Consider the following 50,759-nt stretch of genomic DNA (forward strand, 5'->3'; position numbering starts at 1 on the left):
GTCTTGGAATTCCATATACAATTCTTGAATTCCTCATAATGTTCTTTGTAGGCTAATGCACTTATTCTTTCAGAAAACTTATTCGTGATGTGCCACATGCAATACCTATGAAGCGTATTCGGAAGAGCAATAGCAATTGCTTTTGTCATTGCAAGATCCTGATCAGTTATGATCATTTTAGGAGGGCCTGCAGGCATTGCTTTCAACCATTCCTTGAAAAGCCACTCAAAAGTCTCAGCTGTTTCATCACATAAGAATGCACACCCAAAAAGAGTAGTCTGTCTATGGTGATTAACCCCTAAAATAGGTGTGAAAATCATAGAATAACGGTTTGTGTTATACGTAGTGTCAAACACCACAACATCCCCAAAATACTGGTACGACTTTCTAGCGGTTGCATCCGCCCAAAAACAATGTGTCATCCTATCCTCATCATCTTTCTCAATTGTAAAAATAAAACCGTCGTTCTTTGCTTTTTCAGATTGAAAATACTCGTACAGCATATTGGCATCATGTCCGTCTACCATCATCCTCTTATCCCTGCTATAATTATAAAGATCTTGTTGTGAGCATCCAACATTTTCAAGACCTCCCGATTCCAACTCAAATATAGTCATTTGTTGACAAGTCGACACATTTGCTGCTGACAATTGTTCTACTAAAGCTTTTTTGGCAGCTGACACCTTACGATGGGATCAAAGCAAATGTGCCCTCCTCGGAGATGTAAGTGCGTGATCATGACCCTCGAAAAATTGGGAAACAACGTACTTTTCGCCCTTCCTCACAATAGCCAATCTTGCACGACAATTCTCTCTAGTCATCCCTCGACGCCGTTTGTTTGGTTGAGTACTTTTTTTGACCGGCAACCCTTGTTTGAAACAACAAAACTCATTCCTAACGATTACATTTATATTTCCATCGACTGTACTCTTTCTACTAGAATGTGATCGGGTACCAAATCCACCTTCTTTAGCATAACGGTTGTAGAATTCCTTAACTTTCTGTAAACTATCAAACTCTTGATTAATTTTGGGTATGAGGTCATTCTTAACTTGGGGAGTGTGAAGTAGTTGTGAAGAATTCGCAGATGATTCACACCGCATACTACAATCCGAAAGAAAAAACATTATGGACACTGTTAGCATACTACAATCCTAATTTTTTAACCAGAGGAGGGAGGGAAAGAGATAGACCTTGGTTGTTGGACGGTCGGTGGTGGCATTACACTTTCTTCTTGTCGATCGGTCTCCATATCTGGTCGAGAAAAAAAATAGACATGAACAAATTTTCAAATCAGTTCGAAAATTCTGATTTTCTCATACAAACCAGTGAACAGATTCAACGACCCTATTGTTACCACTTAAACGTTTATTTCTAACTATTCAAGGTGCACTGACCGTATACGTCTAAGTGCCCTCACAAACCCTATTTTCTCATACAAATCAGTCACTCTCATCATCACTCTAACTTGAAATTAAAAAAAAAAAACGAAAACCCTAATTTTTTAGTCAGAGAGAGAGAGAAATCGACCTTGGTGCGTCGTCGTCGTCGTCGTCGTCGTCATGTTGTACCCACGTTCGATTTGTTCTTCGTTCTTCGGAAAAATAACATAAATTAGAAAAAATAGCATAAATCAGAAAAAAATAACATAAACCAGAAAAAAAAAGATTTTCAAACAAAATAAGATTTTCAAAACAAAAATCAAATTTGCAAGGGGAAAGGGTTGTTCTTGTCGGGAGAAAAAAAATCAGATTTTCGAAAGGAAAAAAAACCATAAAAATTGGGAGTTGAGGTAGAGAGCGAGAGTGAGATATACCTGGAGGTGAAGTTTTGAAAGGATTTGAAGAAGAACAAATGAGGGCGAGATAAGGGCCGTCATTCGTCGGATCTGAAGAAGAACAAGGGCAGTCGTTCGTCGTCTGTCTTCACGTCTTCTCTCTCTCTTCTCTCTCTTCGATCGCCTGTTCAAATGAGCCGTGAGCCGTGAAAGAAACATTTGGGGGGTTCTAACCCGTGTGTGGAACCTGGGAAGGTATTACCCGACCCACGCCTCATTTAAACCCGTGAATTCCCTTTTAAAATCTAAACCATTGGATGAGATCCAACGGCTGAAGACAAACGTCCGCATTTTTAAAAAGTGAGGACGTCCTCATTAGAAGGTTAGTGTGTGTGTGTGTGTGTGTGTGTGTGTGTGTGTGTATATATATCGGGGCAGTTCCAGAGACCCTTAAAAAAACCTTTAAAAAAATCCTCCAAATCTTAATCTCATAGTTTCCGAACAAATTTTGATGATCCGAACTGCTCAATATGTTCAGAACGTGATTTTAAGGGTGCTCGCGAGAAATTGACAAAAAAAATAACCGGAAAGAACTTGATTTGAGTAGTTTTTTATTGAACCGTTCAATAAAGTTCAATAAAAAACTGTTCAGATGAAGCCTTTTCCGGTCATTTTTTTGCTGATTTCTCACGGGTACCCTTAAAATCATATTCTGATTATATTGAGTGGCTCGGATCATCAAAATTCGATCGAAAACTTGGGGGGTTTTTTTAGAGGTTTTTTAAAGGGTCCCCGGATCCGTATGTGTGTGTGTGTGTGTGTGTGTGTGTGTGTATATATATATATATATATATATATATATATATATATATTTTGTTAGAATTCAAATTATTTCAAATTTGGTAAGAAAATACTTGGAAGGTATAACTAGGGGTGAGCAAAAAAATCGTGTAACCACGAATCCAATCCAAACCAATTCAAGCCGAAAGGTTTGATTTGGATTTTTAGTAGTATGGTTCGGTCATGATTTAAAAAAATTAGAAACCACGTTATATGGTTTGGTTTGTGGATTCACGTTCACAGTTATGGTTCCAAACCGATCCGAACCATATAATACATACATATATATATATATATATATATATATTATAGTTCTATATGTATATGTTATTTAACTATTATTCACCCAATAAATATGAGAGCCTTAGTCAACTACTTTCCAAATTTGTTGATCCTTTTAAATCCACCACAATATTTAGTTTTCCTTCTCTGCCAAGATAATTTAGACTAAGCTTCTATATATCACAACCCTTTCCTAATTTCCTATAGTTATTAATTTATGGGCAAATTTTCGTAGTCATCCCTCTAGTTTTACAATTGTCTCATTTTTGTCCCTCTAGTTTCAATTGTCTCAATTTCGTCCCTATAGTTTGTTTTACGTTCCAAATTGGTGAAATCGTTAACACCGTTAACGAAACGAACGGAAAAAATATGATTAAAAAATCAAGTGCTCCAATTTTTATTCCAGTTGAACCGGTGCGAAGATCTTATTTTTTTGATCATTTTATCCTAAATGGTTGTAATGAATTTTTGGCTCTAAGGCCTTTCAACGAGCACCCGAAGACTCCTTATTTAGTTTCAGAGCTCTTTTAGGGTGCTCATTGAAAGGCCTTAGAGCCAAAAATTCATTATGACTATTTAAGATAAAATGATCAGAAAAATAAGATCTTCGCACCGGTTCAACCGGATTGAAAATTGGAGCACTTAATTTTTTAATCATATTTTTTTCGTTAGTTTCATTAACGGTGTTAACGATTTGACCAATTTGGAACATAAAACAAATTACAAGGACGAAATTGAGACAATTGAAACTAAAGGAACGAAATTAAGACAACCGTAAAACTAGAGGGACGACTACGAAAATTTGCCCTTAATTTATTATAAACAAAAAACACATGGGATTACTAGATCAGTCAACTTCTATTGTCTAATTCCTAAATTTCTATACATGAAAATCAATTATATTCATATTCCTATAATTTCTTCATTTCCAAGACTAATTACCCTAACTTTTGATACAGTTCCTATTCTATATATATAAAGATAATGTGGTAAATCTTAAGGGCATTCATATCTTGCCCTTTACACTAAGCTTCTATATATCACAACCCATTCCTAATTTCCTATAGTTATTAATTTATTATAAACAAAAAACACATGGGATTACTAGATCAGTCAACTTCTATTGTCTAATTCCTAAATTTCTATACATGAAAATCAATTACATTCATATTTCTATAATTTCTTCATTATCAAGACTAATTACCCTAACTTTTGATACAGATCATATTTCTATATATAAAGATAACATGGTAAATCTTAAGGGCATGCGTATTGCCCTGCCAACAATAAGTCCTCTAATCTTCTTCAAACCGTGGTTTAAAATCGAAATCGAACCATATTTTAATAGTTTGGATTGGTTTGGTTCAATACCTTTGTGGGTTGGTTTGATTTTCTAAATTCATAATCCGTAGGTATTAGTTTGGTTTTTAATTTACTGTAAAAATCGAACCAATTCAGATCATGCTCACACCTGATATTACTATTTCATCATTAAACAAAATCCCACTTAAAGCATGCTTGCCCTTTTTCCCCATAGCCTGTACTTGGCAAAGTCCAATCAGAAGACCACCGTACCTTTTCTCTTCCAAAATAAAAGTGTTAGAATACATAACACTCACGATCCATGAAACAATCTATGAAAAATAATGAAAAATCCAAATTCAACATTACCACTCCTCCTCCCAAATACGTCCCCCAATCCGGTTCACGCGCACATGCACGTGCACTCATTGTTGAACCACGCTTGCACACACAGATTATACACGCACAGATTGTGCACAGATTTTTCTATGGGATCAATCACGGATTTCACAAAAATGATTCGAGCTGTTCATTAAATAACTTTTCATTATCTTGAAATTTGAATGAAAAGTTAAATGATTAGATCAACAAAACAAAAGTGCTACACACATAACAGTTGTATAAAACACAACACACAATCAATCTCTAGCCATCCTTGCTGTAATAAATGGCCAAGATTCGTTCAAACTCTTCCCCATAAAAGTTAAACTTTTCTTTGGAAGAGTTTTTTTAAAATCTAAACCATCCAAATACATTTGGACGGTCAGAATTACATACACAACCAACACAACGATTGTGCAAGTAGTATTTTTGATCAAAATATCTATAAGTACCCTCAAAAGAATATTTTATATTTAATGAATGGCTCGAATTATTTGTATAGAATCCGTAATAGGCCCAAAAATCTCTGCACAATCTGTGCTAGTATATTCTGTATGTGTAGCAGGGTTTCCACACAGATACACACGTAATAGCACCAAATATCTGTGCCCCTCCTTACGTGTCAGCAGTACGTTCGTCTGTGTCGCTATAAATAACCGGCTTCTCCCTCTTCCTATTTCCGTATGGCTGAGCTCAACTAGGGTCTCTCTCTCTCTCTCTCTCTCTCTCTCTAGGAATAGGTGGTGATGTTGCGGTGTTCTCTAATTCGCTTGGTGCAGGTCGGGACTACTTCGCCGTCTGCTACTGACTTTAACTACTTTTTTGTCTTGTGTTAATTCGGGTTTTAGTGTCCGCACCTCAAAAAAAAAAAAAAAAAAAATCGATTTTTGGTTATTGGGTGGGGGAAAAAGGTGGCGAATTGGATCCCGCCTTGCATCAACTGAATCGGAGACCGCCGCGAAAATGCTGCCGTTGGAGGTGCTGACGTGTCGTATCTCGAACCGGTTCATCCGAATTCAAAGCGGATTCACCCATTTCTAGGTTTGGATCTGATTTTTCCGTTTTCTATTTTTTTTTAATTTTATATCTTGCTGTAAAATTGAGTAAATATTTGTATTGCCAAGGTAGGGTGGTAAAAGAAATCAAAGGAGAATCATATTTATGCAATTGAAAGAGGTGAGAAATTGTTAGAAAAGATGGGAAATGAGGGGGGAGAATGGGTTGAATTGATCGATTTTGTTTTCCATTGAAATCTCAGCAAAAAAGGTGGGTTTTTGATGAGATCTAGTGAGAAACCACTACTGCCATTTCTTTTCCCTGGCTCTCTCACAATCTAAAGGCCTTTTTTGGTTATTTGCCCTTCAATTATGTTTAGGGGATATTGTGGTTTATTATTTGACTTGAAGTTACATGATCCGTGGATCTGGGTTTTCTCTTGATTCCGTGGCTAATTGACTAGAAACGGGATTTTCCGCATTCGCATGCTCAGGTGTATATTCTTTTTTGAAAGATGAATTGTGGTGCAAGTAGTACTAAATTTGGTAATTATAGGATAGAAAAAGTCAGTGCAGGGATTCAGAATAAGTTCCTAGAACAATTTGGGTCCTTGGTGTCCTTCATATTGTTTTGAGATTGTTAGTTGCTCTAGGTATGTGAGATTCACAAGGAAGCCAGTTGCTGCAACTAGACTGTAGTTTTCTATTCCATTTTTCTCTTTTTGTTAGAGGTTGATATTTACATAAAAAAGCTTTAGTCGAAATTTGTGCTAATGTGCTAATCTGCACTTATTTTATTTCATCTATGTTTCCATTCCTTAGGCCATCTTTTTTCCCTCATATTGTTTGGAGTTGTGCTTTTCTGTTCTTTTTTCCACTGAAGCGTAAAAGGAAGTCGTTCTTGCATTTTCGTGGTTAAGCTGATTCAGTTTGATTGCTGCATCAATGTAGGAGAGCTTTTGGCATGAGGCTTGACTTGGGCTTTTCTCATGTCCAAGGGCTTGCTATCTGTTATTATTTCCATGAGCAGCATTAAATTTACTATTACTATATGAAAAGGCGCTAGCCTTGAACACACGAAGTATACACAGAACCGAAAAGAAACCAGCTATCTATGTGGCAGGGAAATATCTCCCTCAACAAAGTGACCACCTATATATCAGCAGGGTATAGATCTCCCAAACACCCAGAAAAGAATCTAAAGAAAGGAAAAAACTCTTCTAACCCCCCAAAAAACTAGGAAAGCCAAAAAAGTTCCAATATGGAGACAAACTTCATCCGGGCTTCCCCCGGCGTTTATGGTCCTTCAGATAATGCATCTTGAAGCAGATCGTGGGGAGAGACGGAGAGCTGTCCTCTATCGATTCCTCTCGGAATAGCCCTGGGTGTGTGAGCCGGAACTTTTATGTGGTGAGGTTCCCTCATGAGATGCAAGTCTATCTCTTGGGCTATGAAGAAGTTTTCGATTTGATAGCTGATTGATCTCTTGTTATCTACCAACAAGGGGTGGCAGCTTTACTTGGCTTAATGGTGGGTTGGCATATCCCATGACCATTATCTTGTCTCTTCAGCGTGTGGGGAGCATTTCCCTTATGTGAGTCCGTCTTGTCTAACTATGGCCGACTTCTTGTCTAACTATGGCCGACTTCAGATCATTTTGCAGGCGTGATACGTTAGTTTTTGCATTTTTCTTTTCTTTTGCGGGTATGCTAATAGTTGTTGATTGGAGGGAAGAGAGAAATGCGCATAAAACAAGAAAATCACTTTTGTGGAAAGTGGACATTTGGGAATTATTGGTGGAATATACTGAATTTGAAGGACAAATCATCCTTATAATCAAATAATAGCGATGCTGAAAATACAATTAGCAGGCTATACTTGGTTAAATATTTCAACACTTCACTTTTGTGTATAAATTAGTCTGTTTGGAACTCTTCAATGGTTATTTCAAGCCCATTGAATTGTAGGAGTGAACATTGCCATTACTTATTTTGTGATTTTTTTATCAATAAATGTTTTTTATTAATAAAGTATATATCTAAGTGACAAGGTAGATCTAGAGAGAACTCAATGGAAAAATATGATTCATGTAGCCGCCCCTAATTGATTGTGACACAAGACTCGATTTGGTTTGGTTTGAAGTCTATATCTATTCATGTATAAAAAATAAAACGAAATATTAGCAACAGATTTTGAGCAGCAGATATAAAAAGATTGTCGTAGCAGTAACAGATTTAATCTCTATACCCATTGCATCAGTTTCAAGCAGTCACATGACTCACATCCTCAAGCAACTTACTGCCTCTGTTGCTATTCCGATTTTCTAAAGATTATCTTTCAAATAAGTGCAACTCTACTAAAATGACAAAGGTACCAGTCTTTGAGGCAAATAAGGTTTCTTTATAAGGTTGCCGACGGGGATGCAATAGCGTACATGCCTGGGGATGTGGTAGAAATCAGTGTCGCCAAAATTGTGGGGGATACATACAGAAACAAGCCAACAGGAATTCCCCATCATCTCACCAAAAATGGAACAGCCACCCTGAACGATCCCGTAGATATGTCATAACAATCCACCCAACCAAAAGAGAATTATTATCCAGAATCATCCAAAGGAAAAGGAAAGGGTGTACAGAATAAACCTTCTACGAATTATGAAGATATATATTATCACTGTGGGATGAAAGGTCATTGGTACAAGAAGGTAAAGGGGTATTGAAGTGAATTTTACAGATCAACGGAATCTTTTGATGATACCTATCTTGATGTCTAGGACTATATCATTGAACCGGATGAAACATTTAATACAAATAATGGTTCAGCTATTAAGCTACTAAGACAGTATCATTTGGGTGGCTAGTCCAATTGTGGTTAGACAACCATTAATGAGTTCATAACACCTTCCCCTTGGATGATCATACACTAAGAATATGCCTCATTAAAACCTTGCCAAGAAATACCCAATAGGAAAAACCTTTGACGAAGAAAAAAGAGTGCGCTATTCTTGTGTCTCTCGCAATAGTGACTTGTGTCTTCAGATTGCCTCATTACAATTTTGCTTAATAGAAGCTCGTGGGATAAATCCTTGGACGAAGGAAAAAGAGTAATATCTACATATCAACATTATGGCACTTGCTCCCCCTCAAGGGCCTCAGCATTGCATGACAAGTCCTTGAGTCGATGCATTAACTAATGCGGTTATTTCCATCATCAGTTTGGAGATCAAATGTTTTGTCTGGTTTAATGATATAGTCCTCGGCTTCAAGATAGGTATCATCAGAAGGTCGGTCTTCTAATATATTTATTTACTTATCAAAAAAAAATAAAATTCAGAAGGTCAGTCGGCCTGATCTCTAAAATTCACTTCAATGCCCCTTCCCCTATTAACAGATCTTTGATAGAGGTCAATCAAATGTTTAGGCATAGGACATGTGCGCGACCATTGATCTTTCATCCCACAGTGATAACATATATCTTCATAGAGGTCAATCAAATGTTTAGGCATAGGACATGTACGCGACCATTGATCTTTCATCCCACAGTGATAACATATATCTTCATAATTATTAGAAGGTTTATTCTGTACCCCCTTCCCTTTTCCTTGGATCTGGGTCATTATTCCCTCTTTGGTGGGCGCTATGGCATATCTGTGGGATGGTTTAGGGTGGTTGTTCCATTTTTGGTGAGATGATGGGCATTCCTGTTGGCTGTTTTCTGTATATATACCCCCCACAGTTTTGGCGATATTGATTTCTCCCACGTCCCCGTGCATGTCCTCGTTTGGATCCCTGTCGGCAACCTAAAAGCGAAATTTGTGATTTTTTAAGTAACATGTCATTGTTTCACTCAGTTCAGAAAACTTGGTAAAATGCCACTCTCTGTATTGTTGTCGAAGAAGCAAATTAGAGGCGTGAAAAGTGGAAAACGTTTTGTTCTAAAAGATCATAATCGGTAATTGTCTGTCAACACAATTGAAACAATTTTAAAAAGAGCAGAATAATATTGTTGGACAGTTTTAAATCCTGAAGTCTTTTGCATGAAAGGTGCTTTTGGAAGAATCAAAGTTTTTTGATGTTCAAATCTTCTTTTAAATCGGTCCACGAAAGTTTTTGGTCTCTCTTGTAAGATGCTTGGATTATTAATCTTCGTGGATGTGGTGACGGATGAAAATCATCGCTTAGCTTGTGTCTTCAAAAGATGTGGTATTGTTATCCTCAATAGTATGCCCAAGATTCATACCATCAAGATTGATTTCAAAAAAATGTTTTGGCGTTTTTCGTAAACATTCTATGTCATGCATCCATGGTAGATAATACCGCCCTAGATATCTAGGGCGGTAGATGTGTAGGAAGTAATTTGTTGTCCTTCGGAAAAAAATTGGATCATGTTCATGCTTGCTAGTTTTCCACCCATTCCGAGTTTTGATGCTATTAAATTTCTTTATTATTTTGAATTTTATTTGCCTATTATATTCTTGTGAGATTAATGCATTTTGCTTGATTCTTGATTTTAATAATATGGACTTGCTTGATTCTTGATTTTAGTTTGTTTTCCTTTAGGACTAGCAAAATGTAAGTTGGGGGTATGATAAGTGCCGAAATGTACACATCTAGGCCGCCTAACTTATATATGTTATGTCCTTTATACTTATTTTATTTATTTAGTGTCTTTTGTTATATATTGGTGATTGTAGGTCGCAAGAGTGTGTATCAAACTTGGCCTAAAATTGGATGTTTTGGAAGAATTGGGTGCACTAATTACTTGATTAACACTTCCTAATCATTTTTTACATTCTTTGCTGACTACTTCCTTACCTTTTACTTCTTTATTTTCTCCACCTATCTCTAATGTCTCCACATGTTCTCTTGTCCCAATCTTTATTTCTTTATCACAGCTATGCATATGCATATTGCTCCTTTGTTTAAATTGGAGCTTGGCAGAATGCTTTTAAGCTATTCACCAAACCATGGACCCTCAAGAGCCAATGCATGTAACATTATTTTCACATTTGTTTCTGCATAAGGAGGGAGTAGTCAGAAAGAAAAGGGGGAGGGTAACTGCGGCAGCAGGCCAGAGAAGAGAAGGGGAAGGAGCTGTGCTCCACGCAGGAGCATAAGCTCTGCCTCTGTTTCTCTGTAACAATGCTCTCTTGTTATATTCTTGTCCTGGTCGAGTAACTTAATTATTTCATTTTATTTTTGGTTACTTTCATTTTGTTGAAATGATTTTCGCAAGTATTCAAACACTACTTTATACTATAATTTTCACAGAGAGTATAATTAGAGGGCTGAGATAGCTTATGCTCCGAGAAGACAGATTGTCCCTATGGCTGGTTAGTGTTAGTTTAGCATAGACAATCCCTGCTAATCAGAGATAGGCTATGCTGGTTAATGATTATATTTATCCTCTTGACGAAACTAGTGGGGCTGGTAGCTGCCATGGAGGATCATGGTTGAATGAATTGATTAAGACCTTAAAATAATAAGTCAGGATGGAATTGAAGTTCCTGGACCTTCTCTATCTTGTCCTCCACTTTATTTTATGTTATTTCAATTTATGCGTTTTGTATTTAGAAATCCATAAACATTATTTTTGTTCGAACTAAAGCAAGAGTTGATTTTGAGAATTGACACACTTATTACCCTGTTGATCGACTCGGACTTCATCACTATACTATGCAAATCTTTAGTGATAGTCTGATTAATGTAAATAAGTAGTCTAGTTTGACGGTGGTTTGTTAGTTTGCTGTTTTGAACATTATCTTTTTAGTGTAGATTGTTCGATTTGCTGGGGGATTGAGATTTGTAGTGAAATTGAGCCTTGGATATGCCACTCTTAGATATAGTTAAAGGGCTCCGTGCATGCATCACTATGAATTTCTCATCATTCATGCATTTAGTCAATTATCACTAAAGTTGTATTTATTAATTAAAAAATCTAAAAAGAAAAAAGAAAAAAAAGAAATTGAACAGCATTTTCAAAAAATGAAAAGAAAAAAAAGACAAAATAAAGAGTTCAAACATTGGTAAAAAGAAAAACAAGAAAAGCAGCATACAAAACATTCTGTCTTTTCTCTATTAGTTCTATGTTTTGTCTCTGTCCTGGTTTCTAACACTTGCAGGCATCTCTGATTTCCTGTAGTGTGCACGGACCTCATCCCCTTGTTTCACTTTGCTTTTGTAACTCCGACCCTGAGGTGATATCCTTCCTCCCTCTTTTACTTGTTATGCCTTTTCTTTTTTGTGTGCCAATGGCATTGCCATGTTTAAGTTGTGGGGACAGATTTCACCCTTCGGTTGAAAACAATAAAGAAAAAAATGAAAAACGAAACATTGTTGGGTTTATTCTCCATTTGAATTTTGAATTGAGAATCGCAATTGAGCGTAAGTGTAAATTTTAGTGTTTTAGATATTTTGTTGGCATCTTAGTTCATTGTACTAGCCTATTCTATTTTTTTTACGGCATCCTTTACTCGGCACTTTGCACTTCCTGACTAGTTGCATGATCGTGGTTTTGATTGATGAGTGTGGATAGTCCGGAAATCTTGAGAAACACTTGTGGAGACTTTTACCCATAGAGAATTTCGATCCATTCTTTCATTTGGAGGGTTTCAAGTTCACTTACTTTTACATGTTCATTGATCACACAATATTAGTTGGGTAGTCTCATTGTCAATTCTTGCTTGGTTAAATGCCCGAAAATGCATTACTTGTGTCACATTGGTTTTGTCTTGAGATCTTGGAAACTGGGAGAACCATGTTCTACTTGGGAAAAGATTTTAGGCTATCTTTGTTATGAAGCCTGTTCGTTTCGATTCAGATACACACTTATCATCCCTAGTTCGCCATTTCGAGCCTTTTACATGTAAGCCATTCTTTGTTGAGCTCCAAGATTCAAATGATTCGAGAAATGGGTTTGGTTTATAAAGATGAAGCAAATAATCAAGAGGGGTTGCCGGTGAGGAGAATAGCTTCTTCTTTTTTTTTGTTTGCAAATGATTAATGCCCTTGATGCATGGGCCTTGAGATGGGATTAGTTGGTATGAGGCATGTGATGGTGAAAGATACAAAGAAATAAAGAAAAGGCAGGATGTCAGTAGGCATTGGAGGACTCATAGCTCATGCGTGAGGCGTATAACAAATGCTCTCTACACAAGTTCACAAACCAGTTATATAGTTGGCCATTTTAAAGAAATCAATTTCCCATTTGAAAACATGCATGGGATGAGCTTGGGCCAGAAGTCTTTTGGCTGTGGGAGATATTGTTGTGGTGCTTATCTTTGAGAGCAATTTATATTCTCTTTAGATCAACAGTAGGTTGTGATTTACAGATCCGAGGTTCTTGATCATCAATTTGAGGTATCAGAGGTTCTTGTTAATTATTTCATTACCAGGTTTGGGTCTTCATTTGGTAATTTTTTATGGTTGAGTTGAATGAAAGCTCTTCCTTTGGTAATTATGGGATTTATTAGATGTCAATGGTTTCTTAATGATGTTATTTGACACAGTTCTGGATTTGAAGATGGATTTCATACACCTCGTCTTCTTATGCAAAGAACCAAGGACCGAAGCGCATCAGACTGCACATGTAGACATATTAGGGTTGCTTCAGCTTTTTCAATTTGAATTTTAGTGACTCTTGATAGCTGCTGGAGCAGTGGTTTAGTTAGTGCATCTAAATTTTGCCTGCGATTGAGGTCCATTTTAGTTAGTTTCTGTTGTCTTCCCTTTTTTGGCTGCTTTGTTTCCAACTACGCCTAAATAGAAGGCCAATGTTGGGGTAGTTATCTTATTTCCTTGTTTTCCACTGTGTAGCAGAAGGCCAACGTTGTTGGAGTCCTGTTATTTTCTTATTGTCTTTATTTCGTGTTTATTTTTCTCCTTTCCACGTTTTTCAATCACAGATCAAACTGTCACCTTGTTTCCATGCTTCCAGAAAATTGGCTGGCCCTGTTTTCCTAATGAATTCCCATGGAACATGGGTGCGAATGCAATAGCAAAGTTTACATGCGTGAAGATCAAGCTTACGTATAGCATGATTTGACCTAGACTTCTAAATGCATGAAAGGTAGTTTAGATATAATATTTGAATTAATTGATTATTATGGTCTGATACTACATCAAACCGTCCTGTTGATGAATGAAGATTGTACACGTGTGATTTTTGTTCTCCATAGTGTTGAGAATGAGGAAACATGCAAGGAAACGCTTGGTATGGAAGATTTAGTTAGTCATTGAAATTTGAAAGGTATGTGTCCGTACTTAAAAGGTGGTTATGTCGATCGACTTGAAAAGGTGGTGGGTGAGCCAAAGGTGCACCTGCATTTATCACCATCCATGCGTAGAGCTACATGGGCAACCAACGAATGCCCCTCATTTTGTTCGTTAATTACGTAGTTACTTACTTTCGACAGATTGCACCACCACTATCTTCTCCGGCGAGTTTTAGCTTACCTATTTTCTCTCGGCCAATATCGACGGAGTTTTGTGAGGAAAACAAATGCAGATTGCAGGAATGTAGTTTGTTGCTAAGTGGATGAATGGTTCTTTATCGTATTCAGGACTTTTTAAAAAACAAGCACAACTTAGAAGAATTATAATAAAACTTTACTGTACTAATCTTCAAAAGTAGTACAATCGACAGAATACTACACTACAAAGTACAAACTACTCCTAAAACTGGAATTTAAAGGACAATAAAAGTACAATAAAAGACTTGAAACGTAAATGACTTGGAAAATAAAAGACTTTTTGTCTGATGGTTGAGGAGAGCTTTTCTGACATCCTTTATGAAGAAGAATATATTTAGGGGCCTCCAACTTCGGTCTTCACTTCATTTGAATAATTGACAAACCTTTCAAATTTTCCTTCTTGCTCTTGGATAACCGTTTTTGGCGAACATCTTCTTGGGCAGTTGATCTAATCCAAACTTGTCTCTAAATTGGACAACCGTTGTAACTACCGTTGTCTTCCATCTTGTTCTCCACTTGTATGTTTGGTATTTCTGCCATGTGTTATCCTCGACACTTGTTATCTCAACAGGAAAGGAAAATGCTAAAATGTGGGGTAAATTAACGTCGCCGCTTCTGGTTTGCCCCCTTCTCTCTTTTCTCCCGATCCCTCCCTCAATCTGTCTATATTCCCTTGTCTCTTCTCTCAATCTTGATCTCCCTCTCTTGATCTCCCTTTGTCTCACTCTCTCTCGGTTTCCCTTCGATTTTGGCGTACCCCATCGCCGATGTTTTGGGAACAAAATCAGCTGTTGGGTTTTGGAATCAATGAGGACCAATTTCAGGAAACAGAAGGGAAGAAAAGGAAGTAAAACGGGAACAAAACGACGCTGTTTTTGGTCCCTAAACTCACTGCCTAACAAAGCCCCAAAACGACGTCGTTTTGGGCGCTGCAATATCCAGTCCAGTCTCTGTTAGATTTATTCCAATTTTGTGGACTAGCATATTTCATTTGTGTTAAAAGATTCCGGATTAATTTGATTATCAAATTATCGGAGTATTTGTTTGAGACCCATTTTGGTTAGTGATCACCATTTAAATAATGGGTCAATTTGGTGCACCTAATTTTTGTAGTATATTTGGGCCAAGTGTGGGCTTGTGCTTTTGTGTATATTTGGACCCATAATGGACTAGGCCATTTATTAGGCACAAGAAGAGTATTCTGCTCTCATCCTATATATACACACACATATATATATATATATATATATATATATATGTGTGTGTGTGTGTGTGTGTGTGTGTGTGTGGCCCACTAAAACACATACTTTTGAGCATCAGGAAAGAGAGAGTAGTAAAACGCCTCTTTCTCTCTCTACAAAAGGCGAAGAATATGGTTCTTTTTATGTTCTAATCTGATCGATCGGCTTGTAGCAAAAATAAGGGCTTGAGTGTTGCATTTAAGAACATGGCAACCCCATCTCTGGCAGGTATGTGCTGGAATCTCAAGTTTATTTCATATGCCATGGATTGTAGCAAGATATTAGGGCTCGTAGTTGTGGAATTTCTAACAGTCAGCTACAAGGACTCTGCGTCCCACCATCTCATGTGGTATTTTATTATCCAAGGGTGATACCATGAGTCAGTAATGGCGTGATACTATTGGTATTGACTTTTCTAGAAATAGGTCAACCATTGTTTTTACGGACAGAGTCATCATAAAATTAGTAGTGGATATAACATCAGTAAAATTCCTTTTTCTGAGTAATGAAAATATAGTTCGAATCCCATTTTCATTCGAAAGGTGGGATTTATAGTCCTGTAGCGCGTTCATTGCTTTTTCTTCAGACTATGTTGCTCCCTAGGAAATGAAACAGCATTTTGTGTGGTGTTGAGTCTCTTGACTATTGAGTTACATCGATCCTTCCCTTGTACTTCCTCCGTCACTTTTTAAGTATCTCACTTCGTAACTTCAACTTATTAAAAAGACATTATCATTATACTTTTTACATCAACTTTTACTTTCACTTTCCCTCTTTACCCTCTATGGAGACATCCTCATTACATTTTTACTCAATAACTTTTCAAAATGGAATATACTTTTAGGGGTAAAATGAAAAATTTACAAACTTTTATCCACTAATTTTACAAAATGGACATTTATTAAGGAACAATCCGAAATAGAACACTAGACTATAAAAAAGGAGTATTGCTATATGTACCGACCATGGGGGAGGGAAAATGCACCGCCGGCCGCCGGCGGGCCTTCTCCGGCCACCGGACGGCCGATCCGAACCGTCCAAAAATTCTATAAAAAAAAACCGATGGGGCTTACGCGGGAATCAACGGCATCCGAGGTGTGTAGGGTGCTTGATCCGAGCACCCATTTTTCGTGTATATATGTATATACGTGTATATACACGAAAAATGGGTGCTGGGATCAAGCACCCTACACACCTCGGATGCCATTGATTTCCGTGCAAGCCCCATCGGTTTTTTTTTTAGAATTTTTGGACGGCTCGGATCGGCCGTCCGGTGGCCGGAGACGGCCCGCCGGCGGCCATCGGTGCGTTTTCCCTCCCCCATGGTCGGTACTCATAGGTTTTCTGATAAAAAAGGGACAGAGGGAGTAGTTTAATTTGCATTTTGCTTGAGTTTGCATTGGTGATTTTGATTTTCTTATACGCATTGATGATCCTTAGCAAATGACAAACAAGGAAACTGAGCACCAATTGTTAATACAGAATTCAAAAAATCAAAATTGTTTTTGTTTCCGAGGAATTTCTTACCTTCACATGGAAACCGAGCACGAAGTGTCCAAGTGGTACCACTAAATTCTAAGAGCCCCATTTTGGTTTAAAGGAAATTGGAGACAGTGGGGTTCTCATATTGGGATTTGTTTTTGTAGTGAAATTTGACGGCAATAGGATGCCGAAAACATCCCCTCCCCCTTCGTGGCCAGATCTTGGAACTCAGGAGTTCACTCCATCGTCTTATATCCATAATTTCTTATATACTGTGAATTATGTAGGGGAGGTAAGTTTATATAGAATTTTATCTCGATTTTAATTTTAGTGAACGTTAAAATTGATGTCTCCAAAATCAGTCGGATGCCTATAAACTGGTTCACGCTTCACATGCTTCCGGCCAGTTATCAAAGCAAAATGATCAGCTGGCAATGGGAGCAATGATGGGCATTGGAGTGCCAAAAAGATTTGCACTCCACACACGGACGCCAAAACAGGACTCCCTATTGGTAATGGGGGATCATAGCCCGTTAAAGGCGCATCAAGCGGCGGCAAGTGCCTGCAAGTACAGTTAAAAGATAAAATGTTACTCATGATTGTTAGTGTGAAATTAAATATAAAAGTAAAGGATAGAGATTTTGCCACTCCCCTTTTTATTAATGTCACTTCCCTTTGTGTCTATATAAGATGATTTATTTTATGAGAGAAGATGAGTGACATTAACAAAAAAAATAGAGTGACAAAATTAATTTCCGTAAAGGAGACCCAAATATAGGGGTAATTTAATTTTGTTATCACCATCAGTACCATTCAATGCATATATAACAAGTACTCCCGCGTCCTTTTTTAAGTGTTCCATTTTGTAACTCCAACTTTTTAAAAAAAATATCATCATTACATGTTTCACATCAACTTTTACCTCCACTTTCCTTACTATCTATGGAGACATCATCATTACACTTTTACTCATTAACTTTTCAAAATGGAATCTACTTTTAAGAGCAAAATGAAAAATATACCAACTTTTATATACTAACTTTACAAACTGGACATCTATTAAGAGACAACCCAAAATGAAATACTGGATTTTAAAAAGAGGGTAGATGGAGTAATAACAATGAATCTACCCTCTGGCAACCAGTGAGAGATTGGTCCCTTAAGAATTGTTATGTTGAGGTACGCGTAAATTGTCACAGACTCCTTGAGTTATAGAAAAAAATCTAATAATAAATCAAAATTTGATCGCTTTTTAGAGTCGACGTAGTAGAATATCTAACAAACGCAAAAGTCGAATATCTAACAAACGCAAAAGTCAAATCAATAAAAATAACTATTAGATAATTGGAGTATCAAATTCGATTTTGATACGTGTACGGGGGGGCCTATTTTGAAGTATTCGTGTTTCATAGGTGTTTTGTAACTTCTAGTAAAAATGGTTTTGAATTTGAAGCAAGGGTTCTTGTATCCACCACTTAGAATTTGACGCAGCCTATAGAAGACGATATATGGGTAGATATTAGTCTCTTATATTCTAATTAATTAATAAGTTAAAGTTTAAAAAAATACTCCAATCAACATAAGCTTGATTAGATCAAGGCAAAGTTCAAGTGATCTTATATTGTCATGCAAAATTCTTTTCTATCTTTCACATATATGAACTTTTTATAAATATACACACAGAGTTTAGTTACCTAGCTAAAGAAGAAATAAAATATATAATTGCATCGGTACTTACCCAAAAATAATAATAATTTCATGATATGTTTATTTAGCGCTGAAAAGAGTATTATACTAAAACATGCCATTTACGTAATCTCAAGAGTTTGTTTGTTTTTTTATGAAAATCTGTCTGCTAGTTTCGCCTCTCGAATTAAAATCCCGACTCTGCCCTTTCACGTATATACTATGCATGTAATCAACAGTGCAGAGAGGAGTCATTTATTTATTTATTTATTTTGTCGATGTCACAAGTTGATGGTGTCTAAAATGGGACCTCTCACACACAGCCCCTTCTTGGGAGCAAAATTGTAGTCGCCCACAGAGAGAGAGAGAGAGAGAGAGAGAGAGAGAGAGAGAGAGAGAGAGAGAGAGAGAGAGAGAGAGAGAGAGAGAGAGAGAGAGAGAGAGAGAGAGAGAGAGATTGAAGTAACTGATTAGCTACAGAGTAAAGAGATTGTGGTGCTTCAGCCTTTCCCTTCTTCTAAGGTTTCTTCTCATTTCTTATTTGCACTACAAGCTAAGCTTGTTCGTCTATTACAACACAAACAAAGGCTATCTGTTTTTCCATGAACCTTCGCGTTTGAACAAAATCCAAAAAACCCCAAATAAAGCTTCATTTTGTGTTACCCATATTTGTCTCTTTCGTTATTTACATTACAAATCACCAACTCTATTCTCTCTCTCTCTCTCTCTCTCTCTCTCTCTCTCTCTCTCTCTCTCTCTCTCTCTCTCTCCTTGTGTATACGTGTCTGTGTGAACATGTCTGTTTAATACTATATGTCCCAATTTGTTTGTCTATTTTTTATGTCCGTAGTCATTTCTCAATAGCTCATATATTTCAATTTATAATATTCTTTCATTTGAAATATTTCAAAAATGAAACTCATCGAAAACACAAAATTCATATTACATGTTTGCATGTGTGAACATGCTTGTTCAATATAACATATCTCCCTTTTCAAAATCAAACGATTGTTTTATTTATCCTTTCCTCAGATTAGGTCCCATGGTACTGTGTTCTCCGTTTGGAGGACACTTGAAGGTAGGGGAGAGGAAATCTCAGAGGTCTTTTACAAAAAGAGGAAATTAATCTCAAGAAGCTACCATAACTCAAGCCAATATTTTTTAAATTTGTCCGTGACATCTGGTTGATTTGTAGATCGATCAGAGCTTGAGAATTTCGTGCGGATCGATCATCTTGGTTTGCTTGAAATTGGTTGTGAAGAGATCATCAATTGGTAGGACATGGGTTGGAGACTCGCTTGCTGTTCCAAAGATAGAGAGATTATTCAAGAGACTCAAGACGTTGATGAACGAGAGAGTATGTTCTCTCTCTCCCTCAGGATAATTGTTGAACAACTTAAATCTTACTTGCTTCAGCGTAAATTTTGTTTTTAGTGTTTCTTCTGTTTTGATCTTGCACTAATTTTGCTTTAAGTTTTTTGAAATACAAAGAGTCCATCAAAATTTTAAAACAACTTTTTTTATTAGTTTTAGTATTGTTTTATATATACTTAGTTTTAGTATTGTCATATAAAAACTGTTTTTTAATTTTAATTTTAATTTTAATTTTTTTTGTAATTCCTCTCGTAGAGACGAATTCCAAATCCAAATTTCTGACTAAAAGCTAGACAATTGATCACTAAAAATACATAATATCAATTGTCTTTAAGACAAAGTAATTTAGGCCGAAACGCTCTTATGCTCTTTTTCAGTCTAAAACATCCATAGCCCAATGATCCCACTCATTGTTCATTTGAGTTCTCCATTTTCAAATTTTATTTTAGTTATACGCAATATTAGAGTCATGTTAAAGGTTATGTATGGTCTTTAATTTGTCTTCTCAATGACAAAAGTCAAATCTATTATGTTAAAAATATCATATACTCCATATGGGTATTTATTATTGTTGGTATTACAATTTGAAATCAATGAGGAATCTGGATAAACATGATATATATCGGAATATGCTTAAAAATGCCCTTCTTCTTTTAATCTAATCTAATCTACCAACCATGCACATAAGATCCTAATTAAGCACACCACAAATCAAATAATAAAAAAAATTGCCAATCGGTGTCTTCTTTGTTTTTCAAAAATTTAATTGATTGTGTGATGCAATATCATCCTAATATCATACCCGTATCCTATTCAGGGCCGGCTTATAGGATAGGCGAGGGAAGCAACCGCTTCCGGCCTCCGAATTTTGGTTCAAAATTGAGGCCCCATTGCAATGTAACTTATGTATTAATATTAGAATATTTCCAAATAAAAATACAAACTAGATATTTGGTTTAGTGGTCACATAATACTGTCATGCTATTGTGAGTATGTGGTTCGACTCCCATGCATCTCCATAATTGCAAGCATATCTTTTTTACATTTATATTGTCATAATTATATTCTTTTAGTTTGATTTTTTGTACTTTTATCATTTTTAAAAAAAATCATGAATATGTGAAGGGTGAGATATACAAAATTTGCTTCGGGCCTCCAAAATATATAAGCCGGCACTGATCCTATCTGTCAAGGAAAGGGGTAGATGAACTCGGAAGAGTATACCGGTTTGGCAGCCTTTTAGAATAGGATCCAAGTTTAATTTGTCAATGTACACATATATCTATATATGTTGATTTGAGTGGCATAATAGTAGTATATATTATCTCAGAGGAAAAGTAAACGTTCCGATTGTGTAGAGATCAATAATACGATCACATTCTCAAAATATATATATTCTCACATTTTGCAAATATCATATATATATCTTGGTCATTTCATTTTGTCGGACGAATTTCAACTAGCATGAGATTACATGTTTGACATTTCATTCTATTCACAACACGTCCATATATCCAAATATGAAACATTTCATGCTCGATCTGATCTTAAATTTATGGCAAAATCATGAGATGTTCGATCTGGGCATAGAGACAAACGGGTGACCAATTAAGTACTCTCTGTCCTCCGATATTCTTGGAATCTCTGGAGTGATGGGAGCAGATCCTGTCCAGTTTTGCTAGTGTCCAATCCGGTGCCGTTTGGATCATGGACGGGTCCACAATAATGATTCAGAACTGTACACTTTTTAGAGCTCGTCGAGAACATGCATTAAACATGTTAAAAATCAAGTTGATCGGATATCGTTCGATAAGATTTCAAAATGCACTAAGATTGTAAACAAAAAGGTATGCAACACTGAATTGTAACCATTTGGCACAATTTTTTGACGTTTAGTGCATTTCAAAGTCCTATCAAACCGTATCCAATCAACTTGATTTTTGACGTGGTCAATTCTCAACGATCTCTAAAATGTGAACAGTTTAGATCATTGTTGTGGGCTCGAAAAAGGCCCAAACTAGACCGGACTGGACACTAGCAAACTGATTTGCTCCCGACAGCAACATGCTAGTGATTAAATATTCATAGTTCTTAGAGTATCATCACATGATGCTTCAATGGACATTCACATGGGGTTCTACCCTTAGTCCTGGATCCCAAGTAAATATGTAATGATAGAATCCTTGAAGCACCACGTGGATCACCTAATAATTTTCCGTGACATACGTACCACATGAACAACATTTTTGCCTCAAAATACTTCTCTTATGTCGACTCCCCCTCAGGCCAAAATTCTGGCTCCGCCACTGTCCTTGCTCACATGTGATCGTGTTCAAGATCAATGGTGCATGGAACTTCCTAAGTTGTTATAAAAGCGACGTACATAAATCGTTTATACACCCTATATATAGTTTTTTATTCAACTTAATTGATATTATAAATACTGGACAAAATTTATGCTATACATATATTTATGGTAAAGTTAGCAAAAATTAATATTAATTTAGAGAATGCAACAAATATGCCAATCTACTGGCAAGAGAAGCCCTTTCTATGCGGGAGTACTCTTTCATTTCTTTTGAAAACTTTCTCATGGTTTCTATCCTGGGGATTCCCTCTATTATCTTATTCCATTTCTTTTTTCTTTTCTTTTTTTGACAAAATTCCATTTCATTTTGTTTGCTTTCAAGTTTGTATTTTGGACCAGGCTCTGTCCACTCTATTATTCTCCACTTTGGTCCAACCTTGGGTGGTTGTGGGCACACTCCGGATCAACAATTGTGATCTAAACCCGTCATTTTGTAGATCTCACAAAGAAGTACACTCTTGCAAAAAATTAGCTTGACGTCGATAACTATATCAAAATTCAAATTTGTAGAAGATTAAATGGAAAACAATAGACTAAACGGGGAGTTTGTACATCCCCACAGTTGAAGGGAAAATCTGAATCTAAGGCTCCGTTTGTTTGGGCTTAAAATGTTTTATCTATTTTTCGGTGTTTGATTGTGTAAAAAATGAGGAAAAGATTTTACATGAAAAATATTTTTCATTTATTGGATGAAAATGACTTACCCTTAAATCTTTCGTAATTATTTTCCAAAATGAACCCGCTGCCTTCTACTGCAATTCACACTGCTTAATTTCCTCGATCGTTAGTCCTAACCCACGGTCAATTCTAATATTCTTAGATCTCTCTACCGTTTAAGCCCTCCCCTCTCTCTCTCTCTACACTATTTTTTATCGATTTCTGAAAATATTTTACAAGTGCCAACCAAACAACAGAAAATAAAAATTTGAAATTTGTTTTTTGAAAAAACATTTTACATGGAAAACATTTTACATCGAAACAAACAGAGCCTAAATTAAATATGCCAACGTGGTCAATGTTCTCGACAATGATTGTTGTGGAGTCGTGCTATTTGCACCGACACCAACCTACCGACGGTATACTGACGGCCGCGGGCGGCCGTCGCTGGATGCCGTTTATTCTCGCGTTAGGCCCCTCGGTTTTTTTTTTTTAAAATTTTGGACGGCTCGGATCGGCAGTCCGGTGGCCGGCGACGGCCGCACGCGGCGGTCGGTACGGTTTCCCTACACTTTTGGTCGGTACACATAAGATTTCCAATTGTTGTGTGGGGACGTTCATTTGTTGGGTTCCTTGGATCAATGATCTAACACAGCCACAGTGGAGACAAATCATGTCTTGTGCTCACAAGTGGACAAACATTTTAACATCTCAGGTGTTCCATCCAATTTTCAATTGAATGCTCGATGTATCCTTACCGAATTTTAATAAAATTTCATTTCTGCCGATAAAAAAAACATTTCAACGTAAAATGCATTGCGATTCCCAAAATATCTGGAAATTTCTGTAGCTAGTAGGTAAATAGTTACATTTTGAATTCCCACATGGGATTGTAAGCATATAATCCTGTTTGGTCTCTGAAAGATTACATAAGTATATAGGAATGGAAAATATGGAGTAATTGCTTTTCCTTTGTTTGAGAGTTGCGACTAAACAGAATACAAAGATGCTACACGCACAACGGTTGTGCAAAACATTAAACACGACCAATCTTCATCCGTCCATTGTTGTAATAAATGGTCAAGATTCGTTCAAACTTTTTCTTGGAAGAGTTAAACTTTTCCTTTGAAGAGTTTTTTTAAAATCTAGAGCCTCCAAGCACATCTGAATGGTCAGAATTAGTTACACAACACACACAACGATTGTGTGAGTATCATTTCCGAACAGAATAATAGTTCCATTTTTTCAGTGATAGTGACTTATAACGGTCTAGAGAGTTGCATACAAAACTCTCCTGCGTACAAGAAGGAAAGCGGCATGACCAGCGGAGGAGATCATGGTATAACAACCGACTCCATTAACGAAGAGGCCGCCTCATGCTGTTGTTCTAGCAATAAAAATGCTCTTGGATCAGTGTCTTCTCATTGGAACATGTGGGAGGCCAGAGAAATCCCGCCGCTAGGTTTTTACGATGTGACAGAAAATCCTGTTTATAGGGTTTGTTGTTCGGATGTTGAACCCATGCAAGAAAGATTTGCGAAGTTGTTGCTGGGGGATGACATTACAGGGGGACGCGATGGTCTCTCCGCTTCATTAGCATTGTCGAACGCCATAACAAATCTTGCCGGTGAGTACCCAATTTGTGACCTTGACTAAACGGGTATTTGGCATTATTGTGCTCTTCACAAACTAATTTCCGGCATGTTTCTATATTGTATCGCAAATCAATATAGTTAAAACAACGTACTTATGAGGAAAAAAAAAACACAATATAGCCAAAAAATGAGATTTACTCAATACTAGAAATGGATTTTTCAGCATCAGTTTTTGGGGAACTCTGGAGATTGGAACCATTGCCCGAGGAAAGAAAGAGCAAATGGAGAACAGAAATGGACTGGTTGCTCACCCCTACCAAATACATGGTTGAGTTGGTTCCTTCTAAGCGCATCGCTGCTAATGGCCGGACCATGGAGGTACTTATCACTTGTTTCTGGTTCATAGAAAGCCAGATTAAGCAGTTACGTATATATGCGTGCAGCAAGATTTAGCCTCAACATTATCATCGAATTTTGTCCTCGTTATTTACGTATTTCATTTTTGAGCAGATAATGACTCCAAAAGCGCGTGCAGACATTCAGGCGAATCTTCCAGCGCTTCAGAAGTTGGATTCTATGCTCATTGTAGGGTGTTTCTCCGCTCCCATCAAAAATCGTATGAACTAGTTGTGCATTTATAATTCAAATTCCACCTTGTTACACATCTGAAAGACTGAAACTGACAGGAAACACTAGACTCAATGGTTAGCGCCAAGTTTTGGTACACGGAAGGAGGTAGCTGGGCTGAAGGAAGGAGCCGACGCACAAGTTCGATGAGACGCTGGTTGGTTCCTTTGCCCCAACTACCAATCACTGGCCTTTCCCAGAATGAAAGGGCGAAAATGCTAAACCTGGGTAAAGTGGTGCACCAAATATACAAGGCTGCTAAATCTATCAACGAAACTGTCTTGCTTCAATTGCCCGTCCCAACCCTTATCAAAGATGCACTCCCCAAGGCAAGTAACTTTTTTCAGTTCAAAGAACTTCTAACTCACGGTAAACCTTGCAAAATTTCCCTTGTTTCTTTCTCCCTAGGTAAGTTAAGAAGTGGTTTGATTAAAGCTAGGTTTTCTACATCATTTGGCAGTGCAAAAACCTCCCAATTAAAGTATCATAGACTTCAAAGGACACTACAGAGACACGCTCAAAAAACATGTAGGTCACAACATGCTCTTGATGCATTGAGCAATATAAAGATGCAAGATTTTTATGTTTTATATGTTTGCAATGTCTTGCATATGAAATTATAACAAGATAACAATAATATTATAGAATGCAAGAGAACACTAATTGATGTACCCGTAACATACTGTACCCCTATGGCCCAATGCCGTATCCGTAACCATAATGTCGAGTACCCTATGTCATACTCGTACTGCTGCTTCATATATAGGTCACGACACACCACTGTTGAGTCTACAAGTGTCTATGCTTCTGAGGCTCCTACAATTGCATCCGAGTTGAAGTATACAAGGCAACAGTTGTTCTTTTTGCCTAAGAAAGGTAACCTTCCACGCAAACAAGAGATGTGGGTGTCCGGAGGGACAACGCCATGTGGCACTTACCAGCGGACCCAATAATCCCGCGGGCAAGGCAAGCATGCTCCTTTGGATTCAGATGATCACTTCTCATCTCAGGCAAGCCCTTAGCCTTCATGAACCTCCATGCATTCATAAAGGACCTCCACATCCAAAGCATAGCACTATGATGCTTGAGGCCCTCATGGTGTCTTCCATTTTCTACACACTAAATAAAGCTCTAACAAATCTGGCGACTCCTCACTCCACAATACGAAGGTCAGGACCAGGGCTCGGGTACCTTGCTCAGGACCTAAGGAGGTATGTGGCTTGGAGGCTAGAGTAAAGGAATGTCAAGGCTCAACTCCATGAAGGGAGCGCCACCTTGCTGGGGGGGGGGCATCGTCTACGCCATTTGACATCTTGGAATATGTGTCACAATTACCACATGATATTTGAGGAGTTGTATCATACGTAACACCAGACTTGCTTCTATCATACGAATCTCCCTTAGGGGCGGAGCCAAGATTTTTGCAAATGATATTGTCTTAGTGAATGAAACTGCAACGGGGTTAATGCTAAATTAGAAATTTGGAGAGAAGCACTAGAGTCCAAGTTATTTAGGATAAGTAGGAGTAAAACTGAATATATCCAGAAAAGTTTAGTGATAATAGAAGCGCCCAAGCAGAAGAAGTGAGGATTCATGACTAGGAGATACCAAAAAGTGAGCATTTTAGGTATTTAGGTTCAATTATTAGCAAGGATATACTGACGATGTAACTAATACGATCCAAATTAGGTGGCTCAAGTGGAGAGCTGCTTCTGGTGTTTTGTGTAATGGAAGGATACCTATAAAATTGAAAGAATTTTATTTTATAGATGTATACGACCAGTGATGCTATATGGGACACAGTGTAGGCCTATCAAGAAGCAACAAATGAGTAAGATGAGTGTAACTAAAATGAGGATGTTGAGATGGATATGGAGTAAGCCTAGGAGAGATAGAATTAGAAACAAAACTATTCGTGAGATGGTTTGAGTTATACCTATATAGGATAAGTTGAGAGAAAATAAATTATGGTGTGTGGACATATTTACCGTGCAAACACAAATAATCAAGAAGAGGGACATGATAGTAGTGTAGTAGGGATAAGGGAAGAGGAAGATCTAAACTGACTTTGGATGCCGTGATACGGAAAGATTTGGGCTTACTAAATTTTAAGTGAACAAATGAGTGGAAGGCTGAACAATTAGCTACCTTCCCCTCCAAGGTTCCTAGGTGGTATAAAGAGGCTTCACAAGATATTCCATACACACACCAAGACCTATATGGAGCATTAACCCTCAGGTGGAGCATTATCTCCACTGCCATCCACCGCGCCCCAACCCCCCCCCCCCCCCCCCTTCTCTCTAAGGTTGTCCTGAGCTCTCTCCTCTTCTACCTCCGGTAGTCTCGAGCCTTTTTAGCACCTGCCATATTCCCGAAAGGCCACGTCAGGTACTCTTCCCACTCCTTACATCTACAAAGTGATTGTCATACTAATTACTATGGCCCAAGCAATCAGTATCCCTCTTTTGGGTTCTAAACTACTATCCATATGTGTAGATGCATATGACATACATACATATATTCCTATATATGTGCATTTTTATTTTCTTTACTGTCAGTGTTGAGTCTGTTGACTATCTTCTTCTACACATGTTTACAGTCTGGAAAGGAAAGCCTTGGCGAAGAACTTTACAGAATCTTGAGTGTGGATTCACAACCAGTCGGTGAAATGCTCAATTCCCTAAACTTGAAATCCGAACACAGTGCAATTGAAACCATCAACAGGTTGGAAGCAGCAATATTTGCATGGAAAGAGAAAGTTAAAAAACAAAATGGTGGTAAAAGTCTAGTTCGAAAGGCATGGTCTTTCAAGACCAATCCGATACTTGAACTGGAGAAGATAGAGGTTCTAATGGACAAAGCAGAAGCTCTTATACAGCTGCTGAGGACCATATATCCTAACCTTCCTCAAACATTTCTTGAAGTGGTGAAAATCCAATATGGCAGGGTGAGTTCAGTAAAATGCCATTGGTCTGGACAATAAAGGGCTATGGTCCTGTTTGGTAATGTCTTTGGTTTCAGTTTTCTGTTTTCGCTGAAAATCTTGAATTGGAGATAAAAGCATGTTGCCCTACTGCTTTTGCTTATGCATATGAAAATTGCCACAGTAAATACCATCTCCAATCTTTTCAAAAAAAATAGTAGTAACAAGATTTCCAAAAAAAAAAAAAAAGGGAAACAAACCAAGAAGGTGTTTTCAGCTGTCATTTTCTCTTCACTCTGCCACGACCTCTAGCCACGCCTACTTCACCTCCACCTTTGGCAACCCCAACACTGGCCATTGCCATTTTTTTAAAAATATATGCATTGCCATACATATTACATATGTATTTTCTGTAAAATACAACATCAGCCAAAACATAATATCTAACATCAACGGAGACCAACTGGCAGCATCACCAAAACATCACCTTTAAGATTTATATCTATTCTTTGTGTTCTCTCCAACCTCTAGGTCCCAAAATTTGAAGTGTTTCCTTCTTTTGCTTACATGAGTTTTAACTGTAGAATCAGTTCTATAGTACTCATGGTTTACAACAAGACCAAGCCCTCATTTAATTTTTTCCATCATTCTTAGACGAATTAAGTGTAAATTTTTCTAATAGCGGAAATTCTAATTAATTGTACAATCTAAGGAATGGGTTTTGATATGTAGGACGTAGGGCATTCAATTCTAGAAGCATATTCGCGAGTTCTTCGAAACTTGGCATTCAAAATACTATCTAGAATCAGAGATATTTTGCAAGAGGATGTTTTGCTCAATCCACATTTGCATGTGCCAACATATTGGTTTCCTGGAACGAGTGTCACCAAAAATGCTAACTCTCCGGTGCTAGGTCAACGCGTAAGGCACTCCCTTATTGAGAAGATGAACAAGGTGGATGGAGGAGAGTTTCACAACTCAAGCTCTAACATTGCTTCTTTTGAGCTTTCGTGTTCTGAACCAAAAACTAGTTCAGTGGTTGGAACACCTAGCTGGAGCGGAGTGTGGCGCACACTTGGGGTGCAAAAAGGTTTGCAGCGGTGTGTCTCCTCAAGATTCCCCTAAATAACACAATAATTTCAAAATGTCCTCTTTGTAAATGATATTGCTATATGCTTCCTGAGATAAAAGTTTTGTTTGGTTCGGTCCCTGGTTCAGGGCAAATTGGTGAGGTTATAAGAGCTGTGTTGTAAAAACACAATGCCTGTAATTGGAATGGTCTCTTATGCAACAGCAACATTCGTTGTAACCATTTGGTCAAATGCCAAAGGACCATGTTTGTTACTCTGTTGTTTTCTTTTTCAGTAAGTACTTTTTGAGCAGTTATAGCTACTTCAACAACTCTCCGTAGCAATCAAGCTTTATAAGCGGAACTGGATGATTCTGGATCAGCCTAATTCTCTATTTTCATCTTTCTCTCTCAAATTTTGTCATTCCATCCCTTTTCTAGCTATTAAACCATAGTATAGACGATACCTTGAGTTTTTTTATTTTACTTTATTATCTGTTCTTTTCCTCCCATGTTGAGGTTCTTTCTTTCGTGTTTTGAAACTTTTTCACCCCTTTGTGGGTGGGTGGTCGATCACAAATATGTGCTAATACATTGACCTGCGATTTCATTTGGGCTTTTCCTATGGTTTAAGCTAGGTTTCTTTTAGGGACCCTCTAATACCACATTTGTGACTGGCCCTGTATATATCCAGACTTGTTTTCCAATCTGCTTTGTAATATGTGTCATTTGAGTCAGCAATGTGCAAGTGATCCGTGGCTAGATGATTGGTTTTTTGGTTCGTTACTGTATTATGAGATGAAATTGTTTGTAATGCCTTCGGGCATTGAATGAAATTTACCATGCTCCTAAAAAAAAATAAAAAATACATCAAGTTTTGGATTTGGAAATGCATATTGCATGGCAGAGGTGGCGTATAATAGATCTCTTTGTGAAATGATTTTTGGTTTCCATCACCTATTCTTGTAACTATCAATCAAGTTTCTCATTTCAGATGAGGCATACTATGAACTATCCACCTTAATTTGATAATCCGAATCCGGTAATCTAAATACGAATCAGATCGAATTCGGATCGGATCGGATCGGATCCGTTATCAATTTGATCCGAACTTTTTTTAAAATTTTATTTTATAAAAAAACTGTAAATTTTTTATTTAAAAAAATGTTTAAGAAGGTGTATTTTTATTTTAAAATTTTAAAAAAATATTTTTTAGAAAAAAAAAATTATATTTTTTACTAAAATTTTTGAAGTTAAAAAGTTTACGAATCAGATTCGGATTTTTGGATCGGATCCGGAATTTTCGGATTTGGATTCGGATTACCACTATCGGATTCGAGTCTTATCGAAACAAAAAGATGGAACTCTGAAGTTCCGCATGACATTTCCTACTTAATCACATCCATTCCTATTTCTCGATGCGGTTTTGAAGACAAATGCATTTGGGGGTTTACTAAAAATGGGGAATTTTGTCATTTTTGATACTATAATCTTCCAGTAAACATCAAGCTGAATTCAAGTTACGGTCAATTTTTCCATGTTAAGTTGTACGTCCATTGATCCCTCCTGGCCTAAATTTACCTGGCATTATCTTTGATCAGTTCCTACGCCTCATAAAATGCAATTCTTTCGTGTGGGAATTGTGTCATAAATGTCTTCCTTTGGGAGATCTTTTGGGTAGTAGAGGATGGAAAGATGTTTCAATTTGCCCTTTATGCAAGAGGAGTTCAAAGAGTTTGACCCATCTTTTCGCTCATCGCAACTTTGTGAGATCAGTGTGGTTGACTCCATCTGGGCATTTTTTCTCCACCTTCATCTAGCTTATCCATATCTTTTTGATAACTCTGGCGTCCGGACTATCCATATCTTTTTGATTGGGTTGGCAGCACCATTACAATCTTGGGCAAGGATTTAGAGAGAATATAAATCATTCTCCAAATCAATCTGCATTTTGTGGTGTATATAGTTAGCTAGAAAAAGTCCACTAGCAATGCTCTTATTCCGTCTCATATTTAGGTCATTCTCCATGTCGTCCACTCAGTTCTTCCATCTCTAAAGCTCTCTTGGTTTAAACCACTCTCAGCTCTTCTTCAGTTTTCCATCAAATCAGTCAGTCCAGGCACATCATTCCCATTTCTCATTAGCTCACATACAAGTTTCATTTTCAATTAGTCCTTGTCTTCGTATGTTCCCTCTTTGGACATTTTCTATGCAAGTGTGTTCAGTTTGCATCATTGGAAAGTGGTTGTGCGCATTACCTCCGTAATATACTATAACGTTGTTGGATCATCTTTATGATATTTGGCATTTGTTCTGCAATTGTTCCTCTAATTGATGGGGTGCAAAAGGCTATTAGACATCAAAATCTACATATCCATAATGATTCCTCTGTTTTCCAGCAACAAAGGAACATTTAGGGATTCTCAGCTTCAGCAGCCCCTTCAAAATTTGATTTTTGTTTGCTTCTGCAATCCATTCACTTAAGCGAAATTACCTTCTGTAATCGAAGCAGCATTAGCCGAGCTTATCATTTTGCCAGCTTTGCAACTTCTTCTGGGATCCCTTTGGAGGTAAACATGACTTTCCATTTGGTTATGGTTGAGTTATTATCAACTCTAAAGGAACCCTTTTGGCTTTTTCCCACAAGTTGCATCCCATGGTTTATGCCATTTTGTAGTATTTTTTTGGTAACGTTTGCTTTGTAGTTTTCACTGTTTGTAATCTACTCTTTGTTTAGGGTTGTATCAAACTCTCATTTATACCTATTGAAGTTCTCTTTTGATGCAAAATAAAAATAAAAATAAACGACCATCCGAAGCTAAATAACGTTTTACATCTCATTTTACTTTTCTTCTAGTCATTCATCGCACCAACAAACCAAAAATAAATTTGTCTTGATCCTGTGATGACAGTGACTGAAATCTCTCTCTACAATTTGGAATAATATGCCTAAAGCTGGAGATGGAGCACCAAAATTCATAAACTTGGTGGTATAATACTCCGCAAGTGGGACTACTAACTGGTATATAACGGAGCACGATTCTGGTACTCGAACTCCCACTTGCGGTATCACATCAAACATTCAGCTCCTAGAAACCACGACTCCAACCATCTCATTACCCTGGAAATCCACTCTCAATAGCCAGTGGTCCTTTTGTTAACAGTTCAATAACAAGCATATTTTCTGGAAACTCTACTATGAACCTCATAAATCTTGAAAGCTTAAGAATTCTAGCCTGGTTCACTTACAAATTAGTGAAGATAACATACATAGTAACCAATGTACACACATGCACAGAGTGATAGAATAGCAAAGCTGGTTCAATGGGTAGCATAAAATATCTAACACCAAGGTGCGTGTAGGAACCCAGATAGGAATTTTGAATTACACAAAGACATGTCTGATGACAATTTTCACAACATTGTGTCACTCTCTATTGTGTATGTGTGTGTTTGCAGCTTTCAAGATTCTGGAAGGAGGAAGAATCATGAAATGAACAGTTCAGACCATTTGTACCAGTTCATTTAATGTTTTCATCGTGCAACCAAAGAACTAAACAAGGCAAGAAAAACCATACCAGCAGAAAAGAACTTCTCAAACCATGCTGGTAAAGGAAATAACTTCTTACTGTACCCAAGGTTCCAGTTCCTAATGTTCAGGTGGTCACCAGGGGCCAAGAAATCAACTGCAATTCACTGCCTTATCTATCCGGCACTAAATCAGTTCTGCAGATATCTCCTCGACAAAGTGGACATACCCTGTGTTCGTTATTCAAGTCAGCCAAAAAAAAAATTATCAATTTAATGAAAATTTCTGCACTAGTTTTAGCAATTGCACTACAACTTCCGGTGGTAGGGTGTAAACTTAGGCCTTGGCAGGGCAATGAGGGGACAACATCCTTATTCACTACGACATAATAGGAGAAAGAATTTGCTCAACAAATGAAGTTAGGGCATACCTGTGAATCTCTTTGAGCCATTTATCTACACATGTTCTGTGAAATTCATGGTGACAAGGTAGAATCCTCACATTGTCTCCTTCCTCATACTCAACAAGGCATATGTAGCATCTGTGTAATCAAGCATGTGCGCAAAACAATGTTAAGTAAGGTAATCAAGTCAGAACGAGAGTTAATCAAACGAAGATGGAGGGATGGGGGATAGCATAGCATATGTTTACAAATCAGTAATTGAGATGGACATTGCACATTTGGGCAATTCTTTACATCTTCTGTTATTGAGTTAATTATTTCTACACAACTAAATAAGTTTAGCTAAAAAGTAACTTTCCTCTTGATTGCTTTGATCAATTCACCATCCTGGTTTTGCATGGTCATCAAGCTATACTTCCCTCCTATGTAAATCATTAACATCAAGCAATCCAGAGCTGCCTCTTGCAGAATTTTGTTTTACGGATTTTGTAAGATTATCTTATGAACTGATTTTTATAATGACTAACAAAGTCAGAAAATACATTATCCTTCTGACTGATGATAGAACACAGAAGAAAAGGAAAATTCGGCAGCAAACAAATGGCCTCAATCTACACAAACTGTTCGCGTATTGAATCCAAAACCAATCTCCTCCACTTGAAGATTTCAAAGTAAGCTGGAGACCGTAGCATTGAGTAAAAGAGAAACATGAATACTTACTGTGCAGCCTCCTCATTCAGATGATTTCGAGATTTACTGTACAACTTCAAAGGCAGGGATTCCACAACTTCATTTGGTGCAGGAACGGAACCAATTGAAGACACAGAAGGTCGATAAGATAAAACTACAGATTGCTGGTGAATTTCATCCAGAACCTAAACAAGAATACCTATAAGCCATTGCTCTTTATAGTAAAACATACAAGTATATATAGTAAAAACAGCGTCACCCTCAACAAAGGCAACATTACCTCAAACAAAGCTTCGGCTAACATGACAATTCTTGATATGCTAGCCCTAGCACCGGTGTCATCATTTGAATTAGCATCTCGAGTACTAATACGACAACTGCAGCGACCACTCCGATTTTGACCAGATATGATACAAGACCTCTCATGTCCAGACAAGTTCTCAAACCGGCTACCCAGCCGCTGAAGTGCACGAACCTAGAATGTGTCGTTGTTTAGAATCAGTATGTCAATAAATAAACCACAGGCACGAAGAAAAGACACACAGGCACAAAAAGATACCATCGAAACTCAAAAGAGCCTAAACAGAGCTCAATGGGCCATAAAATCATAGCAGAGAATCTTATGAAAATTTTCAAAATATAAAACTGTAGCAAAGACAGTTAATCGGTAATACATTTTTTGGCTCTCTTGAAAGCGTACAATAATTATCAAAGGTCATATCCAAACAAGCGGGTTGTAGTTTGGCAGCATTATGTCCTGGAGGCCAGAATGACAGGCAAAAAGGACCATGCATCTTCCAAGGGTTCCAAATATCCTTGCAAGCAAAAAATTTATATCCTTTTATCCATTTTTCCACTTACTGACAAACAAAATAGCCCTAATCTTTGTCCAAATTTTGATAGGGCCAATTTACATACCTGAGATCGTATTCTTCTTCTCCGTTCAAGAAAATTTGATCTATGTTCCAAGAGATCATGATACCTGACTTCTCTTACACGTGAGGTTTCCCCTTCAAAAGCTCGACCACTGGATGAGCTGTTAGACATACCAGAAGAAGGATAAACTGAAGAAGTGGATGAGATCAAAGCATTCTCGTTGGATGCCAAATCCCCTGTCCCACCATCCAATGCCTCTGTCCCACCATGCTGACTGGCACCACTCACATCGCTCTCTTGTTGCAAAGGAGAAAATGTCAAGTCAGGAAAAAAAGATCTGCGAATAACTCGTTCACGAAGCCTTCCAACACTTCGGGTTCTACTAAAGTGAACATTCCTTTCCAGAGGTTCTCGAGCTACAATCCGCCTATCAGGAAATCTTGTCTCCATGCTCTCTACATCATTTTGCACTCTTGGAGAGTGCGAATTAAAAAAATTGAGTTCGACTCCGTTATTGATGTCTCTGGCTACATTTAGGCCGGAGGTATTCTGATCACATTGCAAACTTTCAGAAAATCCAGTAGCAGTAGGGTGCGACTCTAAGTTGCGAGAACCGAAATCTTCGTAGTCTAAACCCTGCCTGGATGACCCTAAACTTGTTGCCCTGCTTAGCCTGAAGCTTACATTCCCGGGAATGAAGTTGAAGCGAGAAAGGAATCGACTTGAAGGGTGCAATGATCGACTTGAGAAAGCTTGGGAAGAACTACTGCCAGCCCTGGGGATAGTATCCATGAGGTTTGATTGACCCCACTCATGAAGATCAGAGTTGGAAGGCATACAGGCTGCTTCATCAGATTGCTCAGCTTGAAATTTACCGTAACAATCAGCTTTAACTTGGTCTGAGTGTAGTTTAACCTGGTTCTCACTGGGCCCTTTACAAGAATGTTCTTCATTCTGATGATCAGAAACCAAAAGCAAGAAATATACATCAATATAACTGTTAAGGAATTACGGCGACGTTGCTCATACACTCTACGTGTTTGATAAAGTTCAAAGAAATTACCTATTTCAAGATCCTACACAAAAAGGAATGTCCAGGCTGGCTAATAACACTAGAAATTTGAAATGAACCACGCATGCCCACCATTACTGTTTTGTTCCTATCACAACTAGCTGAAAAATAAAAGAGTCCACTTAAATTTCTTTTGAACTGCAGTTTCCAAGCTGAGATAGTAAAGATCATCTACATATTCTAATCCATTTAATCTTGAAAATGGTACTCATGTTTGAAGGCACTCTGTCAAGCACACAATATCTCAAGTGAAATTGAACAGGTTATATTGGTCCTACCTTAAACATAATTTACTACTGCACTCAAAAGCCAAGGCTTGAAGTTGAAGGATAATTAAGGAAATGAAACAAGATGTACTTTGATACTTTGGTCAGAGAGAAGATGCTGAATATTTCATGCAGTGCTAAAAATTAGAGGCAGTATTTTGCGAAGTTAGCAAACAGCAAATAATTAAATTGTGAGTGCATGCAGTCATCAACTTCATTCCACCGGGAATGCTACATTTGTTAACAACTAACATTCTTCTTGAGTCTCCCTACACCAACAAAAAAAAAACTAAAAACCCAAAAATTTCCTGAACCAATGATAAAGGTTGATAAGCAATTGCTATAGGTTATTTTGTAACCCCGTCTAAAAACAGCTCATGACACATCATCATATGTGAAGCACAGAAAAAGTTGTCTTTAGCACATTGATTAAATTTGAGTGTACACACAATGTTTTTTTTTTTCGGCCAACCTCACAACCAAATTGTACACACAAAGATTGTCCTTGGCGCATTGATTACATATTAGTGCACACACTATGCTTCTTTTTTACTACCAACCTTGAATGAAAATTGTGAAACTCAACATTCTTCAAGCAGCCACAATGTAACAGACATCCTTCACCGCAAATGTATGACCTAGAAGCAGCCTAATTTAAACCTATAAATCAGTATAAAAAGTAAAATTTTGATGGAATCAACTTAGACACCCAAGTTCCAAAAACAAAGTCACAGTGCACTCACACTGATCACTCCATTATGAAACAAAAGAGTTGTTCCTTAAATTCTCTGCCAAAAGACAAAAATCAAAATTCAAGTCTTTCTTCCGCATTCTCCATGGGAATAGAGTTATCATAAACAACCAAAGCAAATAGAACAACAACTAAACAATTTAACAAAGAGTAATGCAATAGTGTCATTCTGCTACCACAATTCACAAGGTCAACAAAACGATGGTAAGAAATCAAAACTCCCATCAATCATCCACATACATCTACACCCCCGCACGCGCGCGCGCGCACACACACAAGAGTTCCAAATTTACCCCATTTTAATAATCATAAACATGCAAAAGCAAATAGAACAGCTAGTCACAATTTTAACTTCTTTTTAATTTTGATAAGTAATTAAATTTTATTGAAAAGGCATCAATTGAACGCTGCCCATGCACAAAAGAAAGCGAGCAATAAAAAAGAAAAGGCCAAATCATAAAAGGACCTACCCTAAACTCTAAAACTATCTAACATGTTACATGTCAAAGAATTGATCCAATAAAGGGTTGCACTCCCTCAACCCCAACTAAACAGCTAGTCACAATTTAACAAAGAGTAATGGCATAGTCGCCATCTGCTCTCACCATTTTTATAACAAGCAAAAATTTAAATGCTAAATGCAAATAGTCAACATATGGCATTTTCGTTAACAAATACAAACATCCATCAATTACTCATCCTATGTATCTTTATTCACACAAACATACACGGGCAGACCCATTAAGGGTCCCATGGGAGCACGTGCCTCCACCCAATTCTCCGGAATAACTTTGTTTTTTGGATATTCTAGAGTGTTCGGACCGGCTTACATGCACCTTGATTCACTGATCTATGGTAGACCAAGACCAACCCCACCGTCCACTACCAAGGGGACTGGCCCTATAAGAGTTAATAGCACTTGCAATATTTCAAACCTAAGATCTTGAAGGAAACAAACTCCTAAGTCTCATGCCTTGACCACCAGACCAACTCCTTGGGTTTAACTTTTCCAAATAACTTTGGTACCTTCTAATATAATCTTAAACTATGATAGTGTCCTCCAAAATTACACTAAATTATTTATTAAGCTTCTTTTTAGATAGGTAAATTTTACACCTTTCTTTTCTCCGCAAACTCCATTCTAGTTATCATAACGTAAATGACCTATATATTCACTTATAAATTTTATTACAAGGGATTTTACTTTTAGAAATTTCTTTTTTAAGTTCACTTCAAAGAAACAATAACATACTAACTAAAAGTGATGTATGAAACTATCCATTTCTTGATAAAATTCTTCTTTACCGTCATAAGTAATATGTGCCCCGTAAATTTCTGGGTCCGCCACTCCTTAATACTCCATGTTTTTGTATATATAAATGCAGAGAATTGAGAAAGCAAAGATGAAGTGACCTGATCGTCATTGTCAGTGTGGTGGGATCCAGATAGACACGAAGATTGAAACACTCCGCTTCCCTTGCATCGACTTCTTGACGACGACGCCGACGACGATTCGCCAGCAGCATTGGGCTTGCTACTGCTCGATCCCATCTCAGACCCACCAATGCCTTTCAAAGATCCACCAAAATCTTCAACATCACAACCAAAAAACCAAAGACCCGCCCAGTTTTAGATCCAGATTTTATTAGGGCACAGCTTTTACTGTTTTCTTTCGACATAGTGTGTATGGTAGATTTACATGTTTGTGTATGTATGTTTCTAGAAGGAGAGAGAAAAAGAGAGAAGGTTTGGGTCTACTGTGTTTTCAAAGATGTGCTGCTTTTAGCAAAGGAATTAAACGGGGCGCGGTTAAACTCTGTGTATTTGAACCGGACGGGGAGAAACCACGGTTCAGTCAGACTCGGTCTGGTCTTTACGTATTCAAAGACAACTTTCTTCTTTTCTTTTCTTTTCTTGTTTTTCTTGTTTTTTCCCCGCCTTTTTTTCAGTTTGAATGTCGTGGGCTGTATATGAACCAAGCAGCTTGCAAGTTTGGCGAGTTTAGTAAATGAGCGGAATGGAGCTCGGTTCATTCGCCAAAAACTCGGCTTGTTAAGGAAAGTTTGGCTCGATGAAAGAGAGTTGTTTAGTAAATAACTAAGCTTGGCTCGTTAAGGGCTCGGATCATTAATGCTCGAGCGGCCGAGCCAAGTTCGGGCTCAAGTTTTTAACTCGTTTAGTAAACGAGCTGAATTCAAGCTCGACAAAACTTGGCTCGGCTCATTTACAGCCCTTGCAGATCTTCTCCATCCTCATGTAATGTTAAACTCGCTATGATCTTACTTAACGAGGCGAGCCATTCAGTTGTTAATTCTTAATTCTAAATATGTTCAATGGTTGATTGGATATCGGTATCAACCTGAACAAAGCATTATTGTCTCACGAGAAATAGTCGGTCAATGGGTTCATATTTCTCATAACTAATATAATTCAATCAAGTCATTATTGATGTCCGATCAGATCTTTTACGTGTGGTTTAATTTATCAAAATTCAGACAGCGATGTGTCTCATTTTGCGTCCCATGAAAAGATTTCACATAGTGGATCTTTGAATGGAATTCTTTTCCCATCAATATATGAATAGAAGTTTAATTTTCTGACAAAAAGAGTTGAAGTAAAGAAATGTAGGAAAATTCATTAAAGACCAATGCAATTTGCTAATATTAGAAAATTGCCTTCTTTTTTTTCAGTTTACATTTCCCCTCTGTCAGAGTCACTATAAAAGATAATTGTTCCTCTAAAGAAAAATTAAGTAATTGATCCTATCAAGGATAAACTGACAACACCTGCTTGGCTCAGTTCCAACCCTGCTCGGCATGAATGTCTGACCAAACCAACAAACATCAGTAGGCCACAAACCAGCACGGTGTGAGTAATGGATATCCCAAGGGAAACTCCTAAACGCATGAAGAACCACCTTGAGGATCTTAATCCCCATAAGCTCCAAGCATCCCAAACACTTTGGGATACCTAATATCCCATGGATAACGATAAGCTAGGATACTCCTACCCTTGTCCAACTTTTCTGTAAACGATATTTACAAACAGTCCAACCCTCTTCAAGGCACCACTCTTCTTGGAGAAGGGTACTTCGGTCATTGGACTCTCCTAAGGCCATCCTTATCGATGCCTAATGATTCGCCGGCAAAGTCCTCATATGACTCTACGGTCTACCTCCAAGACGCCTATATATTCATTCCCCCTCCAACGAGGGCAGGTACACAACTCTAGCACCACAATCCACTTGAGCTTTACATACGTTTTTCCACAAATATATTGTCTAAGGCATCAGACGGGAGTCGGACGGCACTACACCGGTGTCATGTTCTAACTTGCAAGTACATGGAGTTCACACGCTAGAAACCGACTTATGAGATCCCTATGCAGTGTTTTGCCCCTATCACTAGGGTTAAATATACAAAGGGAACTCAACAAGATCTCTCCCTCTATTCTCTCTCTCCCCCACCATCGCAAGAGGTTGGCCACAGTTAGAGCACATTACAGTATCCCTTTGACAATGTCTTTAACAGCCCCCGTGGAGCTGAAAATGTGTAAAACAAAACAGCCCTTTCTGATGCTAACGTTGCATTTCGGGCTTTAATGGAGATGCTTTTACCAACAATCACTCCCATCACGGGGTAGCAGACACCTTATGCAATGAATGCTGCATTTGGCTTGTTGAGAGAAAACGAAAGATAAAGTTAAGACACTTGAAAAGAAACCATGTCTTGTAATCACACAACCGGAGCCTACCTACTAAAAGCCATACCCTCGTATCCTCCCAATTCCAGTACACAAGTAATCAACATCGTTACAACAAAACACAATGAGCCTGCAAATAAGTTTGGAATTAACTAAACAAAAAACTGTCGAATTCCCCAATGGTTCCAAACTAATGTTTTGAAACCACGAGAGCAGCTACATCAGAATCCAAGAAGCGACTTTGTACATCATTATCACACAGCCTGTTTCGTCAATGCAAAATTCAACAGGGTTCCTCTCATCATATCCTAACGTTGATGAGGTTCTCAGCAAGTCTGGTTTTGAATAGCTTCCCAGAAAGACCTGGTTTGCAACGAGTACTCAACATGTGACCCAAAGCACCTACATCCAAAACATGAAACAGATAAAAGGGTTAAAGTGAAACATATAAGAGGAGCATCTGTATACATGTGACAAAGTTGCAGTACCATAGAGCAAATGACGTCAGACATCAAAGGTTTCTTCGACCTAACTGCCATGCAAGCTGATCAACCACCACCATAGCACGGGATGCTGAGCCAATGGAACCATCATATCTGTGATACCTCAATAACAAGTTAGAAAATACAGAACTTTACCACTTGGCTATTGAAGGCCCAGTACAATATGAAGGCACGATCAAGGCCTGTACATCTAGCAAGTAGCTAAATGTGAATTGTTAAAATGAAATAAGCAAATACTCACAATGCAACCAAGAGAAATGCTGCTGTCTGTGTTACGATAGCACCTTCACCAGTGGGTTTGGTAGTGTTCATGGACCTTGCACAAAACCAATTCTCATGAATTGATGTGACAATGTCTGCCGCAAAATTCAGAACATCAAGCTTAAGATCGCAAAATTATCATTATCATGAGCAGAATTTCATGAGACGAACAAACACTCAAGAAACAAATGATAAATTTCCAAGTGAAATTATACAATAGTCCGGAAGTACCGCCACGTGGTCCTCTGGACCACTTTACAACCACACGTTCCTGTGGGGTCCATACTCTGGACCACTTTACAACCGCACGTTCCTGTGGGGACCACAGGAACGTGCGGTTGTAAAGTGGTCCGGAGTACCACATGGCAGTACTCCTGGACTACTAAATAATTACTCAATTTCCAAGGAGCATTTGAGTGGGAACCTATAAGAGAAAAATCAACCGGTTCTTGACTTGGCCAGAAAATTAAAGTTGGGCCAGAATTATCAAGAGGAATTTCTCGAACAGCCTCCACGGAAAATTAAAATTCTTAATTCCAGATTCTTGCCATTGAAAAATCATTTTGAAATCTCCGAGCATATAGCCATATGGTCCACAATTGATGCTACCTAAAAATTATGGCACTTGGAACTTCACATAAATCTCTTGCCATGTAGAATCAAACTCAATAGAGAAAGTAAAGTGAAATTTAAAAATGGAGTATTATGTGTAACTCTGCAATTGTTAGAACATGACTACACAAAAGGAGAACTGTTCTCATTATCAGTTTAAGACTTATGGTCTAAGAAGCGATAAGATACTTGATACTTGATGCTTACTTTGAAAGCTAAATAAATGCATTTCATTGAAGCAGCTGTAGAACTCACATTGGTTTGTCCCAACAAAAAAGCTCTCTGATTGGAGTTTGTTCCGTTTGAAGAAATCAATAAATTGGCTTAGTTCAACAGGATCTGCTTTTATCCCTTCTTGCTCTGCACTGGAAGCACCAGATCAAGCCTATTCTCTCACCAGCATAAAATAATGACCAACACACGCCAAGAGTATACATTGCGGTGAATAACCATTTTCTCTTGCCGAAATAAATGAAGCTAGCATGGGATCTGTTTCAGGAATAAGTACATAAAGATAGCAACAAAAATCTACATGAAAATGCTAGTATGATAGTATCTATTACAGTTTTACCACTAACAGAACATCAACTTAACGGCTCTCCACATAGGTTGATAAAAAAATGTGTTATTTTGTTGTAACTTGATCATAAACATGTTCCCAATCGGAAGCACTGTAGAAGTTGAAAGTGAAGGATTATCCCTCCCGGAGCTTTGTCTCATATGTTAAAAGCAAACTACATGAGCAGACAGTGACGACTCCATGAACATTATTTCGTGGGGTCGAACTCAAGTTTTAATCACACTCAACCAACGTCGAACATTGTTATTTACAGGTCCATTTAATCTTTTAAGTTTTTCAAAAAATTCACACTCTAAATTAGCTCTCAAATAATACACTAAACAATTAAATTGGTTTTAAACAAGTAAATAGGAAGACGCATACCCACTTGAAAAACTGAATTTAGTCTTAGATGCCTTTTTTTCAACATCAAAACCTAGTTTTTCTTTACACAAACAGTTTTAAGACGCTGAAACTTTCTTGCTTCTTTCTGAAAAAAGCTGAGTATTGTTTCCTCCTAAGGCCTCGGGTTTGAAACCTATCATGTGTTATACACTCTTATGAGTTAAACCCTACGGAGCATTGTCATGGCTTTAATTGGACCCAAGTTTGAAACCTCACCTCATGTTCGAAACTTTCCAGATGCTATCAACTCTTATGGATCAGGTTCTACAAGATATTGTTCTAGCTTTAATCGGACTCCGTACTAGTGGATGGTGAGATTGGGTCCCTAAGAATTAGTCAAGGTGAGCATAGAGTTATAAAAAAACACAAAGAAGATGTGTAGTGTGGAAAGAAAAATTATCGGGTATTTTGGAGTTTGCACGCTAGGGTGGGGTCATTATCAATTGTTAATGGGTTCATATATTGGCCAATCTATATGTATAGCATTATAGTAGTAGCAGTTTAATTCCTTGCATGGGATCAGCCGACCCCATGGGTTAAGCTATAGTGTCGCCCCTGTGAGCAGAACATACACTTTATCTTTAACATTTTGAAGACACCCTGAACACTTATATTTCTAATGCACCCAGAAAAAACATCACTCTCTTTCTGTCAAATCAAAGTTGTTTACAACTACTCATATTATCCCCTCACTATTAATCTATTTATCAATTGTTAGACATAAAACTCAACCTAAGCAACACCTCATACCAAAACTTTGAGAGATTATGGAAACAACAAGGAACCAGAATCCTCTGCCCCCTGGAGATATGCTTACTAGGAGATTTCACGACGACATCGAAGAATAATTTCTATTTATCAATTAAACTGGTTTAACTTCTAGTTTTTCATTTCTAACAGAAGCCTAATGGTGGTATTTGTGCACTTCATTTTTCTCATGCATCATCAGCAATTTAAACAAGTTGGGAAAAAATTATACCTTCTACTTGAAGAAAATGATGTAAGTAGACTTCCTAAGACTCTTTTCTAGAGCACCATAAACAAAAGCTTAACAAACAACAATTGTTCAGTTCCTACCAAGTAACTGCTATCAATTGAAGATGCTAAGCCTATGCTATGGCACTATAATTAATGAAATTAAGAAACTGCAAACAAGAGAGATCAAAATTTATCATACATTTCATACAACTACACAATAGGAAGTTAGGAACACATAATACTCCAACAAAGTTCTTACATTGTAGACAACAGACGAGATGGTCCAGTTGGGTCATAGTTAATCAGCAAAGCAGCCTTCAATGGTTGACCTACAAGTTAGAAAAGTGACGTACCTATTTATTGATGTATAAAAATAGAGGAAGGAATGAGACTCATAAACAGCTTTAGCTTGCTCACCAGAAGAACCAACATGGTTAGATGCCCACTTCTCCCAAGTTTTATGCACAAAGGCCAAATCCATTAAGGTTGTGAATAGCTGCAAACCCCAGGGGCCAACATGCATTACAACGTGAAAGTTTGAAACACAGAAAACAACAAACATCAGCTTCGGTGTCCTATTGTTTGAGACAGCAAAACTTGAGAGTCCCATCAAACCATGATCTTCTTAATCACGTTTAATGTAACTATCGAAAGAACATAAAAAGCTGCATTATCCTAGTTGGGATTTAGCGCACTACCCAAGTTGGGATTTAACAAGGTACAAGTGTTTTACAATAAAAGTTCTGTAAAGCGCTACGGAAGATCCCTTTGCATCGAAACTAGATACCGACCACAAACTCAGCTGTTGAACGAGCGATTTCTCCCGCTCTATCCATTTTTATGCTGCATTTTTTGCAAAAAAAAAACTCGTAGCAACACTGATACCTATGTTACGCGGACTCGCAATTTATGGCGGAGTACCCCTGTCGGGTACGGGTGCGGAATTCGTACCCCGTACGGCGGTCTAAATCTCAGTACACTTGCTTTGCAGTTCCATATCTCAGAAGAAAGAAGAAGAAGATGAAGAGAGAAGGAGGAGAGAAAGGAAGATTACCTGGGCTTTGAGAAGAAGGGCGAGGCAGATCGGAGATGGTCGCCAGACTGTGAACTCTTTCTCGTGGAAGACGAAGCAGCCTCATCGTTGAAGACAAACAGCCATGGCTGCTGGTTATAACCCTAAACTGAAGTTGGGCTATAAGCTATTAACGGCCCGTTTGAATGGATTTGTTATAGGTCGATTTAGAACGAGGGGATTTGAAGGTGGATACGTAACATGGGTGATATGTTAAGAAGAGTGACTCCGTCGCTTAAACAATAGTGGAATGTGTAATGAGGTGTTTAAATAGTTATTTGAGAAGGAGAATTTGGAAAGTGGATATGATGGGATAATGTATTAAATAACTTAATTGCCCCTAATTATTTAAATGCACAAAAAATGTTAATTTTAGTATAATTAGAAAAAATACGTATTTATTACTAAAAAATTGAAAAAATAAATTCATGAAATCTTAAAAATGTTTTCTCACTCCCTTTTATTAGACTTTTTTTTTGGAAAATAAAAACTGAAAATTGTAAATCTAAAAAATGTTGAAATGTCATTATTTGATTGTAGGTACGATGAAAATACTTATCATTAATTATTGCATAAGATTAATGAAAATATTTGTAAAATGCTTAAACGTTATTTTATAATTTATGTAAAAATGGGAAATTTGTAAATTAAATTTAGCAATCACTAAATACATTGTTTGGTTGTTGAAAATGAGGAGTAGGTGCAACAAATTTGTTAGGTAAAAATGTGTTCAACAAATTTGTTTGATAAAATTGTTTATAAATAGCAAGGTATTTTATATTATCATCTTACATCTCATCTTGATTGAAAAAAATAGTTTCCATTTTTTTTGTTTTTCAATCATTTCAATGGCACGTTGAGCTTGGACCGAGGCGGTGGAGGAGAAGTTGTTGGATAATCTTACAAGCCTTGTAGATGCGGGGGTTTGGCAAGGTGCGCACGGAGGGATGATTCCTGCCTCCTTTGAAGTCTTGCAACATCAGATGACTGCTGCTTTCCCCCAAGGTGGTTTTACAAAAAATATTATTGAGGGAAAGATTAAGAAGTGGAAGGAGACTTATTTCACCATAAAAGACATGATGTTGACTCCTGGGTTTGGTTGGAATCCAAATGAAAATAGATTAGTTGTGGATAATGAAGATTGGAATGAATTTGTCCGGGTAAGTGATTATCCTTCAATTGTATATAAACTATTTTTTTAGAAAAAATGATCATATTTGTTATGTTTTTTTAGGTGAATCCACGAGCTAGACAGATGAGGGGCATGCAATTTCCTCATTTCAATCGTTGGGCCCATTGCTTTCGACGTCACTAGTTGGAGAAGTTGAAAGTTGAAATATAAATCGTATTTGTGATAATAACTGTTAGAAGTTGGAAGTTCAAGTCAGTACTGATGAACCTCAAATAAATGTTTAAATTAAATAAAGATGATTATTTTGTCTTTATATTACATTCTTAATTTCCACAATGTTTGGAAAAAAAGTATAAATTCATTCAGAATCAAATAGATGTGCAAAGATTAAACAAGCTAAGAAACCTAAGAAAAAAAACAACAAAGTATGTGCTTAGACTAGTTTGATGTTGAACTTCCAAACCACTTGCGGATGAGCAACCACTCTGACTTGATTGATGTTCGGTTCAGACCGACTGCATTTGAAGGAGCCGGTATCTTTCCTCATGGAACTGTAACAATGCTCATTCTGCTTCGTCAAACGTCTTGTATCTTTTGAACAAGTTCCCCGAGTATCCATCAACCTACAGTCCCGCGGTTTCCCAACTTGTATAGATTCCCGGATTACGGCCAACGAAAATCACCAAATAGGATTCTTTATCTTGAGTTATCATTGAAATATCTACGAGAAAATATCGATTATCACATTTATAAGACAATGAATACTAATATTATGTTTATATGTACTTGGCTCAGATATTTTTTTAGCCGGCGCATAGTACATCATTTGGCTACAACTTATGTTGCCAAACGATGATTAAACCATTGACCCTCATAAGTTGTCCCGCCAAGACAAGTGCCTCGCCTTTAAATTTGTCTGTCATATCCTCATAGCCTAGGAAAACATATTGAAAAACACCAGAAATTTGCCTAGCTAGAAGCCAAAAAATTGCCCAACAACCAGCAACGAAACTTCCAATAATGTATGCCAAGAAAACAGATCCACCAGCAAAACCATAAAATACCAGCATTTTTGCCCACTAAAAACCACTAAAGTAGCACCAAAACTATCACAAAAAAGAGCCAAAAAACTGCCTAGAATGACATTGCAAAACTATTAAAAAAACAGCCAATAAACTGTCAAAAAATAGCCACATAATTGCATAGAATCCAGCACCAAAACTGTCCAAAAAAGAGCCACAAAATTGCCCAAAATGCAAAACCAAAACTGTGAAAAAAATAGCCACAAAACTACACATAATGCAGCACCAAAACTGTCCAAAAAAGAGCTACAAAATTGCCCAGAATGCAGAACCAAAACTGTCAAAAAAACAGCCACAAAACTGTCAAAAAAATAGTCACAAAACTGTCAAAAACATAGCCACAAAACTGTACAGAATGCAGCACCAAAACTGTCAAAAAACCAATCACAAAACTGCCTATAATGTAGAACCAAAACTGTCAAAAACACAGCCACTAAGTTGCCATTATAGCATATGAACACTTGGGCTCAGACAATTCTAGCATAATCAAAATAGAACTACCATTTGAAACTAAGTTGCCATTAAGGCCGTCATAATTTACAAAAGCAATACCAACTAATATATTGCAATAAACATTGCATCATTGCCCAACAAAACAACCCAACGAACAGCCAAATAACTACTCAAATGATAGCAAAAAAACTACCCAAAAACCTGTAACAAAACAACCCAAATAAGGGTATGCAAGTCTTGCCAAACTTGACATAACAATAAGCCCAAATTAAAAATAAAACAGGCAGAAACCAGACCAATAACAGCTAGAAACCATGATTAAAATTACCCACAATACGTCAACTAAACTCAGCCAGAAACCAGAATTAAAACAGGCAGAAACCAGACCAATAACATCCAAAAACCATCAATAAAAACTGCCAACAATACAGCAACTAAACTCAGCCAACAAAAAACCAACAAAACTGACTACATTTTACTCAATAGTAACTCACACACACACACACACACACACAGAGCCACTTGAGTACACTTGGGCTCAGATTTTGCCCTTATTTCCACCTTCATTTTGCCCAACATACCAACTAACATTTGGCTCAGTGTAATCAACGTAATCAAAGAAGCAATAGCATACAACTAAGTTGTCATTAAGACCTTCATAGTTACACCAACTAATGCATTTGGATCAATCAATAAAATGCATCATCATTGCCCAACTCAAATTGGATTATCATAGTTACCCAAACAAGTTTAAAGTAGTAAAGTGCATCATTGCCTAACTCAAATTGGATCATCATAGTTGCCCTAACTCAAATTGGATCATCATAGTTGCCCAAACAAGTTTAAAGTAGTAAAGTGCATCATTGCCCAACTCAAATTGGATCATCATAGTTGCCCAAACAAGTTTAAAGTAGTAAAGTGCATCATTACAAAGCCATAAAGGGGGCCTAATCCCCTTTTACCATCATCGTTGCCCAAAAAAGTTCAAAGTACTACGATCATCATCGTTGCCCTAACAAGTACGAAATATACATGATGAGAAGTTTAAAGTTGTACGGTGAATCATTACAAAAAAAAGAGCTCAATACTTCACAAAAAGGGTCATAAGTACTATGTAGTTAATTACAAAAATGAGGAATCATCTCCTCCGCCATATTCAACGTTGTACGCATAAGTTTGAAGACATCCTTATGTGGTCTTCAATTTGATTTGCCCTGCTAATACGGCCTCCACCCAAGATTGTCTGTAGTTTTCAGGTATGCCATAAAACGTGTCCACGTTTTCTTCTGCCGACACAATCATGGCGTGTGCAGAAAACATATCAATCAATTGAAGGTCAAGCTTCTCAAGCTCGGTAAACACCCTCTCTTTTTTGGCAGAGAGTCGGTTCTCATATCCAACCGAATCGACAATCTTAAGAAATGTCATACTGCTTTGTGCCATGAAATTCTCAAATGCGTCATGAATGGACGCTTCTTTTGCGTCCACCTTCGCCTTCTTCTTTGGCCTTTCTGGCACGACATTCATTGCCGGACTGTTCACATTGGTTCTTAGAGTGGCGGGATTGACAAAGCTTGTTGGAGTCCCGACAGAAGTTGATATGTCAACAAATGCCAGGTCACCATTTGCAAACGATGGGGTATAGTACTCATCGAACAAGTCATCGGGATTAAGAGTTTCAACGGAGTCGGCCTGAACATTGTCAAGTTCCGCCACATCCTCGGCTATTTCACCGGTGGCCCTATCCCTCCCAAATAACATTTGCCAACTCTCGTACATGGGGAAAGCCTTCCCATTCATCCCTTTCGCCATCGGATGAGTCTACAAATATTCAACAAATACATTAAGTATGAGGCAACAACAATTTTCGTAAGTGATAATGGAAAAGGAGAGAAGTTCCATTCTCATATTCTTCCCACACCTCTTGGGAATCCACTTGAATAGAATTGGTTGCATAGTTCCAACCAAACCCACTAATACGTGTGATGTCAAGAATTACACTATACTTATCCTTTCAATTTTTCACCTTTGACTCGATGTTCGGTTGAGCTTTAAGCGTGGTTCCCGGCAATTTCTTTCTCAACTTCATTGAAGTAGCCTGGTTTAAAACCATTATGAGCTCTATACTTATCGCATATACACTCTATTATGGCAGCAAGTAGGCACTCCTCTTCCTTATGCATCCATAGTCTACGAGCTTGTTTTTCTTTACCACTTATTTGAAATTGCGCAGTTCCTTCACTTTCCATTATGTTTGGTAACCTGATTTTAATGACGATCACAATATGACATAGGAATTGTAGTCACGAAAGGCCTAAATATTACATTGAAAAACTAAATACAACCACTCCACTGGTTTAACAAGTCTACAAGCAAATATGATTCAAATAAATAAATAACATGGTTACACATATCCTAGTGGCCACCCCAAAGATAAGCTAACCAATCGTTGTACATTTGGGTTGCCAAGTTATCCCTCATTTGAGTCCATTGGTTTATACTTTTGAGGGTTCTAATGTAGTCATCATGTGGTACATTATGTAAGTTCGCTTGCTCCCACGCTGTGTATTCAGCCTCAACGGGATCCACCTCCATTGTACGCTTAATAAGATTGTGGAGGAGGATACAGGCAGTGACGATGCAACATTGAGTTCTAATGGGGTAGAAAGAATAAGATCTCAAAATTTTCCATCTCATGTTCAACACCCCAAAGCATCTCTCCACAACATTTCGTGCTTTGGAGTGCTTCATGTTGAAGAACTCCTCTCAGCTCTGGGACATGTGTCCTTACCTCCAAATATTAATGTGGTATCGTTTATCCCTGTTAGGTGCTAATATTCTTGGCCCATTAGTGTATCCGGCATCAGCGAGGTAGTAACGACCTACAAATGATATTAGTTGCGTTACATGAGTATGTTTACAGAAATGGGAAGGGATGTTCACTAATGGAAAGGTTTTCAAGTCACATACCGTGTGGAATTTTCAACCCGTGAGGTCTTACCAAGGCGTTCTCGAGCACTCTTGAGTCTGTGGCGGAGCCTTCCTAACCAGATAATGTGTATACAAATTATAGGTTACGACTACAAACTCCTGACACATTTGTCGCGTAGTCACTCTTCATTGACCTATAGCGTGCCTTGTGTTCGATTGGGGGGAAGACAGGTATGAAAGTACCGTCTAAAGCCCCTAAACAATTCTACGAGATGTAAGAGAATTTTTATTATCATAGTTTATTTATAATCAATAAGTGCATTACTATAGCTTAACATATAACATTTTTGTACCTCATATCACTTTCACCTCGCATTTGGTTCATTGGCAGGAATAAGCTAAGGATGATACTA

The 50,759-nt window shown here is 37.6% G+C and overlaps 3 protein-coding genes, 1 long non-coding RNA gene and 1 pseudogene across 7 annotated transcripts in view; 2 read left to right on the top strand and 3 right to left on the bottom strand.

Annotated features, from left to right (window-relative positions):
* LOC131333059 (protein FAR1-RELATED SEQUENCE 5-like) overlaps positions 1-1,558 on the bottom strand; it is a 2,746-nt gene extending 1,188 nt beyond the window's left edge. Inside the window, exons 1-3 of one of the 2 annotated variants that reach the window (XM_058367378.1) lie at positions 1,531-1,558; positions 1,194-1,254; positions 1-1,104 (exon numbers count right to left, since the gene is read on the bottom strand). The exon at positions 1-1,104 is cut by the window's left edge and continues 1,044 nt beyond it. In XM_058367378.1, coding sequence (XP_058223361.1) covers positions 1-617 — 617 coding nt within the window. In that variant the 5' untranslated portion in view covers positions 618-1,104; positions 1,194-1,254; positions 1,531-1,558. Of the gene's footprint in view, positions 1,389-1,530 lie in introns of those variants that run through there. The other variant, XM_058367379.1, reaches the window with a different exon arrangement.
* A 6,792-nt stretch (positions 1,559-8,350) lies between these two features.
* Positions 8,351-13,503, top strand: LOC131334015 (uncharacterized). Of its 2 annotated transcripts, XR_009202003.1 has the most exons (3): positions 8,351-8,860; positions 8,914-8,980; positions 9,062-13,503. It is a non-coding gene; the product is annotated as an uncharacterized LOC131334015 (long non-coding RNA). The 2 variants fall into 2 exon arrangements; XR_009202002.1 differs by having other exon boundaries at positions 8,914-13,503.
* A 5,754-nt stretch (positions 13,504-19,257) lies between these two features.
* Positions 19,258-29,344, top strand: LOC131334016 (rop guanine nucleotide exchange factor 14-like; annotated as a pseudogene).
* Positions 29,345-32,369: 3,025 nt separating this feature from the next.
* LOC131334018 (E3 ubiquitin-protein ligase MBR1-like) lies at positions 32,370-38,435 on the bottom strand. 2 transcript variants are annotated; one of them, XM_058368879.1, is made up of 6 exons: positions 38,070-38,435; positions 34,610-35,521; positions 33,972-34,166; positions 33,722-33,876; positions 33,029-33,139; positions 32,370-32,828 (listed from the first exon to the last, which is right to left on the bottom strand). In XM_058368879.1, the coding sequence occupies exons 1-6, from the start codon at positions 38,205-38,207 to the stop codon at positions 32,771-32,773; spliced, it is 1,569 nt and encodes a 522-aa protein (XP_058224862.1). In that variant the 5' UTR covers positions 38,208-38,435; the 3' UTR covers positions 32,370-32,770. The 2 variants fall into 2 exon arrangements, with proteins under 2 accessions (XP_058224862.1, XP_058224863.1); XM_058368880.1 differs by lacking the exon at positions 38,070-38,435 and adding an exon at positions 35,631-36,034 and having other exon boundaries at positions 34,610-35,482.
* A 1,912-nt stretch (positions 38,436-40,347) lies between these two features.
* Positions 40,348-44,882, bottom strand: LOC131334021 (uncharacterized). Its single transcript, XM_058368887.1, has 7 exons — positions 44,731-44,882; positions 44,094-44,172; positions 43,936-44,005; positions 41,990-42,099; positions 41,103-41,217; positions 40,847-40,954; positions 40,348-40,760 (listed from the first exon to the last, which is right to left on the bottom strand). The coding sequence occupies exons 2-6, from the start codon at positions 44,155-44,157 to the stop codon at positions 40,870-40,872; spliced, it is 444 nt and encodes a 147-aa protein (XP_058224870.1). The 5' UTR covers positions 44,158-44,172; positions 44,731-44,882; the 3' UTR covers positions 40,348-40,760; positions 40,847-40,869.
* Positions 44,883-50,759: the final 5,877 nt, after the last annotated feature.

This window comes from Rhododendron vialii, chromosome 7a (genome assembly GCF_030253575.1).
Source record: "Rhododendron vialii isolate Sample 1 chromosome 7a, ASM3025357v1".
In the NCBI taxonomy this organism is placed as follows: Eukaryota; Viridiplantae; Streptophyta; class Magnoliopsida; order Ericales; family Ericaceae; genus Rhododendron; species Rhododendron vialii.

What these genes read in the sequence shown, in the direction of transcription:
- LOC131334018 (XM_058368879.1), bottom strand. Translation starts at nt 38,207, where the DNA reads ATGGGATCGAGCAGTAGCAAGCCCAATGCTGCTGGCGAATCGTCGTCG. An exon ending in ACACTGACAATGACGATCAG is followed by an intron (nt 35,522 to 38,069) that starts GTCACTTCATCT and finishes TCTGATCATCAG; the next exon opens with AATGAAGAACATTCTTGTAA. An exon ending in TAGCCGAAGCTTTGTTTGAG is followed by an intron (nt 33,877 to 33,971) that starts GTAATGTTGCCT and finishes ATTCTTGTTTAG; the next exon opens with GTTCTGGATGAAATTCACCA.
- LOC131334021 (XM_058368887.1), bottom strand. Translation starts at nt 44,157, where the DNA reads ATGGATTTGGCCTTTGTGCATAAAACTTGGGAGAAGTGGGCATCTAAC. An exon ending in TAACCATGTTGGTTCTTCTG is followed by an intron (nt 44,006 to 44,093) that starts GTGAGCAAGCTA and finishes TCTAACTTGTAG; the next exon opens with GTCAACCATTGAAGGCTGCT. An exon ending in TCTCGTCTGTTGTCTACAAT is followed by an intron (nt 42,100 to 43,935) that starts GTAAGAACTTTG and finishes TGGTGCTTCCAG; the next exon opens with TGCAGAGCAAGAAGGGATAA.